The sequence below is a fragment of the Mastigoproctus giganteus genome, chromosome 14, assembly GCF_048544385.1.
Source record: "Mastigoproctus giganteus isolate SK-2022 chromosome 14, ASM4854438v1, whole genome shotgun sequence".
NCBI lineage: Eukaryota > Metazoa > Arthropoda > Arachnida > Uropygi > Thelyphonidae > Mastigoproctus > Mastigoproctus giganteus.
In genome coordinates this window covers 115,133,487-115,205,575 of record NC_143588.1, presented here as the reverse complement: position 1 = coordinate 115,205,575, position 72,089 = coordinate 115,133,487, and the positions used below count along the sequence as shown (strand labels likewise).

The 72,089-nt window shown below is 37.0% G+C and overlaps 3 protein-coding genes across 3 annotated transcripts; 1 reads left to right on the top strand and 2 right to left on the bottom strand.

Annotated features, from left to right (window-relative positions):
• Window positions 1-30,720: 30,720 nt before the first annotated feature.
• LOC150075596 (uncharacterized) lies at window positions 30,721-31,862 on the bottom strand. Its single transcript, XM_090388573.1, has one exon. The coding sequence runs from the start codon at window positions 31,860-31,862 to the stop codon at window positions 30,945-30,947; it is 918 nt and encodes a 305-aa protein (XP_090244699.1). The 3' UTR covers window positions 30,721-30,944.
• A 9,865-nt stretch (window positions 31,863-41,727) lies between these two features.
• LOC150075595 (uncharacterized) lies at window positions 41,728-42,399 on the top strand. Its single transcript, XM_090388572.1, has one exon. The coding sequence runs from the start codon at window positions 41,728-41,730 to the stop codon at window positions 42,397-42,399; it is 672 nt and encodes a 223-aa protein (XP_090244698.1).
• Window positions 42,400-47,406: 5,007 nt separating this feature from the next.
• LOC150075594 (uncharacterized) lies at window positions 47,407-66,658 on the bottom strand. The gene is made up of 2 exons (XM_090388571.1): window positions 65,754-66,658; window positions 47,407-48,295 (listed from the first exon to the last, which is right to left on the bottom strand). Exons 1-2 carry the CDS (start codon window positions 66,602-66,604, stop codon window positions 47,407-47,409), a joined length of 1,740 nt encoding a protein of 579 aa, XP_090244697.1. The 5' UTR covers window positions 66,605-66,658.
• Between the last annotated feature and the right edge of the window lie 5,431 nt (window positions 66,659-72,089).

The window sequence follows — 72,089 nt, the reverse complement described above, 5'->3', positions numbered from 1 at the left end:
GATAAGGAAGTGATTATTCTTTTTTATAAGACAATGGTCAGGCCATACCTCGAGTACTGCATACAGGTCTGGAAGCCTCATTTTAGAAAGGATGTAGAGTTGCAAATTTGTGAATTTCGCAAATAATGTTTTGCGCTGCATTGTGGGTCGCAGAAATGTTCGAAATGCATTTGTTAGATGGGATGTACACTGCTGCCACTTTATTAGGTACACCTGCCTAGTAGCGTGTTGAGCTTCCTTTAGCCTTCAAAACAGCCTGAATTCGTCTGGACATGGATTGAACAAGATGCTGAAAACGTTGTGCTGGTTGGTTGTTGGGTTTTATTGACGCATTAGCAACTAAGGCTACAATGCGTCAAAAACAGGTGATATATAAAAATTTAAATTTCACTGACCTAATTACTTAGGTCACCATGTCAAGATATAAAATTTATAAAAGATAAATCAATAAAGAAATAACAATAACATGTAAATTTTAAATACAAGTAAAAACCTTTATTGATTTTAAATAGCTAAAAACAGCAGACACATTGTCATTGTCGGATAAAATCTGACTGAGTGTATACGGCTCAGTCAGAAAACGTTGTGCAGGAATGGAGTACCATGCAGACATGAGTGTATCAGGCAGTTCCTTGAGATTCGACGGAGGTGTAGGCCTGCAGCTAACACCACTTTCCAGCTCATCCCAAAGATGTTCAATAGGATTGAGATTCGTGAACTGAGCGGGCCACTGCAGCAAAGAAAAGTAATTGTCATGTTCCTGGAACAATGCCAAAGTGATTCGGCCTTTATGCACATTATCCTGCTGGAAGTAACCATCTGACTGAGGATAAACTGTCAACATGAACGCATGCACTTGGTCAGCAACTATGATTAGGTGCGATGTGGCATTCACACGTAGGAATCTATGGGAATCAATGGACCTAACGTGTGCCAAGAAAACATACCCCACACCATAACACTGCCCCCACCACCTTGCACAGCAGTCGTCAGACATGACGGCTCCATGGATTCATGTTGTTTTTGCCAAATTCTGAGCCTTCCGTCAACATGATGCACCAGGAACTTCGACAGAATCCAATAAAAAAGACTCAACCTGATATACCTAATTACCATAAATATCTGCCCAAAGGATAAAATGCGCAATTAATGGAAATATGAGAAATCATGCAAATGGTAATCATGACAACCAAACATGCATTTATGTGTACAAACTGAAATAACAAGTTAAAACAATAGTATTATGTACTTTAAATCAAAAAAGTAAGTCCTCAAAATTTTATTGTTCCTCCTCTAGCTGCAAATACAGCCTTGCAACGATCTGGCAAGAGTTAATTAACTTCTGTATATACAGTTGCCCAATTTCGTGATATCACACCCTTATAATGCTCTCCTGCAGCTGAATCTCACTTTGTTGGCTTCTGGGCAATTTTAGACATTGTGTACTACCAATTTTCAATAGAGTTCAAAAGTGACTTAGAATTGTAGTCAAACAATATAATGCCTACAATCCTAAGTTATGACTGCAACTTAAGGGAGAAAAAGCATTTGCGTAAGTTTTAAGCCTTCCGAGATAAAAATACAAACTTGTCATTACATCTAAATAGCATAAACCTTACCAATTTTTCTGTAGAAAGATGCTAAGTCCTGTTAAAAAATGCAATTTTGGACGTGTATGTGTGGTGATCCCTAATAACAGGATTCAGGCACACACACACCTCCAAGTTAGCAGTGTAGGTTTCTGCATTCACCGTTCCAATAATAAGCGTAATTCACCCCACCCATTTGCTTGTCATGCATCCACAGACCATCTGGCAGACAGGGGAATTTTACAGTCGATGTTATACAGTCAGGAAGGTATGTTTCATCTTCTGGCATATCACTTAACATCCAAGCCATGCATATGAATTTCGATTATAGCTCGTGCACTTGTTTCAACACCAGAGGCCATGTTAACATCAGCATTGGCACATGATGCAAGAAAGCTTATAACGCATCAGCCAAAAAAAAAACTCCCTTCTCATTTCACCCATTCACTCCCTCCAAATGTCTGTCTAGTTCTACCTTGAATTTATTTCAGCTATCAACTTGTACGACAGATGGAAGTTTGTTTCAGAAAACAACCATACGCTGGCTAAAGGCAAGCTTCCGCACATTTATCCTACAACTGTCATTCCTCAATTTGAATTTATGCCCTCTCAGGTGATTATTCTGAGCAAGAGGAGGAATTGCGTCAGCATTGAGCATGCTCAAACCATTCAAGCCTTTATACACCTCACACGTGACTAGTCTCCAGACAATGTAAAACTTAAGCCTTTGTTCCATTCACTAATCTTGTTGCCCTTCTCTGTACTCGTTCCAACAGCTCTACATCCTTCTTAAAATGAGGCCTCCAGACCTGTATACAGTACTCTAGGTGTGGCCTGACCATTGCCTTATACAAAGGAATAATTACCTCCTTATCCCTGCCAGAAAAATTCCTGTATATCATTGACAAGACACCACGAGCTACACTTGCAGACCGTCTGCCTGCACAATTACCCCCCAGGTCCTTTTCACTCTCTACCACTGTCAGTGTAGTACCACACAGTTGATACGTTACTCTGGGGTTACTGCTTTCCATATGCTGTACTTTACATTTGTCGATGTTAAACTTCAGTTGCCACCTCTCAGCGCACCTGCTCAACTTTTCTGGATCCTGTTGCTGCAGCATATTGTCATTCTCCAATGCCACCCTGCTCCAATTTGTGCAGCAGTCTTCTATGTTCAACAGTATCAAGTCTTTCTAAGATCCAAATATATACTAAAATTATTCTTTGCATCCAGTTTGTTTGTGACATCATAGTATCCAACAAAATCGGTCACACAAGAGTCCCCCTTAACAAACCCATGCTGTGTCCAAGCTATAAGTGACATCTTGTCTAGATGATCCTGCAATGCTACTTTAACCAGTGCCATTAATATCCCTGGAACAGAAATTAAACTAGCAGGTCTGTAATTACTTGTCACTCATTGATCCTCCTTTGTGGATTGGTGTCACATTTGCACATCTCCTGTCCATGGGTACCTCCTCAGAGTCCAAGGAAGCTCTCATAATTATTGCTAAGGGTTTGTTTACTTCCTTTGCTGCCTTCTTTAATATAACTGGATAGATTCCATCCACCCCCAGGTGCCTTTCATGTTTATCTTCAAGAATTTCTCCTCCACTTTATTGTGTTATTAGATCATCTAGCTTACTGACAGAGTTTAATACACCTCTGGCATTCCCCTCACTGAATAATTCACATGTGAATGTAGATGCAAAATATTCATATAGTTTTTAGCTACCTGAGCAGGATCATGAACAGTTGAACCATCGATATCAAGTGGACCAATCTGATTCATCCACTTCCTTCTAGAGTTTGCATAAGTAAAGAGCTCTGCTGTTTTTCTTTGCAACCTTTGCCAAAAATTTCTCGTAATCTGTTTTTGCCTGCCTAACCTTTTCGAGTTGGTACAGACCAGCTTATATGTATCATAGGCTTCCATGTCACCTGTTAATTTATTATTATTAGCCATATGGTGCAAGGAAGCCTGAGGCATATGCTGCAGCAGCCAAAAAAATTCCCGAGGTACCCTAAGAGAGAGAGAGAGAGTCAGAAGTAGAAAGGAATCACCAAGAAAATGAAGAATGATAATATCCAGCTCAGGACCCTGGGTGTGCCAAACCCATACTCACCAGATGTGAGCCCCTGTATTCCATGCATTTTTCTTCTTCTCTGCCACCTGTCTAATTAGTTCATCTGACATCCATTTAAGCCTAAATCTCGAACAATATTTCTTAGTTGGTATGAAAAGCCTAGTAGCTTCCACGATTAATTCTTTGAATGGAAGCTACTAGGCTTTTCATACCAACTAAAAAATGTTGTTCAAGATTTAGGCATAAATGGATGTCAGATGACATAGAAGGAAGTCCAGTTTTAGATCAGGAGCACCAGGGTGGCAATTACGAAGGCATAGCCATTTCAAATATCGATCTTGGGAAGGCATAGTCACTCTCTTATGGCATGATCCAGGTCTTCTCTTCACATTACTGGTTTCATGGTATAATTTCAGCACCCGGGATACTGTTGACAGCATATTTTATCAGTGGTAGCACACGTAGAAAACCTCTCCTGGGACAAAACAACAGTTACACATTTTTTTTCTTGATGTGAACTGAACATATGGAACCATGCTTACATCCCCGCAAAACAGGATACTAATGAGTGTGTATACCCTTCTAATGCCACATTTATAGAAACAGTTGCTGCAATATCTTGCAATTACTGTCTGATGCAATAGAAGCTTTAGCTGACGTAATACCTTTGCTTTGCCAAAAACAAAATGACTGTAATCCAACAATATCTTAAACGTTTCGCTACAAATGTTACTTTTTATTAAGGCAATGCAATTTTTTGTCTGCCACTGTAGTACCCAAACACAAGATGAAAAGCATTAACAGAATAAAATGAAATAAAATAGCCAAGTACACGGCTTTGATAGCAAACCCTTGAGAAATTACACATACTAATATAACACACTGTATATCCTATCACATATAAGTAATGAATGGACAAAAAAAAAATTTACAGTAATGTAAAATGCCTGATACGATGTTCGACCACTAGTAGTGCAGGTATATACAGGGTGTTTCAATAATTTAAAGGTGAAAAGTAAATTTTTGTTATTATTATTATTATAGTCTTTGGTGGCCCCCTAGACATTTGTCCAAATATCACTGATATTTGGACAAACACAACACCACCTAATATCACTGACTTTATTATACTTAAACAATCCCGGAAAAAAAAAAAAAAAAAGTGTTGGGTTTGTGCAATGTGTAAGCGTGAGTTTATGTTATATACAGGACACCCAGCCACCAGAGAGCAGTCATCACCTAGATGCCCATCCTTATGAATGTGGAGCTGGGCCTAGGTCTACTACACTGTCTGTGCTGACTGCACAAAATTCCCGCACCTCTGGTAGAAGTGCTAGACCAGAGGGTGCCAGCAATCCCGCCCCCAAGTTTTCCAGGCCTGGGAGCCATAAATGAATCTCTCAACGAGAATGGTCTTAAGAATTATTCAGATCATTTGTGTTTTTTAAAATGTACAATGAAAAATTGATTTTCAGATTTATTTATTTTTTTAATTGAAGCCATGGCTGTTAGATCCAATTGGATGCGATGCAGGGTCTGCTAGTGAAGAGAATCAAGAATTCATTGAATTAAAATGTAAAGAAGAATGCAAATATATTAAAATTAAAAAAAGGCGGAATGGCTGAGTTGTGGGGATCAAAAACAACTAAACTTCTTTATCGAACAGTGTGGTCTGAAATGGCCAAAGTACTTCTTTGTTTTTCCAATGTCTTATATGGTTGAAAGTGGTTTTAGTTGAGTAAATAAAATATTAACAAAGGAAAGAAACAGAATTGATATATGTTCAAGAGGTGACATTAGAATTAAACTTACTAACATTATACTGAACACTGAACTTTTAGCTAAGAAGCATCAGGCTCAGGGATCCCATTGAATAAAAAGAGTAAGTATAAAGTTTTTTCTTGTTTGAAATCTCATGAGGTGGGGGGCAATTAGTAAAAAAAATTGTCTAAAAAAGCCCTTTAGGGGGCAATAATTAAAAAAAGGTTGAGAAACATTATATGTGATTGTGAGAGGCTGTGATTATGTAACTGAACCATTCTTTGTTTTTCATAAGGGTATTAGGCTCGTCAGCAACCCAGATAATCTTGTACCACACATATCTATCCATTAAATTGTGTTATGCATTCGAGTAACTACTTTATAAAACTACACATTCTTCCCATCCATGGATAAACTCTTTCAGGCCATTTGAATAGAATTCCTCGCTTTGAACAGAAAACCATGCTTACACTACATTAATTGCCTCATCAGTTAGAATTCTTCAACCACATAATGGTTTCATTTTAGGAAAGAAATCAGAAGAATAAGGTGGATTTTACAAATTTTCAAAGCCACACCTAATTGCAAAGTTCACTGCGAGAATAGTTTTCAAGCAGGAGCAGTCAGCTAGGATGCAGACACCTTCAGATAGCTTCCCAGCATCTCAACTTGAGAGCCTTTCTTAACTTTCCCATTAGGTTTCTGTGGTATTCCCTAGTGATACCTTTAGAATCCCAGAAGACTGACATGACATTGTTGGCAGACAACCCACCCTTGGCTTTTTTGGTGACTTGGTGAGTAAATATTTCCATTGTTTGCTCGTGTTTTGTTTCTGGGTTAGAGTAATGTAACCAGCATTCATTCATCAATCCATTGTCGCAATTCAGTGGAAAAAAAAAATCAACCCTCCAGCAGGCTCCAATATTTGTGCAGAACATTCTTTCCTATGGAGCATTTCAGGTGTCAACTATCTCAGAAACTATCAGGCTGCCTTAGAAATGTGGAGAAACTCATGCATTATGGCAAGATTTCCCAGTGTGGGGCATTACCCCCTGGGGCACACTTGGTTGTTTGGGAAGGGTGCATGTTGTTTTTATGAAGCAATGTTTTTAATGAAATATGAACAAACCATTTTAACAATCCATGTATGAAACATATTTTATTTCAATCTTTGAGATTAAATGTATTAATTTATACATTTAATGTATACTCGTTGCTAAAGTTTATCAAATCTGTTCGTTTGTACTTGTTCTGGAAGATGGATGCATGAATAAGAAATGTTTTTAGGGGGTGTAAGGCATAAAAGTTGGGGAACCTCTGCATTATAGTGTAAACATACCCATAGCTAACATTCACTTCATTTGTAATAAAATTTTTATTCATACATCTTCAAAGACAGCCATTCCATTTTAGCCACAATGGAAGGGTCTGTGGCTGAAATGACCTTCCTTCTCTTGGGACATCATGCACACTGCTTAGCTCAAACCCAAATTGTCTTTTCCAATTTTTCATTCTCATATGGTGGGCAATCCCCATACACAGCTTTCATCTCCTCCATAGACTTGTTTTGCTTTTTTGCCTTGCCAATAAAGAAATTTTATAAAGGATCACACTTTGACATTTTCCAGCACACCACCTCTTGCTATATTTGTGGCTGTAGTTCAATAACTGATGACACAATATCAAATCTTTAACTGAAATATTTCTAGGAGGATAAATGCTTGACTGCTCCTCATTGCGAATTGGCAAGCATCAATATGGATGCAAGAATGATAATCTCAAAAGTTTACTTTTCAAGAACTCAAAAAGTAAACAGAAAACAATTCATGAAGAATTCCATGAACTGTTTTCATCTGATTTAGATGAACAAATCCTTGGGGTTTTAAAAAGTGAGAAACTGTATATTTGTGAAAATGTGTAATAAATTGTAAAGATACTGGTAATAATTCATATCTTCTTAACCCTACATATGTGCATTTAATTAAATATTTTAGGATTTGTACTCGGCACGTCAATTTTAAAATTTTATGTGAGTTTTAAGTGCTTCAAGTCAACTTATGGTCAGAATATTTGGTAACAAAAAATTCTTTGCAAAGTTCAAATAGTGAATGCTTTACTGAAGACCCCATATAATCTTGTGATATTACTTTAGGTATCATTTTCTTTCTGAATATTCCATAGGGCAAAACGATTTAACTATGAATAAACTAATGATGGGATAAACAACTTTTTTTCACGGCTTCCTTATGTTGAAAATATCCCTCACACTGAATATCCCTTAACAATAATAATTTTCCTGATTATGTTGTATTAAATGTTTTTTCAGACTATCCAACTGTAAAAACGTCTTTTCACATATTTCACAAGAGAAAAGTTCTTCGTGACTATGAATAAACAAATGTCTTTTCAGACTCCCTGATGTTGTAAATGTCTTTGGACATAATTTACAAGAGAAGGGTTTTTCTTGACTGTGAACAAATAAATGGGTTTTTAGATGAGATGACTGTGAAAATTCTTTTCCACAGACTTCACAAGAGAAGGGTTTAATCTGAGTGTGAACTAATAAGTGTTTCTTCAGACTGCCTGATGTTGAAAATGCCTTGCTACATATTTCACAAGAGAAAGATTTTTCTGGACTGTGAACCAATAAATGTATCTTCAAGTAATCTGACCGTAAAAATGCTTTACCACATATTTCACAAGTGAAGAGTTTTTCCTGAGTGTGAATTAATAAGTGATTTTTCAGATGACCAGACTGTGAAAATGCTTTACCACATATTTCACAAGAGAAAGATTTCTCTTGGGTATGAATGAATAAATGTGTTTTTAGGACATCTGACCTTGCAAATGCTTTACCACACATTTCACAAAACAAACTTTTCTTTCGACTGTGAACTAATATGTGTCTCTTTAGATCACCAGATGATGGAAATGCCTTGCCACAGATTTCACAAGAGAAAGGTTTCTCCTGGGTGTGAACTACTAAATGCCTTTTCAGATTACCTGATTTGGAAAACGCTTTGCCACACATTTCACAAGAGAAAGGTTTCTCCTGAGTGTGGACCAATAAATGATTTTTCAGATTACTATTTTGAAAAAATGCCTTCCCGCACATATCACAAGAGAAAGGTTTTACCTGTGTATGAACTGATAAATGTGTTTTTAGTTTATCTGATGTTGAAAACTCTTTTCCACATATTTCGCAGGAGAATGCTTTTTCCTGAGTGTGAGTTAATGAATGTCTTTTGAGTTGACTTGAATATGAAAATATCTTCCCACAGGTTCCACATTCATGTTTCAGCTTTTTATGAACTTTCCTTCTTGATTTAATGGGTTTAGCCTTGGAGAATGAATTTCCATAACTCTTGGTTTCAATAATTTCTCTTTCAATAATGAAACCCTGCTTAGTTATAATTTGTGCCAATGAAGTTTCCTGTAATTTAGTTTCACGTGAGTGAAGACCTTCTTGTAAAACAACTTCACTGTTAGTTTCATTAGCAAGCATTTTTAGATGTTAATATGTGATGAATTCAGTTATTATTTCTACCAAGTATTTTTGCTTGCCAAACAGTCAGATGATTGGCTTATCTTGGTTCTGGATATTTACCCTTAATTTCCTTAAATAGAATTTGGCATCCATTGGATTAACAATTTACTCCCCTTGTTGATCCTGAAAAAAAAAAAAATAAATAATAAAATAATAATAAAATAAAAAAAAAAAAAATATATATATATATACATATATTGTTTTAGACTTAATAGCTATGTTTATCTATTTCATCGTATTATAAATGCTTTGTTATGTATGATAATACCATTTGTGCAAAAAGTGCAGCAAATACAGGGCATTATGTTTCTATATTCCTATTTCACTGAAATCCATTAGTTTTTCTGACTATGCTTCACAGACACAGGTTTTGCAAAGCAGACATTAAGAGAGAAGAATTTAGAGCAGAAATAGCTATTACCCTTAAATATCTAATAGCTCAGAGTGCTAAATATTGAATAATAATGTCAATACTTGGGTATTGACAATAATAATGTTTGTACTTGGATACTCCAAAGTTCTAACTTCCCATTAATGCTAATGATGATGATCCAGAAAACAAGGGCATCTGGGGAAATTTGAGTTAAATATCTCTGGATGTCTTTGGTTTGTTGCTTGTCTGGGGAAGGGGTTCCTTTTGCACTGACTACTTTGGTCAAACCATATCAATTTGTATACGATACTAGACTGGATGTACTGTATGTGCAATACATCCAATCACAGAAGCTGATTTACATAATGTATGGGTAGCTAAAACTAAAAATAACACAGTAGAAAAACCTTATTCCTTCTACCTGAAATTAGCTAACTGCAACCCCAATATTGTTAAGAATTCCCAAACTCCCTGACAGGTTTTAATATAGGCTTCTAAAAACAAGCTAAAGGTGGCATTCAATATATTATCATAGTGAGCCTCATGTCTAGAGATAATACATTTTAGGGTCACAAATGACTTATAGCAGTGCTTCTCAAACTATTTACGGTGAAGGACCAGTTTCTTTTATTTCTAATTCACCAGGCCCATTGTGGTCCTACTGCACATGACTTATACGCAGCTTGAGCCACATCAGACCCACCACACGAGTTGGACAATACCCAAATTGGTTTATACACTGTATAACGAGACAAGTCCACTTATCCGCTTGATGTCGCGACAATGTCAAATTGTAAAAGTTGTTTTTGTACTTATCTCAATCGTGGATTGGTAACATACAGTTCACGGACCTGCAACAATCTGTAGATGACACTTGCTTGGAAGCCCTGGTTTAGAATGCAGGCCACAAGAAATTTCCCCATTAAATTTCTATGTACACATTATGTGCAGATTATGACTCTAAAGCGTTTAGGGCATAAGCCTCAAGCTATGGGAGAGTCAAGGCTATGTATAAATATAGTGCAAGCACATCAGAAATACATAGCTATATCTGAATAAATCAGAATATTAGTAAAATGGCATCGTTTTAAGTTATATCTCATATTGTGAATACCTTCACAACGAGTTGCCATGATATTGCACTACTTCGAATAAGTAACGCTTCACCTAACATTAGCCTTCTCCTTAGGTGAAGCATTACTTATTCGAAGTAGTGCAATATCATGGCAACTCGTGAAGGTATTCACAATATGAGATATAACTTAAAACGATGCCTTTTTACTAATATTCTGATTTATTCAGATATAGCTATGTATTTCTGATGCACTTGCACTATATTTATACATAGTGCAGATTATGGTAATATTGTATAATTTTTGTGTAAGCACATTCTGAGACGGACTGCAGAAACTTGTGGATTGCACGTGTCCTACTATGCACGTTACTTTCCTCCGTGTACTCTATTAATTTATGGAAAAAGTTTATTCTTGAAGTTTCTATGTATGATTATTCACATTCCCATTATACGCTAACATTTTCCAAAATTGCAAAACAGTATTTCTTTGCAATCACATTTCACAAAGAATATGTTTGAAATTCCAAACTTGGCATTTAGGTCTTGGTTCTTTAAGCTGCTGTTAGTTACAACAGGACTGTTTCAGTCCCATGTTTTTATAGCTCTTTTACACTCTAAAACCACTAACTCAAGGGTAACTGAGTACAATTTTGGGTATTTTGTTTTATACAACAAGTTTCTCTATCAAAATTTGAGAAAATTCTTCTGAACAGGTTAAAAATGAATCTCATAAATGAAAGTATGCATACTGATTGGCTAGAATATTAATCTACCAGCAAGTTAATATTCTAGTAGGTATATCTAATGGATGACAGCTACTTGATGTGCTGTTTGTATTAAATTACAGTTACATGTTCAAATCTGCAAACTTCAAAAAATGCATAGCCCAGAAGACTTCTGTCTTTTAAATTTTGTTCATTTGGCAGGAATACTGTCTTAATTAAATTTGTGAAGAACATTATGGGGGAAATACTAGAAGAAAAATGTAATACACTTACCATGTGAAATGTTAAATGTTTATTGGTGTGAAAGGACAAACTGATACAAATATTGACGTACATGGTCCCAATAACTAAATAAACTGACTACATTTTAGATTTCTATATTTAAATCTATTTTTGCACCTGAATTTTACTTTAGGAGAAGACTATCACTTGATCATTAAACATTAACAGCTTTCCAATGATTAAGCAATAGACCTCTACTGAATCAAATACCCATGCCTGAAGACATTTCAGCATAGAAACATGAAATGTCATCATTTTGTTTAGTTACTAGAGATGTTTGGGTCAAATTGTATCAATTTTCCCTTTCATACCAATAAACCAATTAAATATTTCATATAATAAAGTGGCTTTATCAAAATTTTGTTATTTAGGAATACTGTCTATTTCATGTCTCTGAAAATTTCCACATAACTTGTGGCATACAAATGTTACTCTACTGGTATCAATGTACCACAAAAAACATCATTACACACAGGCCTCCATCGCTGACAACTAGCAGGATAAGTCTGTGTTGTTTTTGCGATATTCTGATCCTCCTGTCAGCATGAAATAGCAAGAACCAGGATTTGTCAGACCACATTAACATTTTTCAATCCTCCACTGTCCAGTACTGGTGTTCCTAAGCCGCCATAGCTTCTCTTTTATTTTTTACTGACAGGAGTGGAGTCTGGTTTGGTCACTGGCTGCAATACCCATTTGTGACAAGGTAAAACAAGTTGTACGTTCTGAATTGCTGCTTTGGTTACCATTGTATTGAGTTGTTATTAGACTTAATATAGCCTTTCTGTTAACCTGCACAAGACTAATCAGCTTCCACTGGCCTCTCGCATCAAGCCAGTGGCAACCCTACGTGTTTCTGACCACAAGATTGCCGCTGGCTGCATGTTGTTTGGTTACAATCTCATTACACTTGAGACACAGTCATATGTGAAAATCCCAGCAGAGTAACAGTTTCTAAGTGCATCTATTGCTGGCTACTATTCCCCACCAGTCACTTAAATTTTTCATCTTGCCCATTCTCAAACTGAATTGTTCATATATACATCATCCCTACTACTACTATGTCCAATACATATGAACATGTGATGATGTTACTGAAGGAGCACTCCATTTCATGAAAAGGGAAGCTGTACCTAATAAAAGGGCCACTTAATGAACAGTAGTTCAGTTTTTATGGAAAAAAAAAAATATCTATTATGTCATTTTTAACTTTTCTTTAATTTCCTAACACAAAAATGTCTATATAAAATGAACCGCACATTGACAACCTCTTACAAAAATCAAAAGCAAAACTACTCATTGCTAGCACCAGTCAGTTGTAAAACCATCTCATTTCATTCTCATATCACTGACATGAGTATGCTGACTGACAAAAGTTTGCAGATGATAAAAAGGTTAGCAGAATGGTTAATGACCATAATGAAGGTATGATGCTGCAACAAGATCTAGAAATAGGCAGATGAGCTGAGAAATAGCAATGTAAGTTTAACATTTTCAAATTCAAAGAACTGCCTATGCATAGCAGTAATCCCAGAATAATATATCAACTGTGTGGTACTACACTTAGTGTAATGGAAAATGAAAAAAACTTCAGGGTAACTGTGCAGCCAGATATGAAGTTCTCTGAGCAATGCAAAAGGGCTGCCAAGGCAGCTCACAGTATTTTGTCAATGATATACAGTAATTTTGATAGCAGGGGATTATAAGGCAAAGGTCAAGCCACATCTTGAGTACTGTATACAGGTCTGGAAGCCTCATGTTATCACGGGTGTAGAGCTGCTGGAACAGATACAAAGCCTTATTCTGCAAATTTCAGTATCTGGAGACTGCGCACTTGTGAAGTGATCTGGAAAAGGATGCAAGATAAATACGATAAACAGGAAAAGATGAAAGATCAATCAATACTGATCAAAAAAACCAGTACTGCAACTTCAGCCCATACATTCAGAAAGAGGGTTATGTGACTGCAGGGTATGCTAACACCTAGTTTATATGATACAAGGGAAAACTGCTAAATGAACACCTTTTCAAGATGAGAACATACTATTAGGCTTTTACAATTCTGCATTATTACAACTTTCAACAGAATGAGTCTTCAACATCTTTAACTTATCCTATTTAATCTAGACAAATATTGCCAGACTGGTACTTTAATCTATTACTGATAACTTCATTTTTAAAAAATTTCTTTCACTAATGCTAGTTAGGCTAAGTAACAAAGACAGCACGAAAATGTTTAATTGATTCCCTCATAACAAATAAACCATGGTTCAACATTCATCAATCACTGAAAAATGAAAAATTGCACGCCCACTTACTGGGATCCACTAAATTAGATATACAAAGCAAACTGTTTACATGTATAATAAACATGTTGAAAATAGTTTTCGTGTATGATAAAATGATATACATAAAAAAAATGCTATTAAAGTAATTATGTTATTTGTACATTTGATTTCCTTAAATGTGTAATTGTGATATTAGATATTATTATGATGGAAATGACGGGAAATCTCCACTTTGTTCTTTTAGTAATGCACCAATCTACTTTACCTTGTTCTATGCAATGCAGAAAAATATAGTCAAACCTTTATCAGTAATACATTGTTGTATTTCTGATACTGCTTTGACCAGATCAATAAATTCTGAAAAAAGTGGGCTGTCTGGTAACTATAAGTATGGCACATCATGTCCCTAATTTCCAACCTAGTCATGGTTAAAATTCAGCTGCTATTGAACTGGAATTTCAAAACATGGTTGGTAAGTATTTACACTCACAGAATAAGGTAGTTCTTTGTAGACAACTGCAAGACAGCCAAACATTGGATAGCTTCATACAGTATATATAAGTAACAAGTCTTCTCTATTAGTGAAGCGTTACTTATTCGAGGTAGTGCAATACATAGTAACTAATTGTGAAGGTAGACACAATACAAGATACAATTAAATCGATGCCTTAACACTACTTATGTAGTTTTTCAATCTGAGCTCACTGTGGTGTATTTACACCGATATTTTATAGTGTATTTTAAACTCATATATTATGTCTTGGGCATTTATATTTTATTTAACTACATATAATGCATAAAGTTATCCAAAGTTGCAAGATATGAAAACGTGCTTTCTGTTCATAATCATAGGACTTGTACCAATCCTAGGGGGGAGGGGAGGCAATGGACCTCAAACTGAAAAGGGAATCTAAACAGGACCTAAACCCAGACAAAAACTGACTACTGTTCGTTCTGTAGCACTGACACACACTTGTTGTTCCTGACCTCTGGGGCCAATCCTACATGGGATATGAAATAGCCGAGTGGTTAGAAGCAAACGTTTAGTAGCACATACAAAGTAGTAGTAGTAGAGCCATGTGATGAAAGAAAGCAAGCTTATGTAGTATCAGCGAAAAAAAAAAAAAAAAAAAAAAACAATTTCACACATCCATTCCCTCCTTGAATATAAGCTATCAACCTCCACAGCAGTTAGAAGTTTGTTCCAGCAATCAACTGCCCGCTGGCTAAAAGGAAATTTTCGCACATTATTTCTACTAACTGTCTTTCCTCAATCTGGATTTATGCCCCCTCAGGTTCGTAATCTGAGCAAAAGGAAGAATCCCATCAGAATTGAGCCTGCTCAACCCATTCAAGGCCTTATACACCTCAATCAGATCACCTCAAAGGTGCCTAGTCTCCAAACGCTGCAATTTGCTAACTGTTCTCCTGGTGGTCGTACCGGAATTTAAACACAAATTTACGTATTCTGGATCACTCTGGTACAGCCCCCTCCCCCCGTCGTTCTCCACATGATGTTTTTTGGTGATAGGTTTGCTCGCCTAAAATTCTTCCTAATGAAGCCTGACTTTCTTACAACAGGGGCTTACGAAATCCAACTTAAACCCACAAATATAGCAGTATACTTACCAGACGCATAAAAACATCTCTACTAACGTTCCCAGCCATACATAATAACGAAATTATAAACGAAACATAACAAAATAGTAAGAATGCAATGCATCCAAATAACCGCTGTAAACATAAACAACTGTAACACTCTCCTTAAAGCGCCCTCTCAGTAATCGCAATTCGGCGAATCCTGCATTTATTTATCTTAATTGACTTTCCTTTCTTAAAATTTTTTATAGCCCATAACTTAGTTTTAAACCCATAATCCCTGTAAGTTATTAGAATCCTATAACCACTATCTATGTGGTAAAACTTTCCACCAGCTAAGCGGACTGCTATGAGGTGAGTGCTGAAAATTAAGCTAAGCTATACATACGATCTAGTTATTACATTACGGCACATAAGGACTCCTTAAAAAATCAAAACTTAATTGTCTATATAACAACGGTGTAAAAACATCATAGACAACTCTTAAAGGAAAAACTACGGTGTTATTCGTACATTTCGTTTCCTTAATTGTGTAATCGTGATATTATTATAAGGCAAAATGACGGAAATGTCCATTTTGATCTTTTAGTAATGCACTGACCTACTTTATCATGTTTTGATAGTCTTCTCTCTAATTCCGTGGGCTCACATCTGGTGAGTATGGGCTTGGCAGACCCAGGGTCCTGAACTGGATGTCATCATCCTCTCTCTCTCTCTCTCTCTCTCTCTCAGGGTAACTTGAGAAATTTTTTTGCTGGTGCAGCATAAGCCTCGGGCTTCTTTGCATCATATTGTTAATAATAATAATAATAATTAGTGAAGCTATACTTATTCGAGGTGGTGCAATATAAATGGTAATTCTTTGTGAGTGATGAGCACAATATTAGATACAGTTGAAATGATGGACTAGCATTAGTAAAGGGATACGGTGCAAGAAAGCAAGCTTATGCAGCATGAGCCAAAAAAAAAAAAAAAAAAAGCAACCTCCCATTTCGCCCCTCCATTCGTTCCAAATGCCTGTCCAGCTCATCCTTAAATTTATTTAGGCTATCAATTTCCACAACAAAAGATCGAAGTCTTCCACCAATCAATAACCCGATGGCTAAAGGCAAATTTTCGCACATCTATTCTACTGCTGTCTTTCCTCAATTTGAATCTATGCCCACTCAAGTTCTTCATCTGAGCAAGAGGAAGAATCCCACGGCCTTATACACCTCAATCAGATCACCTCGCAGGTGTCTGCTTTCCAGGCGTCGAAATTGCAGAACTTAAGCCTTTCTTGGTAAGAGGACACATTTCTTGCACTCACCAATGTTGTTGACCTTCTTTGTACGCATTCTAGCAACTCTACACCCTTCTTAAAATGACGCTTCCAGACCTGTACACAGTACTCTAGGTGTGGCCTGACCATTGCCTTGTATAACAGGATAATCACCTCCCTGTCCTTGCTAGCAAAATTCCTATATATCACTGACAAGATTCCATGACCTGCCCTGGCAGCCCGTCTGCAGTGCTCAGCAATTTTCATATTTGATTGCACAATTACCCCCAGGTCTTTTTTACTTTCCACTTCCCTGAGTGTAGTGCCACACAGTTGGTACGTTTTTATTCAGTTATTGCTACCCATAAGCAGTACTTTGCATTTTTCAATGTTAAACTTCAATTGTCACTTCCACGCCCATTTGCCCAACTTAACTAGATCCAGTTGGAGTAGCATACTGTCTTTACTGTAGTTAACAATCCTGCCAACCTTTGTATGATCTGCAAACTTGGATATGAATCCTGACATACCTTCATCAATATCATTGATGAATACACAAATCAATAATGTGCCCAGCACCAAACCCTGCAGAATTCCACTAATAACATTTGCCCATGAAGAGCAGTGTCCATTTATTACCCCTCTCTGTCGTCTCCCCCTCAACCATCGCTTTATCCAATGTAGCAGCTTACCCTTAATGCCATACTTCTCCAACTTATACACCATTCTTCCATGTGCAACAGTATCAAAAGCTTTTCTGAAATCCGAGTATATGGTATCAAAATTTTTTTGACATTCAGTTCCTCTGTGACCACATCATAGTATCCAATCAAATTTGTCAGACAAGACCTCCCATTAACAAACCCATGCTGTGTCTTAACTATTACTGCAGTCTTGCCTAGATGATCTTGCAATGCTTCTTTAACCAGTGACTCCGTTTTTCTCCGAAACACAAGTTAAACTAACAGATCTATAGTCACTTGTGTCACCTTTTGAACCCCCTTTGGGAATTGGTGATGCATTTGCCATCTCCAATCCATGGGGACCTCCCCTAGGTCCATGGAAGCTCTCATAATTATGGCTAAGGGTTTGCTTACTTCGTTTGCTGCCTCCTTTAATATAGCTGGATAGATCCCGTCCACCCCACGTGCCTTCCTTATGTTTAACTTCAACAATTTCTCCTGCACTTTTCTCTCAGTTATTATAAAATCACTGAGCTCCCTGTTAGCGTTTCATAAACTTCTGGCATTCCCCTCTTTGAATAACTCCTCATGTGTGAACGTAGATGCAAATTGCTAATTCAGTTTATCAGCTACCTGAGTATGATCATCAATTGTCAACCCATCTATGTTAAGTGCTCCAATCTGATTCATCCGTTTCCTTCTAGAGTTTACATAAGTAAAGAACTCTTTGCTCTTTTTCTTTGCATTCTTTGCCAAAGATTTATCGTAATCTGCCTTCGCCTGCCTAACCTCCTTTGTGACTTGATTACATACAAGCTTATGTCTGGCATAGGCTTCTGTGTCACCTGATAATTTATATGCATCCCATACATTTGTCTTCTCTGCCACGAGCCTCATTAATTCATCTGACCTCCATTTAGGCCTGAACCTTAAAGAGTAGATGCCCTTTATACTACCACCGTAGTTTTCCTTAAGAGTTGTCTATGATGTGTTTATACCAATATTATATAGATAATTATAACTCTTAAAATATTATGCCCAGTTGCATTTAGTCTTATTTAAACATTATCTTAATAGTATAATACAAGTAAAAATTAAACACTTCAGCGTGGATGCCAGAGCCGTAACTAGTTGACACGACCGAGTTTATTGTTATTATTAGCCATATGGTGCAAGGAAGCCTGTGGTTTATGCTTCACCAGCCAAAAAAAAAAAAAAAAATTCTGAATTACCCTGTGTGTGTGAGAGAGAGAGAGAGAGAGAGAGAGAGAGAGAGAGAGAGAGAGAGAGAGAGAGAGAGAATGATGTATCCACTTCGGAACCCTGGGTTTGCCACGCCCATATTCGCCAGATATAAACATTAGCCTCTGGGGTTATTTAGTCAATTATAGGCAAGGACCGCATGCTTTTAACTGCCCCGAAAAAAGGAAAATAGATTAGAGATTACACGCAATTTACAGACACAATATATTGTCGCTTCATAGCCTTAGCTGCTTTGGCGTTTAACACTCACTCACACGTTTCTGCGCCTTTGGTTTCTCATATGCTCAGGAAAAGTTACCTTCTTTCCCCACTATAATTATGGCTGTGGTGGAGTCCCTTCTCGTGGTGAAGGGCCACCGTCACAGTGGAGGGCCCAAGGCGTCACGCCCCAATGGTTAGTTTACTATAGTTTTAAATATCGTGGAGATCGCTGGCCAATTTGCTTATGAGTTTGAAATTTGTAGTTTCAGCGCTGGCCTCTCACCAAAAACACTGAGCAAAATTCTTTTATATATTCTATGTAATGATTACGAGAAAGTTATTAAATCAACAATCCTGGACATAGTGTTAAAATCAGGCGCCACCTGTGGTTTCCCATATCTGTGCCAACAATCCTAAAGACAATTTATAACTTTACGAACCAATAGCGAAACTCTCCCTCTAGATTCACCAATTGCCCCATGCTCTTTAGCATTAGCATTAGCATTAGTAGAGGCATTTGATGCAAGAAAGCAAGCTTATGTAGCATCAGCCAAAAAAAAAAAAAAAAAGAACCACTTCCACTTCACCCCTCTGTTCGTTCAAAATACCTGTCCAGCTGAGCCTTAAACTTATTTAGGCTATCAACCTCCACGACAAGGGATGGAAGTCTGTTCCACCAACCAACCACCCGCTGGCTAAAGGCAAATTTCCGCACGTCTATCCTACATCTGTCTTTCCTCAATTTGAATTTGTGCCCTCTCTGGTGATTTTTCTGAGCTAGAGGAAGAATCCCATCAGCATTGCGCATGCTTAAACCATTCAAGGCTTTATACACCTCTATCAGATCACCACGCTGGTGCCTAGTCTCCAGACACTGTAATTTGCAAAACTTAAGCCTTTCTTCGTAAGAGCACCCCTTTGTTCCATTCACTAATCTTGTTGCCCTTCTCTATACTCGTTCCAGCAGCTCTACATCCTTCTTGAAATGAGGCCTCCAGACCTGTATACAGTACTCTAGGTGTGGCCTGACCATCGCCTTATACAATGGAATAATCACCTCCTTATCCCTGCTGGAAAAATTCCTGTATATCATTGACAATACTCAATGAGCTACTCTTGCAGCCCGTCTGCACTGCTCAGAGAACATCATATCTGCCTGCACAACCACCCCCAAGTCCCTTTCATTCTCTACCACTGTCAGTGTTGTACCACAGATTTGATACGTTGCTCTGGGGTTGCTGTTTCCCATGTGTAGTACTTTACATTTGTCAATGTTAAACTTCATTTGCCACCTCTCAGCCCATCTGCTCAACCTTTCCAGATCCTGTTGCAGCAGCATAGTGTCAGTAGTGTCCTTGACAACCCTGCCAACCTTTGTATCGTCTGCAAACTTGGACATTAAGCCCGATATACCATCATCAATATCATTTATAAATACAGAAAACAATAATGGACCCAACACTGAGCCCTGAGGGACTCCACTAATAACATCAGTCCACGATGAGCAGTGTCCATTGATTACCACTCTCTGTCTTCTCCCCCTCAACCACCCCTTTATCCAATTTGCCTCCAATGTCACACTGCTCCAATTTGTGTAGCAGTCATCCATGTGCAACAGTATCAAAAGCCTTTCTAAGATCCAAGTATATAATATCAAAGTTATTCCCTGCATCCAGTTCTTTTGTGACTGCATCATAGTATCCAATCAAGTTGGTCAGGCAAGACTTCCCCTTAACAAAACCATGCTGTGTCTGAGCTATAACTGGTCTTGTCTAAATGATCCTGCAGTGCTTCTTTAACCAGTGCCTCCATTAATTTTCCTGGAACAGAAGTTAAGCTCACAGGTCTATAATTACTTGTGTCAGCCTTTGATCCTCCTTTGTGAATTGGGGTCACATTTGCACATTTCCAGTCTATGGGTACCTCTCCTGAGTCCAAGGAAGCTCTCATAATTATGGCTAAGGGTTTGCTTACTTCCTTTGCTGCCTCCTTTAATATAACTGGATAGATCCCATCCACCCCGGGTGCCTTTCTTGTGTTTATCTTCAACAGTTTCTCCTCCACTTTACTCCCAATTATTTCAAGATTCTGTAGCTTACTGCTAGAGTTGAATACACCTCTGGCATTCCCCTCGCTGAATACCTCCTCATGTGTGAATGTCGATGCAAAATATTCATTTAGTTTGTTAGCTACCTGAGCAGGATCATCAACACTTGACCCATCAATATCAAGTGGACCAATCTGATTCATCCCCTTCCTTCTAGAGTTTACATAAGTAAAGAACTCTTTGCTGTTTTTCTTTGCATCCCTTGCCAAGGATTTCTCGTAATCTGCCTTCGCCTGCCTAACCTCCTTTGTAACTTGGTTGCATATCAACCTGTATCTATCATAGGCTTCTGTGTCATGTGTTAATTTGTAAGTATCCCATGCATTTTTCTTCTCTGCCATATGCCTCATTAGTTCATCTGACATCCATTTTGGCCTAAACCTTGAACAATATTTCTTAGTTGGTATGTAAAGCCTAGTAGCTTCCAAGATAAGTTCTTTGAATGCTTCCCATTTTGAATTTGCTGTTGGTAACGTCATCAGTTGGTCCCACTGTATAGAATTTAAATACTGTCTCAGTCCATCGTAGTCGCCTTTACGGAAGCAATAACCCTTCCCTTTACCCCTAATGGTAGTTACCTCTTTCAGTAAATCCCACTTCAACACACTGTGATCACTACCACCTAGTGGTTCATTTATCTGCAGATTCTTAATGCATGAAGAATCACTGCTGATAATCAAATCAAGAGTATTACTCCCTCTAGTTGCCTCCCGAACATGCTGATGTAGAAAACAATCATCCAATAAATCCACAAAAGCCCTGCTAGTGTGTGAGTAACCAGTCCCCAAAATCCAGTCAATATCTGGGAAATTAAAATCTCCCATTATAAGACACTTTGATTTACTGGCCCACTCTATTTCCCTGTACAGTTCCTTATTATACTCATCAGAGTCATTAGGCCTATAGCACACTCCTACTCTCAATTTTGATCTCCCAATGTTTATGTCACACCAAACTGACTCCACACTGCACTGTCCAGCGATGTCGACTGGCTTCACTTCCTTGGTTTTTATGTGTTTCTTAACTAATAGCATAACACCTCCCCCCTTCCTATCCTGTCTATCCTTTCTGTAGACGTTGTACTCCTCAAATTGCAGTTCCGCATCCCTTATATCTGTGTGACACCACGTCTCTGATATCCAAACAATATCTGCCTTCGATGTTTTGAGCAATACCTCAAATTCATCAACATCCAAGAATCATGACGCGAGAAATTTTTACACGCATTTTTCGTCGTTTCAGCCGATGGTTTCATGGTTCTTATACAGGAAATTGGAGCTTTTCGTCCAGAAAACAAGAAATGAATCAGAGAATACACGCAGTTTCCAATACTGTCACTTCATAGGATTGGTTGCTTTGGCGCTTAACACACACACACTTCCTCGCGCGGCGGAGGACTTGCCAGTATGTTACATTGATCACTCTTTCTAACCGGGTCTGGTATTCTTTGTTAAGTCTCGAAAGTTCGGGAAACACCTCCACTTTACCACCTGCAATACAATATCGAGGTGTGTAGCTCGGAACGAACCTCATGTGTACCTTTCTTATCTGCGTTTTTCTATACGGTATTGGATGCACATGACCGTTCTTTCATTCAAAATGTAGTATGTACTCTATATTTACAGTACCGCAGAATTCACTGATGTAGATTTGCTCAGGAAAATACAAAGTTGTTCCTTTGATAACAAAGATTTCGCCCACATTGCAAACTTGCTTTGTCACTTCAGGTAACAAGAATTACAAAATATTTTTAAAAAATTGAACACGAGGTTTTAATATTAAGTAACGATTACTTTTCGTAAAGTAAATGTTAAGCAAAATATGGATATTAGTTACAATACACTGATGTGCTTTAGGAATAACATGCGTTACTCGATGACACCAGATCATTGAATTGACTACCTACCTAATACTGTTTGCACGGATAACAGTCACCGTTCGTCAAAGTATTGATTCTACTATGAGTCTGAAACGCCCGTAGGGATCTGCAGCCATGCTGCTTGCAAGGCTATTCACAGTATCGTAATAAATGTTGTTTGCGTATCCATACGACTCACTTCCTGTCCCAAAACATCCAACAGGTGTTCGAACCCAGGGGCTCACATCTGGTGAGTTTGGGCTTGGCACACCCAGGATTCTGAGCTGGATATTATCATTCTTCTCTTTCTTGGTGATTCCCTTCTACTTCTGACTCCCTCTCTCTCACAGGGTAATTCAGAAACTTTTTTTTTTTTTCGGCTGGTGCAACATAATCCTCACACTTCCTTGCACCATACAGCTAATAAAAATTGGACCATTAAAATGGGAGATATTTTCACTGTATTCCTCGAACTACTTGTGCCTAGTGCTGGCCCAATGGCAGTGCGCATTATCGACTTGAAAGATTCAGTTTCTGTCCGGAAAAAAGTGCAACATGGCATGGTGCACATGGTTTCGTAAGAGATACCGGTATGTAACTTTATGAATGGACAAAAACACTGCATCACCTTAAAAAAAGTAACATTTGTAGTGAAAAGTATAAGATATTTTTTGATTGCAGTAATTTTGTTTGCCTAAAAGCAAAGGTATTGCGTCAGATAACGCTTCTATTGCATCAGCCGTTTCTACAAATACGGCGTTAGAAGGGTATACACGCTTATTACTATCCTGTTTTGCGAAGGTGTAAGCATGATTCCATATGTTCAGTTGACAAGAAAAAAAAGTGTAGCTGTTGCTCTCTCCCAGGAAAAGCTTCCTATGCGTGCTATCGCTGATAAAACAGATTGTCACCAGTCAATAGTATCGCGGGTGCTGAAATTAAAGTGTGAAACCGATGATGTGAAGAGAAGACCTGAATCACGCCGTAAGAGAGTGACTACGCCTTACCAAAATCGATATTTGAAACGGCTATGCCTTCGTAATCGTCATGCTAGTGCCCCTTTCTAAAACCGGACTTTGAGATGGCCTCTGGTATTGAAACAAGTGCGCGAACTATCCAAAGATGGCTTTCGGAATGTGGTCTGCTTGCCTATCGGCCCAAGAAGAAGCCTTTGTTGACCCAACAAATGAGGAAGAAGTGATTTGCTCTGGCTAAAATGCATGTTTCATGAACATAAGAGCAATGGGACACCGTCAGTGGTGGATCCAGAAAAAAAAATCATGGTGGGGGGAACCATTTTGTGCAATAGAATGGCAATCACATTAGGATCATGCCAACTGTAGTCAGTTGGCATGATAGCTAAAAATAGCTATCATGCTGTGGCCCAGCTAAAAATAGTTGAGCCACAATGCAAAAATAGATAAATCCTATGTTAACAATGAAAAAAAAAAAAAACTTTTTTTGTAGCTAAAGGGAATTTAATACTGTTGTATATTTTCCGAAAGACAACAGGGGGGCACGTTCCACTGTGCTCCTACCTTGAATCCGCTACATGACAGTGTCCCACCGTCATCTTTTCTGATGAACTGAAATTCAACCTGCATGGCTCGGATGGGAAGCGATATGTCAGGAGACGAAAATCGAAAGCATACCATCCTGACTGCATAACACCGACTGTAAAGTTCCCCACCCGCCGGTCAGATGGCCTGGGGATGCATAACAAGCAAAGGGGCGGAGCGAATTAAGTTCATTAACGGAACAGTGAATGCAGAAACTTGCACTGCTATCTTGGAGGAGAGTCTGAAACCCGTTATTAGGGATCACCACACATCCAAAAAACTGCATATTTCAACAGGACTCAGCACCCTGCCACACAGCAAAATTGGTAAGTTTTATGCTATTTAGATTTAATGATGAGTTTCTCTTCTGGTCTCACAAGGTTTAAAACTTACTTATACCAATGTTTTCCCTTGTTTTTCTCCCTTAAGGCGCAGTCATACCTCAGAAATGTTGGACATTAGTGTTGTACTAGCCCGGCAACAGTTCACATTTGAACCCTATTGAAAATTGCTAGTTCTAGTACATAATGTCATCTAAAATTGCTCTGAAGAAGCCAAGTAAGATTCAGCTGCAGGAGAGCACTGTAAGGGTATGGTACCCCAAAATTGGGCAACTGTATACCCAGAAGTTCATTAACTCTATGCCAGATTGTCGCAAGGCTGTAATTGCAGCCTAAGAGGCAACAAAATATTGAGGACTTATTTTGCTGATTTACAATACATAATACTATTATGTTAACTTGTCATTTCAGTTTCTACACGTAAATGCAATAAAATGTATGTTTGGTTGTCATGATTGCCATTTGCATGATTTCTCATATTTTCATTAATTACGCATTTTACCCTTTGGGAAGATGTTTATGGCAATTAGGTATATCAGGTGGAGTCTTTTTTATTGGATTTCATTGACAGAGGTATACACTGTGCTGCCACTTTATTAGGTACACCTGTGTGCACACAAATGGTTTGTCCCACAACGTTGCGAGTCACATGAACACAGTTGTGGTTATAAATGCAGCAGAACAACCTTTCTAGTATCAGATAAGCCTAGAAACCGTAGCAAGAATTGTAGTGATCTAACGGTCTTCTAACGTGGCATGGCAGTAGGTGTAAGACGTGTTGGACAAAGCATCTCTGAAAGGGCAGTTCTCCTGAACTTTTCATGTACCACAGTTTCAAGGGTGTATCGAGAATGGTGCAACGAACAGAAAACGTCTTCTCAACGGCACTCCTTTGGAGGAAAATCGCTTGTTGATGAGAGAGGTCAGAAGAGGATGGCTAGAATTGTACAAGCAAACGGACGGGCTACAATGTTGCACATCACTTCAGAATACAACCTTCGTGCACAGTACAAAATGTTGCAACGGACAACTAGTCGCACTTTGTCGCGAAGGGACTACAATAGCCGACAGCCACATCGTGTACCTTTGTTATCAATGAAGAACAAGAGAGCACGCCTTCTGTGGGCACAGCATCACTAGAACTGGACCATCGAGAATTAGAAAACAGTTGCTTGGTCTGACGAGTTGAAGTTCCTGGTGCATCATGTTGATGGAAGGCTCAGAATTTGGCGAACACAACATGAATCCATGGAACTGCCATGTCTGACGACTACTGTGCAAGGTGGTGGGGACAATGTTATGATGTGGGGAATGTTTTCTTGGCACATGTTAGGTCCATTGATACCCATTGATTCATTTGTGAATGCCACATCGTACCTAAACATCATTGCTGACCAAGTGCATCCGTTCATGTTGACAGTTTATCCTCAGATGGTTACTTCCAGCAGGTAATGCGCCGGTGCACAAAGGAGTGGTTCCAGGAACATGAAAATTAAATTTTTCTGTGCTGCAGTAGTCCACTTACTCCGAGGATCTCATTCCTATTGAACATCTTTGGGATAAGCAGGAAAGGGCTGTTCGCTGCAGGCCTACACCTCCATCAAATCTCAAAGAACTGCGCGACACACACTTATGTCTGCATGGTACCTCATTCCTGCATGTTTTCAGCATCTTGATCAATCCATGCCTAGATGAATTCAGGCCGTTTTGAAGGTTCAACACACTACTAGGTAGGTTTACCTAATAAAGTGGCAGCAGTGTACATCCCATCTAATAAATGCATTTCGAACATTTCTGCAACCCACGATGCAGCGCAAAACATTATTTGCAAAACTCACAAGTGATGCAGTTTTTTTGTCCACCACTGTATGTAAGGGCAAGTTACTGCTATGGATAAAGGGATGGTTGAGTGGAAGAGAAGAGTGGTTACCAATGGACACTGCTCTTCTTGGACTAATGTTATTAGTGAAGTCCACCAGGGTTATGTTCTTTTTGTGTCTGTAAGTTGCGTGTGTTCTCTTGTCGATTTGCGTTTTGTTGGACGAAAAAATCCTGTTTCTGGGGTAAAAAACCTAGCTATCTATGTGTTGTTGTTTTCTATATTTATTACTGATTTGAGGCTGAATTTCTAAGTTTGCAGACAGTACAAATATTGGGAAAGTGGTTAATATCAGTAATCAAGGTATGCTACCGCAACAAGATCTATAAAAATAAGCCAGAACGGCTGAGAAATGGCAATTGAAGTCTAAAGCCCTACCAACACAGAGGCAAAAAGTGTCAACATTTATGTTGACCTATGTCATATGAAGCTTCCATTAACATGATACTTGTAGCAACAAGAGGAAATGTTGCATCTACAGAGCAGAAACATTTTTCTGGCACAAGGTGTCTAGTAACTAGTTGCTCCATAGTTCTTAAAACTAGTGTCTACAACGAAGATTTGTGGATCTGCTAGTTAGTTGACATTTGGACAGTGCATTTAGTAGTCTGTGCGGTAGCAGTGGTATCGTCACCATTCCCCCTGCACCAGATTGAAAAGGCCCGGGTTCGAATCCCATCAATGACGCGAGGAACTTTAACGGTCGTTTTCATTCCGTGACAGTTAATTGGTCTCTGCATAGTTGGCAAGGTTTTCCTCCCAGAAACTGAGGATTTTTCATCCAGCAAAACAGGCAAATCGACAAGAGAACACACGCAATTTACAGACAAAAACACAAATGGGTATATGCAAGACATTACGGGTGGCCCTAATATAATAGTTTGAATGCATTTAGTGATCATGTGGTGCAAAGAAATAATAATAGCTTCTTCGACCTTTGTTGTTATTAGCGAAGGCAACGAAATAAGATACAGAATTGTTGGGTATGACCCTCCTTAAATAAAGGATCCATCAAGGTGGGAAGCAGCACCGGACCGATCTGAAACTTTACGATCGATTAACAGTTGGTGGCCACATGAAAAACTTCCTCTGAATGTCAAGATTATTGAGAGAAATGTAGTAACATAAAAATAACTTTAATCGCTTATCAAGCGCTCTGTATAAATCATAAAAATATTGCTTGGCCTCAAAATACACTGGGCACCCTGGGTCACCAGGAAAGGCTTGTCCTGCAAACTGCAGCACCTGAACACTTGACACCTGCAAGGTGATCTAAGTGTAAGTGTGGTGTTTAAGCCTTTAAATGGATTAAGCTCACTGCTGATGGAGTCATTCTCCTTGCTCACATTGCAAGTGTGCTTGTTGGATGGTTTTACAACACAAAGCATCAACCTAGATTTCTTAATGTAACTCATGATTGGGGGAGACAAATTCAGAGGAAGGATGGTTGCAAGGTAGAAGTGCAGAAATTTGTCTTCAGCCTCTGAGTGGTTGTTAGAACAAACTCCCATGTGGTACTGTAGAGATGGGTAGTTTGAATAAATTCTACACAAACTCTTAGAAGTATGAACAAGTGACATGGGAGGTGTTGCGATTTTTTTCTGGTTGATGCTGTATAAGCTTACTTTCTTGCATCATTTGCCACTGCTAAAATTTGGATTTCTCAGACCACATGGCTTTCCAATCCACCAGTCCAATTTGCATGCCCTTTAGTTCATATTCACTATCTTTTTTTATGTACAGATGTTTAACACTGGTCATTTTCGGGCCCCTAATCCAGATATCCATGTTATACATTTCTCAGTGTTCTTTCAGACATTGGCTGATGAGGTTCTTGGTTAAACTGTTTTCAGTAGTTCTTGTCTTGTCTGAAATAAGTTGTGTTTACTTCACATAATAATCATCTCCAATCATGATCAAACAGCAGACTTTCTACCACAATTCTGCAGCTGATTTCTGGTTGATTTTAACTTACACAATTCGTTAAAAACTTTTATTACTGTTCTTTCTGAAACACCAGAAAATTTAGTCACTTCTTTGACCAAATGTCTTTCAGATCTCAAATACTATCACACCTTTTTTTCCACTAACGAATTTTCTGCACCCCCCCCATCTTTCTTGGTGGAACCTCTGCTTCTTCAGTCATGTATTGACTGTAAACAGAGAAAATGGATTAACACTTGTACTTTAATTTGTACTGGAATCAAACAAGCATAGAAGATACAGCGATCGCTTTTGTAGTTCCTTATTAAGTGACTTTCTTTATATCATAATTCCCACTTAAGTAGTGACAAGTAGGTTCTCTTTAACAAGGTAAAAATACCAGGTTGTCATCATCAAATATAATCAGGCAATGACGATATGTGATGATTTATACTTTGTATAAACCACTCCTTTACCATGTGAATAAGTTATTTTAAGTGCTTAATACCTAATTACATGGGTGCCTCCGTAGCCAGGTGGGAAGGAGCAGCAGTGCGTAGCACACGCTTCTTGATTAGACCGGGGTTTGAGCCCGTCACCACCAAATACGGAGGATGCGGAAAGGTCATTCAGGGAATGACCACCGCATATCCCGGAGCAATATGACCTTAGTTGCTAATGCTCCTAAAAAAAAAAACCAACTCCTGATAGCTATTACATTACTGACATATCAACCACAAAACTTCAGTTTGGAAAGCTGTTTCTCTAGGACTGTTTTCTAGATTTATCATGTTTCTTTGAGTGGCAGAGAAATGGCATTTTTCATGCTAAGGCTTGAAACTTTGGAATAGAATAATCCACTAAAGAAGTAAGTTTCCCCAACTGATGGGATCCAACATTTGTTGCAAGTAGGTTTGGTACATCCAAGGTAAATGTGGCTGTAGGCAGGCCTCTGTTTCTCTAAGAGATGGTGGAAACATGGAATGAAACGTTATAAGATACCACAATGTCATTATAATCAATTTGGATGTTATTTATTCTGGAAACAAGGTCTTGACAGTTTTTTTTAAGGTGAGCAGATTTTGAGCAACTATTTTTGGAAAGATTTGCTAGCCATTTTTTAGGCGCACTATAGCCAATGTAGCTTATCTGCCATTAAACACCCATAACACACACACACTAGTCATTTTTTTTTTTTTTTTTTTTTTTTTTTAGGGTGATAGGTGATACCAGAGGCGGACTGGCCATAAGACATTGGGGAACCCCTGTGGGCCGGAGGCCAGTGTGATTTTAACCATAAACAGTATGAGGCCACTACAAAGCCTCATTTTTGACCCAGTCTACCTCTGGGTGATACCTTGTACTAGTGATAAGTCCAGTTGGATAACCAGATTTATCCTGCTTCTCCTCTTGCTTTCTTTTCCTCTGCTTATTCAATGAAGCCAAGAAAGAAAATATCCACCGAACATATTTTTTGACTCTTTAATAATAGGGTCTAAACTTTAGTTGTAGTTTTTTCAGTTCAAATATTTTGAGGTTAGGATTGCCTCCCCATCATATAAAGATACATGCAGACGTGACATTCCATATTCATGAATGTTGCTACCAGCATGGTGAAACTTTAGTTGAAATTCAAAACGATGCCAAAATATCATATTAAGTATACACTATGGTTTCAATAAAATTATACCTCACTTGGAGAGAAAAAAAAAAAGGGGGGGGGTATTTTTCAATTAACAAAAATTTTAACTACACACAAATACTGAAAAATGGACCTGTGAATTGAATTTCAGAATGAATTCTGAATAAAGTGGGAAAGAAATTGAAAGATATATATTTCTAATTATATTACTGTATAATTAATATACAATATAAAATATCTTGTAAAATTTTCATTATTTGATGATTTGATTTGTTTATCTATATTGGGAACATTTTATTTTTTTGTGAATAAAACTACAGGTAACATCTTAGGAAATCATAGATATAAAATGAGGAAGTGTAGACTTTTGATGGCAAGATCTTAAAAAAATCAAAAATAGCAATTTTTGATTTTCTAAGAGCTCTTTGTTTTATTATCCTAAGCATTAACATTTTCTTTGGCAAACATTACACACAGTAAATGTTTGAATAAACATACTGAAAGAATCAATGACAGAAGAAAATATCTTCTTGTAAAGCTGCATGATGCTGAAAATACTACTATACATGCTTATCAAGCAAAGGATTTTTCTTTTTAGTATGATGAATAAATGTTTTTTCAGAATACCTGACTGGAAAAATGCTTTGATGCACACTTCATAAGAGAAGTTTTTCACACATATGAATGAACAAATTCAGACTACACAATGTTGTAAATACCTTGAGACATGTTTTATAAGAGATGTGTTTCTCTTGACTGTGAACGTGTAAATGGGATTTTAGATGAGATGACTAAAAATTTCTTGCCACATACTTCACAAGATAAACGTCACTCCTGGGAGTGAACTAACAAATACATTCTGAGAACACCTAATGCTGAAAATGCCTTGCCACAAATTTCACATGAATTTCCCTGGATTATGAACTGTTACATGTTTCTTCAATTGACCTGATCGTGAAAATTCCTTGCCACATATTTTGCAAGTAAAGAGTTTTTCGTGAATGTGGACTAATGAATGACTTTTCAAATGACCTGATCGTGAAAATTCCTTGCCACATATTTTGCAAGTGAAGAGTTTTTCGTGAATGTGGACTAATGAATGACTTTTCAAATGACCTGATCGTGAAAATTCCTTGCCACATATTTTGCAAGTGAAGAGTTTCTCCTGAGTGTGAATTAATATGTGGGTTTTTAGATGACCTTGTTGTGAAAACACCTTGCCACATATTTCACAAGTGAAAGGTTTTGCCTGAGTGTGGACTAATGAATGAGTTTTCAAATGACTTGATCGTGAAAATTTCTTGCCACACATTTCACAAGTGAAGAATTTCTCCTGAGTGTGAACTAATACATGAGTTTTTAGATGACCTGATTGTAAAAATGCCTTGTCACATATTTTACAAGTGAAAAGTTTCTCCTGAATGTGGACTAATGAATGAGTTTTCAGATGACCTGATTGCGAAAAGACTTTTCCACATATTTCACAAGTGAAAATTTTCTCCTGATTATGGACTAATAAGTGTTTTTTCAGATAACTTGATTGTGAAAATGTCTTGCTACATATTTCACAAGAGAATGTTTTCTCTTGAGTATGAATTAATAAATGTCTTTTTAGGACATCTTGCCTAGCAAATGCTTTTCCACATATTTCACAAAACAATGTTTTCTCCTGGGTGTGAACTAAAAGATGTCTCTTTAGATCACTTGATTTTGAAAATGCCTTGCAACAAGTTTCACAGGAAAAAGGTTTCTCCCGGGTGTGAAATGCTAAATGGGTTTTTAGACTTTGTGAGCTTGACAATGCCTTACCGAGCATTTCATAACAGAAGGGTCTCTCCTTAGTGTGAATAATAAATGACTTTTGAGATTAATAGATTGCAATGCCTTACCACATATTTCACAGGAGAAAAGTTTCCATTGAGTATGAATTGTAAACAAGTTTTTAGTTCATCTGATCTCGAAAATGACTTCTGCCATATTTCTCAAGAGGTTTTCTCCTGAATGTGAACCAATAAGTGTCCTTTGAGTATGCAAATATTTTCCTACAGGTTCTACATATATAATTGTGTTTTGTCTACTTTTCTTTCTGTTTTGATGGATTAATCCTTTGAGAATACATTTCTGTAATTCTTGCTTTTAATAACTCCATTCTGGCTAATGAAACCTTGTTTACCTTGCTTAGTTATGTGTTTTAATGCATTTTTCTGTGATTTTTCTTGAGTGCATGAAGAGTTCCTTCTTACATAACAACACATTGTTAGTTTCAACAGCAAATATTTTCAGTCTGAAAATAATTTTTCCATTAATACTTTTACTTGCCAAGAGTAAGATCACTGTCTTATTCTGTACATCTACTCTTATTTTGTTTAACTTCCTGCTGCCATTTTACTTCATTGGATCAACAATTTATTCTATCTTCTTGAATCTGAAAAAAAAAAAACAGAAAAAATAAATTTAAAATTATTTAAATTAAAATAAACTATAATTATAAAATAATTAAAAATAAAATATAACATATATATATATATACTTCTGCCTAGAAGTTTGGAATTACAACATATGACAACAGTTGATTATTATTTTTTTTTGAAATTAGCTATGATAATGTAAGGTTTAATAAAATAAAAAACCACTACAAAAATATTGAAATTATCAATATTAATATACTGATTATTCATCAAAATAACTTCCATGAGATTTTATCACTGCCTTAAACAAACATGTCATTCGTCATTAATTTTATAAGTTTCTTAACTAACATTATTCCAAGCAATCTCCAAGGTTCCAGAAATTTTGTGAAGATGGCCAGACTTCATGGACTTGACAGTCTAGATCAGAGGTTCCCAAACTTCTCGGTTCACGGCACCTTTAGTGTCCCAGTAATTTTTTCACGGCACCCCTAGGCCAAAAGAAACACCTAACACAGTGGTTTTCGACCTTTTAATATATATCTATATAAAAATTTTATTCTTTATATAGAGGTACTAAATAAAGATCAATTATAGATCACCACAAAATTAAAAAGATACGGTACAATGGATATCGTACACCTTTTTATAATGAAATAAATGTATAAATTTCAAAAAAAAAATAAATAAATAATAATAATAACTTTAAGTAACTTAAACCGAAATTACACGGCACCTCAAGAATGTTGTTGTAGCACCCTAGTGTGCCGCTTGCACCCCAGTTGAAAACCACTGGTCTAGATGATCACATAAAAGATCTATTGAGTTTATGTAAGGTAATTGCGGTGACCATACCATAATTTGTAATATCCCTTCCAGTTGTTTAGCTGCTAGAAAGTTCTTGCGCAGCACAGAGCTGTGCTTCGGGTCATTGCCTTGTTCTAATATAAAATTTCTTCTGCAAAGTCGAAGTCCAGAGAATATTGCATCATGTTCAAGAATATTTTTATAACTTTATTTTTTATAAAATTCCTTCAATTCTGATATCACCCATTCCGGAAAAACAGAAGCAAATCCCAGATCATGATGGAACCACCACAGTGCTTGGCTGTAGGTGCTAAACAATGTAGCACCAATTTTTCTTCAGTTGATTGTCTCACATAAACTCTATGATTGGATCCAAAAATTTAAAATTTGGATTCACCCATCCGCAGTACATTTTTCCACTCTTCAATTATCCAATGTCAAGGCCAACATGTTCTTTCAATTTTCCCGGTTTAGTAAGGATTTTCGGACAACTACATGATCATGAAGCCCTGCTTGTTAATAGGATATATACATACACAGGACTTTCTCTGTTCCGACTGAACTCAGCTTGGATTTCGGGTGCAGTAAGTCATCGACTGCACTTAGAAATCCATGTTATGGTCTTATCTTGTATTTCCATTTTTATATGCAGTTGTCCTGATCATCGTTTGTCCTTTAAGCTGCCAGTGTCCTTGAATTGTTGAATGCTAATCTGTACTCCTTTAAATGAAGAAACACCTAGTTTTTTGCCAATACTTTCTTTATACAGAATTATAATTGTACTTCTTTTTTCAACACGCAGTTCCTTATTTCTTCCCATGTTTATCACAAAACACTCTTTCTGAATGATGGGTGTTTGAATTTATAAATTACAGCTCTTACTCCTCAATTAATATCATTGCAAAACACTCTAAAATCATCTACAATGTACTACTGCATAGGAATTTTCTGGATGCTCTACCACATTCAGGAATCGCCTACACTTTTCTGGAACATTTTCAATATTCTAGAAATTTCTTAAATATTATTTAAGTTTTTTAATTTTTATACATAATAGAAAATATTTTAATAAAAGTTGGTAAATAAGTTGGTTCTATTTTAATAAAAACTTTGAAAATTAAGAAAAATGAAACGTGATTCCAAACTTCTAGGTGGAAATGTATTGAAGCCCCTGCCATTCAGTTTAGATGTACAAAATTTAAGATGGAAAAGTTAACAAAATTAAAATAACATAATTTAGTATAATTTTGAAGAACTTACACTAAATTATCTGGTTAATTGAAATATTTTGTGCTTCTAGAAACCATGGTCATGTTGTGGCTTCTTGATAAATATGTACCTTGGTTTATGATTATTTTTTATTGATTTATATATTTTTTCCATCTTATCTATGCTATTAGTCATAATTTATTTCACTACAGATTATTACATTAATTTTTACTTAACTCGCTGTGCATTAAAAATGCCTTTATTTGTAAATTATAAAAAAATTGTTTACTTAACCTAATTATGTTTCAAAGTGCATTTCCTAAAAGTGTCTTTTATTTTATTATATATACAGAACTTATATTTTCAACAGTATGGAAATACAGGGGTTTCAAATTTCATGCACCCCAATCAATAATTAACAGTTAGAGGAGTTCACAAGATAGACAGAATACAAGAAACAGCACCGTATTCAGCAGTCACGGGCTTGAACCCCAGTCACTCAAGGCACATATACTTATGCACCCGTGCGCCTGACCACTAGGCTACGGCGGCCTTCAATTATGTCTGCAGTGAGCTGCCGCTGTTCCACACTAGTTTCACTTCAATTGTGTCACTGGTCCAAATTGTTCTGTTTGATTAGAGTGGTTTTTAGGGATTACTTTCAAAATACAATTAGATTGGTGGAATTGTGGTGAGGTTTGGATTTATAAATTTAGGGCAACCCATAGGGTGGAATAATGGGTTCAATATAGTGGCCAAACTGCAGGTTTTCCTTAAACCAACCTATAGCATTTTGCCCTACTTTAAAGCTGATAGTGGCAGAAGTCCCTTTATTTGAAAATTCTTAATATTTGATGAATCCTTACTGATAATCAGATTGAGAATATTTCTTTCCCTTGTGGCATCTCCAATATAATGATACAGAAAACAGACATCCAGTGAATGCCCAACACACAGATTCCAGACAATCTCAGACAAATTAAAGTCTCCCATAATAAGACATCTGATTTGCTCACCCACTAGTATATTAATTATATTCAACGAAGCCACCTGGTCTACAGTAACACACTTTGGCAATGAGAAGGTTGGAAAGACATGCTGGTAAACAGCATTACATTCTCCATGCAACTACCAGATACAAACATGGCAAAAATAATGGAGAACTGCATACCGGTATTCATCATTCATAACATAGCTTTCCAAGGTTTATGGGACCAATTATAATGGGCTGTGCACCAGGCAGGTTAACACTGTCTCTTTCAGCCTATGATGTTTGGTTTGTGTGCTACAGCCCTTCCATAAAATCTGACGATATGCAGCACCCTGTGAATTGTCCTTGTAGTAATATTAATTCCCTTGGCTTCCCTAAACTCCTGGTAGATGGTATTCAATGAGAATTGATGGGAGCTACACATCAATCTTCTCAGAACCATCTAGTCTCTTTCCATTCCATAAATTTCTGCAGTTTACCTAAATGTTTCCTGGTCGTAATAGCACTACAACATTTTCATTTTGTGATTACGTCAGCCACCACTGACCTTGGGTACTGCAGAGTTGTTGCAATGTCACAAATATATTGATTACTAGTGTGATATCCTATGATGAGTCCACACTGAAATTTAAGCCCAATGCTTCAGCATTTCAGTGATCTGCTTGCTTCTGGCGAATGCAGTTGCTTTTATACCACTTCCCAACACAAGGATGGTGGGTATCATTGATTTTTCCCAAATCCCAGGAGCATCCTGATGCTCTTGGCAATTATGGAATTTATCATATTCAAATTCTGCATCCTCTTATTCATAATGTCTGCATTCGTTGATTTGCCAGAACTTGAAATCATAAAATTAATTAAATACACTCCTGGCATGTAAACACATGAGAATATGTCTCTTTGTTCTAAATGGCTATTAGATGCACAGGAAACTGCTCACCTTGCTAGCCATTTCATCAACACAAAAATGCATCAGTACAAAATCCTGAAGTAAATTTCTGACAATTCATACATGGTAAGAGGTATACAAAACAAATCCTAGCAAGGACATCCATTGCATTTAATAAATGCGACACGAACAATTATATATTTTTTTGCTTCTTTCATTAGCAGGGCTGTCTTAAAACATGTAACAAGTCAAGATGCTGCAAAAACGATATTATTATTATTATTACAGGAACTTCCCAGCTTACACAAATTCGACTTTACGTAAGTTTTTGCCAGCTGGTGCAAAATGAAAAAAATATGAAACGTATTTTGCATCCCATAAGAATAAATGGAGGTATCGTGAAAATATCGTAATGTGAACCCATTGTTTTTTTTTTTTTTTTTTTTGTAATTCATTCCAAGTCCTTGGAAGTTGAAAATTTCGCTATATGACTAAGCTATTTATCTCTCTAAAAGGTCATATTTATAATGGAAATTTCACTACACTTTCGTCGTTATCATATGTTCCTTTATAAGAATCAATTTTGTGATATTTTCTAAAACATGTTTCTAGATGTCACAACCAAAAACAACAAAAACAATTTGCACTTTCCAGTTTATTGGGCTTTTCTGTTAGCACAATCTATTATAAACTGGTAGTAAACTCGATCTTATTGCATTTGCAATAGTTGCGATAATAACTGGAATTGTGTGGGTTTTTACGTTACGGTATTATGGTGAAATATGTTCCCCTTCACTGAAATCTCTAATCATATAAAAAACAAAGTTTCGGAAACTTCTCTTCATTCCTATTTACATATTACAATGATGAAGGGAGAGGGACCAAGGGAAAGTGCAAGTGATAGCAGTGCCAGGAAACAAAACAAAATTTATTTAGAAATGAAGATGAAAATGATTAAGAAGAAAGAAGCAGGACAAAGTTTGTCATCTATTGCAAGGGAATTAGGTCCCGCTGCTTCAACAGCAAATACTATTATAAAGGACACTGCACGTATAAAAGAACATGTCAAAGGATCAATGCACTTAAGATTAACAGTGATCACAAAACGGTGTTCAGGTGCTACATCGAAGATGGAACAGCTATTAATAATATGGATGGAAAATCAGATTCAGAAGCAAGTGCCCTTGAGTCCAATGGCCATTCAAGCAAAAGAAAAAAGTATTTATGAAGATATTAAGGATAAGTACGGCTAACCCCAAGCCAAGTTCGGGAAAGCAATGGGTGGTCTAATAGGTTCAAGCATCATGCTGGTTTCCAAAACATTAAAGTATGTGGTGAAGTCGCCAGTGCCGATTCTGCAGCTGCAGAAAAATTTTGTGCTGAGTTGGAAAAAATTATTGATGAAAGCAGCTATTCAATGCAGCAAACTTTTAACGTCGACGAGACTGCTCTGTATTGGAAAAAAATGCTGGATCGAACATACATTGCCAAAGGGGAACAGACAATGCCAGGTTTCAAGGCTTCAAAAGATAGGGCCATGCTCTTGGAATGGGGTTATGCAGTGGGAGATTACAGATTAATACCACTACTTGTGTACCATTCTGGAAATCCTTGTGCATTTAAGGGCATCAATAAAGCCACCTTACCCATGCATTTCCAATCGAACCAGGGAGCATGGATAACAATATCTCTCTTTGAGGATTGGTTTAAGTGCTCCTTCATTCCCGAGGTTGAAAAATATTGTAAAGACAACGACGTTCCTTTCAATATTTTGCTTCTATTAGATAATGCTCCTGGACATGATATATATCTACATGATTCAAATGTGAGAGTCATATTTCTACCACCAAACATGAATTCACTCATTGAACCTAAAGATAAGGGTGTTATTTTGAATCTAAAAGCATACTATTTATAACCAACATTTGCTCGGCATTGCCTGCAGTAGACTGTGAGAAAAATTTTACGTTAAGAGACTTTTGGAAATCTTACAATATTTACCACGCCATCATAAGGCCTGGGTGCAAATTACTAAAAGTTGTTTAAATGGCATATGGAAGAAAATATATGCCCACGGCACGTAAACGGCTTCAAAGGGTTTGAAAAAGGCAAATCATATGAAGATAAGATTGTAAATGTTGCAGAGCTACTTAAGTTGGAGGCTGCTGCCAAAGATGTGGAGTTAATAGAGGAAGAAAAGAAATTATCTAACAAAGAACTTAGTGACTTGCAGGCAGCAAAAGTGAAAGAAGAAAATGCTGATGAAACTCAAGATGAACTAATGGAGCCAAGATGCCAAGGAGCCAAGATGCTTCATCACCAGAGAGAGATGGCAATGGCATCTCATGAAATTGCATCAGCAATGGTGAGGTTTGAGAAGACGGATCCTGACAGTGAACGAGTCTTAAAAGTTAACAGAAGGGTGAATGATGATATGCTTACTTGCTACAAAGAAATCTACGATGAAAAGAAAGAAGCCACCATCTTTTTTTGTAGTTTAATAATTTTTAAAATTTCGTGCTTTTGTAATTTTTCCGCGCATGAGATACATTTCTTGGCTAAGATTTAGTATCTGGTGCACCCTCTCTACACGGCAGTGATTGACGGGTGCTGACTCTGCCCAGTGTCACGTGATCTCCTGTACATATAGAAACATCTAGCATGCGTGCCACGCCGTGCATGTCAGTGTTTCCGCATGTTCAGGTTATGAACTTCGCTGTTAGAAATGTCACTTGAGCCGACTGTTTTATTTTATGTTTTGTAAAAGGCTGAATAATAAGTATATAAGTGTATATACTATGGTTTCTTGTGTGGTCAGGGAAATGGTTTCTTGTATAGCCTACACAAGAAACCATTTCCATTCGATTGCATTCATTTAATGATTCTTTGATTCAATCAATTCGGTGAGCGCAGTTGCGAGTGCTGCACAAGCATGGGGGAAATTCTGTCTTACCTAAAATTCGACTTAAGTGGAGTTCCACGGAACGCAACCCTTACGTTAATCGGGGAGTGGCTGTATTATTATTAGCCAAATGGTGCAAGGAAGCCTGAGGCTTATGCTGCACCAGCCAAAAAAAAAATTCCCGAGTTACCTTGAGTATATCTAAAGTATACAGATATTTTTGTTTGGTCGCCTTATCAATTGCATTTAATGAATATGGGCTTGGCACACCCAGAGTCCTGACCTGGATATCATTCTTCTCTTTCTTTGTGATTTCTCTCTCTCTCAGGGTAACTCGTAAATATTTTTTTGCCAGTGCAGCATAAGCCTCAGTCTTCCTTGCACTATATGGCTAATAATAATAATATTTACAATCTGTAAGTCATACAACTAAGCGAAAAATGAAACACATTGACCTGTACACCGTGCTTATGGCGGTTGGTTACAGTCCATCACCAGAGTACTCTGTGATAGCATTTTACTTCTGTGTGAGTCCATCTGTTCAAACACAGCATTCACGGAGAGGAAAATTGCGTCATCACGCCCCACAGCGGTCTCTTTATGTTTTTCACCAGTAAATAATTACAAACTTTGGGTTAACGTTATTGTTTATTCAAATACTAATTACGTACTGATATTGATATTTATTAATAATCAATAATAATCATTGTTCATTCAAGATAAAATAGTTGGTATATGACATCATGATACGAATTTTACAAAAAAAAAAAAAAAAATAGCAGCGAGACCACGGGTTTTGTTTTGGTTTTTATAGCACATGAGCGACTAATGAAATGATGATGTGCCCAGACCATGGGTTGTTGTTATTGTTATAAGTGGTTTATTAGGAGCATCGGCAACTAAGGCCATAGTCTGTAAATTGCGTGTGTTCTGTGGTCGATTTTGTTTTTCCTAGAAAAGAAACCCGAGTTTCCGGGAGAAAACACTTTGCTACCCTCACCTGAGACCGACTAACTCAGCCACGTTGTGAAAAAAGGCCCATAAAAATTCCTGCCGTCATCGACGGACTCGAACTCAGGTCTTTGCCACCCGGTGTAGGGACCGGTGTAACTGTACTACCACGAGGGCAAGACCATGGGTGCCAGCAGTAAGGGGTAAAGGGACACACTTTTCCCCGAATTTTTCAATTAATATAATTCGCGTGATTTTTTTCTCACAAGAGGACTAGCAAATAGAGAAGGGCAACAAGATTGGTGAGAGGAACAAAGGGTTGCTCTTACCAATAGAGGCTTAAATTCTGCAAGTTGCAGCATCTGGAGACTAGGCACCTGCAAGGATCTGATTGAGGTGTATAAGGTTTATGCCTCTCACCTGAGGGGGCATAAATTCAAATTGAGGAAAGACAGCTTTAGAATAGATGTGCAGAAGTTTGCCTTTAGCCAGCAGATAGTTGATTGCTGGAACAGACTGCCATCTGTTGTTGTGTAAGTTGACAGTTTAAATAAATTCAAGCCAGAACTAGACAAACATTTGGACTGACCAGATGGGTAAAATGGGAAGGTTTTTTTTTTTTTTTTTGCTGATGCTATATAAGCTTGCTTTTTTGCACAATTAATGCTAATGCTAAATAAAAACCATGACCTGGATTTGGCTGGTTCCTAATTCCTAAATAATTTATTTTTTCTTATTTTGCATTATGATTCTAGTTGCTCCTCTTGCTTGATAAGCCTTATCATTCGACAGGAAGCTGATATATAAACAACATTCTAAAAATCGTAAGGAATACCAAATGTTGTCGGGATTAGGAGCATCAGCGACTGTGGCTGATGGCCATAGTATGTCTGCAAATTGCATCTGTTCCGAGGTCAGTTTTCTTTTTGCTGGGCAAAAAACCCGAGTTTCTGAGAGAAAAAAACCGATTTACCCTACGCTCGCTTAAACCGACCAACCCAGCCACGTTATGGAAAAGGCCCATAAAAATTCTTCCCGTCATCGACGGGACTCAAACTCAGGTCTTTTATACTAGTAGGGCAGAATAGTGATCCTACCGACTGTGCTACCCACGAGGACACTGGCAGATGTAACTTCAAACTCAGAAAAAGCTGTTTTCGCGCTCAGGTTCAGGATGGACTGAAGCGAAAAAAAGGTGCATACTAAACATTACGGATTCCGATTTTCGCTAGAATCCGTCTCGAATTTGGTGTATAAGCTAACCTGACCTTTTTTTTTACTAGTGCATATGAAAGTCTATAAAGAAAACCCTTACTACAAATGAAGGTTAAGTTTTGCAGCTTATTTATCATGTTCCTGTCGGCTCTATTCGTGTTCAATACACTGTTAACACAAAATCGTGATCAGCAAACAATCAGCGCGAAAGAAATGTGCGGAGCTAGAGTAAGTAATTAATATAATCCTTATATTAATTACTTGGAGAAGATAAAGGACGTACTTCAAGGTTGCCATATAGTTTTTGGAATGGACTCTAATTCTAAATCTGTACTATGGGGTAGTGCGGAGTCTGATGATAGAGGTGAGATCCTTGAGGACTTCCTATCTACCTCTGGTATGGTGGTTGTCAATATTCCTCGCCATATACCAACATATAGCTCTGTACATGGGCAATCCTATATAGATGTTACAGTATGTACTGTGTCAATTCTCGAGAAGATATATGACTGGAAAGTAGTTGATTACTTAACTACAAGTGATCATAATGGTATTTTGTTTAAACTGAGTCAGATAGAGAAAATACGGCAAATAAAGGAAGCAGAAAGGTTTTCTATCAAAACAGTTAATTGGGAAGGTTTTGATCTGGCCTTCAATGACAAAGTAAATGAAATAAATTGGGATTTACTAAGTCCTGAAGAATATGTATGTAAATTTCAGGACATAGTTTATGGAGCTTCAAACTTTTCAATGAAAAAGAAAAAGCTTGTATCCAGACCTGTAATATGGTGGAATAGAAATTTACAACACATGAAGAAAGAATTGAGAAAAGCCAGGAAAAGATTTCAAAGGTATAGAAGATTGGGGGACATTCAAATGACGGAATTGTATAAGAATACGTATAGGAATCTGTGCTACAATGCTCTTTTAATAATGAGAAACATTTTTCGATTGACTGTAAAGCTATCTATAATGATGTAAGAAGTTTATTTTTGGATCCTGTAGTGGTTCATCATCACGCTCATAAGAAAATTGTTTCATTTTACCTCTAGCTCTTAAACTATGAACTGCAGGAAATCCTGGATGAACTTCAATTTCATACGCTAACTCCTTTGATATTTCTAAATATTTATTATAACCTTCATTTCTTTTTCCATTAAAATAGGTTATCAATTGATTTAACATAACCCTAGAGGTTCACATCTGGCGAGTATGGGCTTGACAAACCCAGGGTCCTGAGCTGGATATCATCATTCTTCTCTTTCTTGGCGATTCCTTTCTACTTTTGACACACACTCTCTCTTTCTCTCTCAGGGTAACTCGGGTTTTTTTTTTTTTTTTTAGCTGGTGAAGCATAAGCCTAAGGCTTCCTTGCACCTTATGGCTAATAATAATAATATCTACACATTTTAGAGGTCTTGTATAAGTTTACTTACGAAATAAATTTTGAATAAAACATCATGCCAATTAAGAAACAAGCAAATTTAAAAGTTTAACGTCTGATCCTAAAGACTGTGCTACGTATTTTTGTATTCACATCTCTTATTTGAAAACTTACCAAATTGTTGTAAACTACCCCTAGATGGAAATGCAAATGCTTTTAATTCTACTTTCCCAATGTATCACTTCTGGGTTTTAATGTTAAAATTTTCAGTTTTCTCTATATATTCCATCTGTATATAGAACATGGATGAAATTCATAAATTTCCTGAATGATATTAAATAAATCAACTGTATTGAGTAATGTTAGCAAAATCAGTTATCACTAAATTTAAAATGTGGGCCAAGCCACCACCATAAAGTTTTTGAGAGTGGCAGTGTCCAAGTACAGTACGAACATGGCATGGGGATTTATATTTAAAATTCTTATCTGTAGACCTATGTTTCCCTTTGCATTGAGCAGTAGTAGTAATAGGATTTTAGGGGCATCGGTAAGGCCATATTGCTCCGTTTATGTTGTCAGTGAATTGCATGTGTTCTGATGTTGATTTTCTGTTTTCTGGAGAGAAAAAAAAAACTCTAGTTTCCAGGAGAAAGACCATCCTATCCTTGCCTGAGACTAACTCAGCCAAGTTGTGAAGGTCTATAAAAAAATTCCTCACATCATCAACGGGATTGAAACTCAGGTCTTTTCACCAGTGTGGGGAGGACAGTGATCTAACCATGCAACCCACAAGGGTGTTTGCTCCATAACCTTGCCCCTTATATCATGAATATCTAAAGTAAGTGTTTCTAATTCTTTTAATAAAAATGACCGTCTACCATTGAATCTATAATTTGTAAAACCCCCAAAAATTTTCTTGTATTTTGACACCAGTATTACTAAACGACAACGCTAATAACCATGGTTAATTGTTCGAGGCCAGCATCTGGTGTGCAACCTAAAATAATGATTTTGCTTCTTTTTTCTATCTCTTCCCTTTTATTAGCGAGTAAAAATTATTTCATTTTGGAATTTGTTACCTAAATAATGAAGTATGCAACAATTACTGGTCTTTGATTTATGAATATTTTTAATATGATTTTCAATAATGCTATCAAATTTGGAAAGCATTTAAAACTACCATTGCTTTTTTCAAATAATGTATATGAGGTACCTTAAAATGCTAAGCACTTGGGTAGCTATAAACTGAATACATATGACTGAAGTTTACTTATGCATAGGTTAATGCACATACACAATTTATACTATCAGGGTAGTTTTAATTATATATCATATTGTGAATACCTTCACCCATGGAGAAGACTATTGTTACATATTCTCGACAGATACCACCACAGATGGCACTGTTTCAAGGCATTTTGGCCTCTCTTCTGTAGATGAGTAGGTACCCTGGTGTTGCAATCGAAGAGAGGCCAAAAAGCCTTGAAACGATGCCATCTTGGTGGTGGTGTCCACCGAGAATAAGTAACAATAATCTTCTCCATAGGTGAGGCGTTACTTATTTGAGGTAGTGCAATACCACAGCAAATCGTTGTGAAGGTATTCACAATGATATAATTAAAATGATGCATTAACCCATGCATAAGTAAACTTCATACACTCAGGCTTTAGCCAAGAAATGCCTTTTAGACTAAACCATTGCACACAATCAGGCATATTGTGGAGTTATACAGTACTTCATAATTCGGTTGTCACTATTACATCAGGGTATCTACCCACCCATCAAAGAGAGGCCAAAAAGCCTTGAAATGGTGTCATCTGGGTGGCAGTAACCGCCGAGAATAAGTAACAATAATCTTCTCTGGGTCTGGCCCAAAATCCCGACAGCATCTACTATAGTGTAAAAATATACGAATATAATTCTATATATTTCTTAGTTTTTAGTAAGTAAAAATTTACCTTATTAGACAAATTTGGTAGAAAGATTATAAATAAAAAATAAAAATTTTAACGACAAATGCAATTTGACGACCTGTAAAACTGCTATTTCAAGTGAAATTTTGGTATTTGTATAGGGTGTTTGAGCAATAATTATAGGTATGCTGTATAATTTAACGTTATAAATTAGCCATCTGCGAATAACTTCCTGCAATCATCAATTTGCATTTATAATAACAGAAAAACATTTCCTGTATGATCTCTTGGAAAATCATAATTTTCAATTTGTACTGGATCCTTTTCAATAATTATTTCAATTGTTCTACTTGAAAGAACCTGTGACCGAATACTTGGTTCACTGGTATCAAATGAAGTAGGTCTGAATAGAACTTTGTTGTCTTAGTTTTCATTTTCACTTTCCATGTCAACTGATTTTTTGAATTGTATTTTCATTATTGCCCTTTACATCTGAGAGCTCATTATCACAGCACACTTCAAAAAGCAAAAATACATTAATATTCATATAAAGATTACAAAGCACTAGAATTATACACAAAAAAACAAATTAAATATAAAGTTGGAGATAAAGAAAAACTGAATCAATCAGAAGGAAGTCGAAGGGCAGCATGCATGGAATTTGTTGTTCTCACTATTCATTCCGAGCAACAGTGCTGATAATGTACCAGTTCCCATTAACACACTACTTTTTGGAGTCACCATATTCAGGCACTTCTCCTGTATTGAGTACTGTCCTACCCATTTTTATATGCAAATGTCATGAAAATTACGAGGAGGGGTTGTATTGAATTGACTACATCAAAAGCTGCCATTTTGGTTTAGTAACCAAAGTTGTGGCATTTCACTATTGCATTAAGCATAGTTTCTCCTAAAATACATGTTCATACTTTTCAAGAATCCCTTACGTACTATAGTTTGATGATATACCACTCTGTTCTAATTCAATTTAAAAAGTATTTAATGGGACATATACTCCCTATTTGTTTGGTTTAATGTTTGAAATTGAAATAATGGGGATACTTTCTAACTTTAAGAGAACTGCCAATGAACTAAAAGAATTTTCACACGTTTCCCTTTCTCTCCAAAAAATATTTTGCTTATGTTATACAGTTAGGCCTTGTCTAGCACAACCAATACAAATGCATTGCAACTTAGTTTATTCAAAATATTTTTTAAAAAAATTATGCAAACTCATCCTGGAGGAGGGAGGCCAAGCCTTAGACAAGTAGTACTAGGTGGGGGTAATCCCATCAGGTTAGATGTACTGTATACTACTTATTTACTGCACACCACATGCCGGCTTTGCACTTAAATTATTATAAATAACATCATCATGTACAAAGCATGTGGAACTGGTGGAAAAATTTTCACCTAATGGTGGCAATCTTCAACAGTAATAAGGCATGAAAGATCTCTCTGTATTGTATAAAGAATATCGTACAGAAACTATACCCAGAAGTCACACAGAAATCTGGTTTTGAAAGTGAGCTACCCAATGCGACTGAAGGCATTAGATGCATGGCAAGGATTGATGGAGTCAATAAAGCTGAGAAAGAGGAGTTGTAGACCTTCCCAGTGAATCCCCAGCAGTGACGAACTGCAGGAGTCAGAACTGTGTGTTGCTTGAGAAAACTAGTCTTGAGCTACTGCCAGAAAGGTTTTGACTATCATAGAAGCCCTTTGCACCACAATCAGAGCATGAATTATTTTGGAACAGCATGACCTTTTCACAAGCTAATTCTGTGAAGGAAGGTTGCAACCACTTATTTGGTTGCTACAAATAGGTTCTGCATAAGAGGTAAAAAATAAAAAATGCAAGCAAATCCAAACCTGGATTCACTTAACACAGGGGCCCAATGAGTCCAATAAGTGTTGTATTTATATATTTCTAAGGTGCATACATACATACTTTAATAAAATGTATATATGTTGTATAAAACTTTTTATCATTTTATTGTTTCCTTAAATAGTATATAAATATAAAATAGTGATTTTTTACTTTAAATTTTGCCCAAAAAGATTTTCTTCAAAAAAATACTACTCCCTCCAAAAATACATTTAGGTGGGTACAAATTCGTTTTTATAATGCACTATTGACAGAAATGTATATTTCTGCATTAAGCAGGGGTTGCCTATACTTCCCACACTACATAATTAACAACTTTAAGCTTCTTTCACTGCAGATGAAAGGAAACAATCGTTACATAAATAAATTTTTCAGACAAGCATTTCATCCATATTTACAATTTGTTTTAAAATGTGATTCTGGAGAAAGTCAGAACATGTCTCAGAATGTTTTCTAATGTGTCAACACATTGGTAAATCTTGCTGTTGCTTTGGCATCTGGGATTCTTAACATTTTTGATTCATAATTTGTTTCTTGTTGTTTCTTGTGAATATAAACCAATAAAATGCTTATTAAACTGTCTAAAATAACTTGCCGCTCTAAATCATGATTGCACATTTTTCATAACTCTAAGTATTCTTCTAGACTATCTTTTGCTGATAAGGCTGTCTGTTACTGATCTTAAGAAATTGTTAAGAAATGTTAAGATCTTAAGAAATGTTCTGAGATGACTTGAACGTGAAAATAACAGGTTTCCCTAAGATTCAATTAAAACTCTTCTATCATTTTAATGATTCTTCTATCAGTGAATTGAGAGATGTCTTTTGAGATCTCCTGATCTTGAAAATTTCTTTCCACATCTTTCACAAGTGAAGCGTTTCTCACTAGTATGAACCAATAAATGTTTTTTCAAATTGCTTGTGTTTGAAAATGCCTTGCCACATATCTCACAATACAAGGATTTCTCCTGAGTATGAACTGGTAAATGTACTTTCAGATGACCCGATGTAGAAAATGCTCTGCCACAGATTTCACAAATGAAGCTCTTCTTCTGAGTGTGAACAAGTAAATGATTTTTTAGATTACCTAATCTTGAAAATAAATTCCCACATATTTCACAATGGAAAGGTTTCTCATCAGTGTGAACTAGCAAATGTTTTTTTAGGTTACATGATTCAGAAAAAGCCTTGCCACATACCTCACAAGTGAAGGGTTTTACCCGAGTGTGAACCAGGAAATGTTTTGTCATATTACTTTTTTGCGAAAATGCCTTTCCACATATTTCACAAATAAAGGGTTTTTCCTGAGTATGAATTACCTGGTGTGCTTTTAAACTAGTTGTGTGTGAAAATGATTTGCCACATATTTCACAAGAGATGTGTTTCTCTTGGGTATGAACTACAAAGTGTGCTTTGAGATGACTAAAATAAACAAATCTCTTACCACAGGTACCACATTTCACATTTTTCTGCTTTTCATGAACTTTCTTTCCTGTTTCGATACAATTATCACTTGAGAATTGCATTCTGTGATTCTGTTTCTCAAAAGTTCCTTTCTGAATCATCAAATTCTGCTTAATTGTAACTTTTGACAAGGTGTTTTCCTGTGGTTCTGTTCCTTTCTGGAGAATTTTTTCTTGAAAATCATCTACCATATAATTTTCATTAATAGACATTTCTAAATGATGCATACTGCAATTATGAATGATTGTTTTTAGGTGTGTCTCTACTTTCCTTCACTGGATGAACATATTTTTTTTCTCTCAATGCTGGATCTAGAAATAAAAAATAAAAAAAAATAAGAAAAGAAATTTTAGTGTAAAATAACTAGTACATACTTGTATTAGTATCAAAATGGGAAAAAAAATAATGAAAATAAACTATGGTTACAAAACATCAGCCTTAAAAATATTATTATTAATCCCGGGGGCTCACATCTGGTGCGTATGGGCTTGGCACACCCAGGATCCTGAGCTGGATATCATCGTTCTTCTCTTTCTTGGTGATTCCTTTCTGCTTTTGACTCTCTCTCTCTCTCTCTCTCTCTCTCTCTCAGGGTTACTCGGGAACTTTTTTTTTTCCTGGTGCAGCATAAGCCTCAGGCTTCCTTGCATCATATGAATATTAATAATAATAATAATATATATAATAAAAAACATTACTGCATTCCATACAACACCTTTCAATTATTCTCACCTATAACTGTCCACTCCATAAACTCTCCAGGGCCTGCATTACGTTGGAGTAATATAAGCAACTGCTACCACGTAATGAATGCAAATAGAGATTACCAAAACCACAAATGAATGTTATTCAAACAGTTGAGAAGTAACATGTATAACCAAAAATCACCTTAGCAAAATAGTAAAGTGTGCAGGGTTATATTTTGAAGCAGGCAGTGGAATAATTTGACAAAATCAGAGGTCATTCAGATATAATAGCATTCTGAAAGACACACACATTATTTTATTTTATTAAGGGAAAATCTTGCTTAACTAACCTGGTAAACTATTTTGACACAATTACTCATGAGCAAGATATAAGGAACAATTTTGACAACATAGTTTATTTGGATTTTATCAAGACATTTTACTCAGTTCCTCATGAAACATAACTGTATAAACTGGAACTTGCTGGGATTACTGGAAAAATTCTAAGATGAATTACAGGATGGCTGCAGAGGGGAAGCAGAAAGCAGAAGGCTGTGATTAATGGATATTTTTCAGACTAGAGTAACATCAGAAGTGGGGTTCCCCCAAGGATCTGTTCTTGGACTACTGTTTCTGATTTTCATAAATGATACTGATGAAAAAACATACTGATGAGGGTATGATGTTAAAAATTTGCAGACAACAAAGTTTGGGAGAGTTGTTAATGATCAGTGCCAAGCAGAACTCCTCCAGGATGATTTGAGAAAGCTTCAAGAATGGTTATAAAAGTGGCAGCTATTAGCATTAGCAGAGGCATATGATGCAAGAAAGCAAGCTTATTCAGCATCAGCCAAAAAAAAAAAAAAAAAAAAACCACCACTACTCCCATTTCACCCCTCCGTTCGTTCGAAATACCTGTCCAGCTGAGCCTTAAATTTATTTAGGCTATCAACTTCAACAACAAGCGATGGGAGTCTATTCCACAAACCAACTGCCCGCTGGCTAAAGGCAAATTTCCGCACATCTATCCGACATCCATCCTTCCTCAATTTGAATTTATGCCCTCTCAGGTGATTATTCTGAGCAAGAGGAAGAATCCCATCGGCATTGAGCATGCTCAAGCCATTCAAAGCCTTATACACCTCTATCAGATCACCTCGCCGATGCCTAGTCTCCAGGCTCTGTAATTTGCAAAACTTAAGCCTTTCTTCGTAAGAGCAACCCTTTGTTCCATTCACTAATCTTGTTGCCCTTCTCTGTACTCGTTCGAGCAGCTCTACATCCTTCTTGAAATGAGGCCTCCAGACCTGTATACAGTACTCAAGGTGTGGCCTGACCAACGCCTTATACAAGGGAATAATCACATCCTTATCCCTGCTAGAAAAATTCCTGTATATCATTGACAAGACACCATGAGCTACTCTTGCAGCTCGTCTGCACTGCTCAGAGAACTTCATATCTGCCTGCTCAATTACCCCCAGGTCCTTTTCATTCTCTACCACTGTCAGTGTAGTACCACAGAGTTGATACGTTGATCTGGGGTTACTGTTTCCCATATGTAGTACTTTACATTTGTCAATGTTAAACTTCATTTTCCACCTCTCAGCCCATCTGCTCAACCTTTCCAGATCCTGTTGCAGCAGCACAGTATCAGTAGTGTCCTTAACAACCCTGCCAACCTTGGTATCGTCTGCAAACGTGGACATTAAGCCTGATACACCATCATCAGTATCATTTATAAATACAGAAAACAACAATGGACCCAACACTGAACCCTGAGGAACTCCACTAATAACATTAGTCCACGTTGAGCAGTGTCCATTGATTACCACTCTCTGTCTTCTGCCACTCAACCATCCCTTTATCCATAGCAGCAATTTGCCTCCAATGCCACACTTCTCCAATTTGTGCAGCAGTCTTCCATGCGCAATAGTATCAAAAGCCTTTCTAAGATCCAAATATATAATATCAAAGTTATTCCCTGCATCCAGTTCTTTTGTGACTACATCATAGTATCCAATCATATTGGTCAGACAAGACCTGCCCTTAACAAAACCATGCTGTGTCTGAGCTATAACTGAATTCTTGTCCAGATGATCCTGCAGTGCTTCTTTAACCAGTGCCTCCATTAATTTTCCTGGAACCGAAGTTAAACTAACAGGTCTGTAATTACTTGTGTCAGCCTTTGATCCTCCTTTGTGAATTGGGGTTACATTTGCACATCTCCAGTCCATGGGTACCTCCCCTGAGGCCAAAGAAGCTCTCATAATTATGGCTAGGGGTTTGCTTACTTCCTTTGCTGCCTCCTTTAATATAACTGGATAGATCCCATCCACCCCTGGTGCCTTTTTTATGTTTATCCTCAGCAATTTCTCCTCCACTTTCCTCTCAGTTATTAGAAAATAATCTAGCTCACTGCCAATGTTTACTTCACCTACGACATTCCCCTTCCTGAATAACTCCTCATGTGTGAATGTAGATGCAAAATACTCGTTTAGATTGTTAGCCACCTAAGCAGGATCCTCAACTGTTGAACCATCAACATCCAGTGGACCAATCTGATTCATCCCTTTCCTTCTTGAGTTTAAATAGGTAAAGAACTCTTTTCTGTTTTTCTTTGCGTCCTTTGCCAAGGATTTCTCATAATCTGCCCTTGCCTGCCTAATCTCCTTTGTCACTTGGTTACAGACCAACTTATATCTATCATAGGCTTCCATGTCACCCATTAATTTGTATGTATCCCATGCATTTTTCTTCTCTGCCATATGTCTCATTAGTTCATCTGACAACCATTTAGGCCTGAACCTTGAACAATATTTCTTGGTTGGTATGTAAAGCCTGGTAGCTTCCAAGATTAGTTCCTTGAATGCTTCCCACTTTGAATTTGCTGTTGGTAACATCATCAGTTGGTCCCACTGTATAGAATTTAAATACTGTCTCAGACCATCATAGTCGCCTTTACGAAAGCAAAAACCCTTCCCTTTGCCTCTGATGGTAGTTACCTCCTTCAGTAAATCCCACTTCAGCACACTGTGATCACTGCCACCCAGTGGTTCCTTTATCTGCAGATTCCTAATGCATGAAGAATCACTACTGATAATCAGATCAAGAGTATTACTCCCTCTAGTTGCCTCCCGAACATGCTGGTGTAGAAAACAATCATCCAATAAATCCACAAAACCCTGCTAGTGTGTGAGTGACCAACCCACAAATTCCAGTCAATATCTGGGAAATTAAAATCCCCCATTATTAGACTCTCTGATTTACTGGCCCATTCTATTTCCCTGTACAGTATCTTATTATACTCATCAGAGTCATTAGGCCTATAGCACACTCCTACTCTCAATTTCGCTATATTTTAATGCAGCAAAATGCAAGGTCTTACACTTGGGGAATAGCAACTACAAAATAACATATACAGTTCGTGGGGTTGTATTAAAAACCACAGAGGAAGGAAGGGATCTGGGAGTTACAATATGGACAGATATGAAGTTCTCTGAGCAGCATAAACAGGCAGCAAAGAAGCCCATGCTGTCCTGTCGGTGATTTATAACCTAATATTCTGTACAGATAGGGTGATTATAATCCTACTCTATAAGACAAATTGTAAGACCACATTTGGAATACTGTGTCAAAGTATGGGGACCTCTCCTAAAAAAGATATTGAGCTTTTTTGACAAAGAGTCCAAAGCAAAAGGAGAACTGTAAAAGGAAAGAAAGATTATGTGGAATAGAGAGCTTGGCAACAAGGAACATTAGAGGGGACCTGATTAAGGTTTATCAAGCTCTGAAAGGGGTTAGTAAAATGAAGGCAAAATTTTCTCTGTTATAAAAAATTCAAGAACTAGGGGCCATAAATTCAAATTACAGGAGGAAAAGGTTTAGACTAGATTGCAGAAAATAAGGTGCCTCTGTAGGTAGTTGTGGCCAACAATTTTAGGAAATTCAAAAGTCTACTCATTAGTTACTTATGTGGGGAGGAAAGTGCATTATTTGTCTATTGCCTTATATACTTTTACATGCACCTCCGTAGCCGAGTGGTCAGGAGCGGGAGTGCAGTAGCACACGCTCTTTGAGTAGACCGGGGTTCAAACCTCTGACTGCTGAATACAGTCGATCTGCCAACCAGCATGGCAGATTATGGTCCATTTCCCTCAGTATGAATTGTTAAGGAGGCTTCCATCCTGCAATGGGTTGATAATGGCTGCACTTTACCTTTTTTTACTTTTACATAGATAACACATAAACAGAAATAAAATGAATTATATAAAATGGGCATGACACTTTGTGATGCTGCTTGTATAGCACACAATCAATGCAGTTGGAGGAATTTGTTGGTGGCCACAACAGCCACTCGGGGAGCTATGTGACTGGAGGAAGAAGAATAAAATAAACATGCATTTTTCAGCCAATACTGCAAAATATAGTTTTGAAACAGGAAATAATTTTTTTGCCATTGTGTGTATGTGAAAGATACATTTGGTAAGAGTCTATACAGCCAAAGGAAAAATCTTTTGACTTTTGGAAGCAGTCAATGACCAAAGTATTATCCTTTTGGAGTGCACAGATGCTGAATTTATTTTTATTTTGATTATTAATGTTACTTGGTATTCAGGTAGCAGAAATGCACTTTTACAAGTATTGCCATAATTGTAGCACTAATTTTCTGCATTAGTTTTGTTGTCATTGTTCATTTTTCTACAATAGTCTCTGTTTGTGGTAAAATTAACACATACACTTCTTTTAGTGAATATGTTTACAATATAAAATTTAATAAACTCTCTGTATTTATACATTTCCCAGCTGAATAAAACATTTTGATTTCATGAAATTCAAACTAGATTCCTGGTGTAAAGAGAGATAGATTTCAAAAAACGTTTATTGGGCACCATGCTGCTATATAAAATGCATGTAATTATCTGGACAATCATTCCAGTATGTGTCAGCATCAATAATGGATAACAAGACAGCCAATTAAAGATCTAAAAACCCAGTGATTAAGTTCAGTCAAACTTGGTTATAACGAGCACAGAAATAATGAGATCACAGCTGTAATGAGCAAAAAGCCATAATGATTTTAATTTATGCGTATTACCATACAATCACTCACTGTTATAACGAGCGTACTACATGGATATACCAAACAAATTTTGGTAACTATGAAAACATTCTTAATTTCTTGGGTAGCCGAAAAAACCCAATGGACACTGCTCATCGTGGACTAGTGTTATTAGTGGAGTCCCTCAGGGCTCAGTGTTGGGTCCATTATTGTTTTCTGTATTTATAAATGATATGGATTATGGTACATCAAGCTTAATGTCCAAGTTTGCAGACGATTCAAAGGTTGGCAGGGTTGTCAAGGACACTACTTACACTATGCTGCTGCTTGTTTGTTATTTGGTTTTCAGAAGCATTAGCAACTAAGGCCATATTGCTCCGGGATATGCGGTGGTCATTCCCTGACCTTTCCGCATCCTCCGTATTTGGTGGTGACGGGCTCGAACCCCGGTCTAATCAAGAAGCGTGTGCTACGCACTGCTGCTCCTTCCCACCTGGCTACGGAGGTGCCCACTATGCTGCTGCAACAGGATCTGGAAAGGTTGAGCAGATGGGCTGAGAGGTGGCAAATGAAGTTTAACATTGACAAATGTAAAGTACTACACATGGGAAACAGCAACCCCAGAGCAACGTATCAACTCTGTGGTACTACACTGACAGTGGTAGAGAATGAAAGGGACTTGGGGGTGATTGTGCAGACAGATATGAAGTTCTCTGAGCAGTGCAGACGGGCTGCAAGAGTAGCTCATGGAGTATTGTCAATGATATACAGGAATTTTTCCAGCAGGGATAAGGTGATTATTCCCTTGTATAAGGCAATGGTCAGGCCACACCTAGAGTACTGTATACAGGTCTGGAGGCCTCATTTCAAGAAGGATGTAGAGCTGCTGGAATGAGTACAGAGAAGGGCAACAAGATTAGTGAATGGAACAAAGGGGTGCTCTTACGAAGAAAGGCTTAAGTTTTGCAAATTACAGTGTCTGGAGACTAGGCACCAGCGAGGTGATCTGATAGAGGTGTATAAAGCCTTGAATGGTTTGAGCATGCTCAATGCTGATGGGATTCTTCCTCTAGCTCAGAATAATCACCTGAGGGGGCATAAATTCAAATTGAGGAAAGACAGTTGTAGGACAGACGTGCGGAAATTTGCCTTTAGCCAGCGGGTGGTTGGTTGGTGGAACAGACTTCCATCCCTTGTAGTGGAGGTTGATAGCCTAAATAAGTTTAAGACTCAGCTGGACAGGTATTTTGAACGAACAGAGGGGTGAAGTGGAAGTGGGTTTTTTTTTTTTTTTTGGTTGATGCTGCATAAGCTTGCTTTCTTGCATCAAATGCCTCTACTAATGCTAATGCTAACCCAATTCTTGGAATAGACAAAAATGAAACGGGCAACTTAGCTTTATGATCACCTGCATTGGATTAGTGGCCGGTTTATGACCTTGTCCTTCCAGGGATGGGGCTATACAATAGTGCATTGGCGTTCCGCTTGTCGCATTACCCTATTTACAAATTGTCTTGTATTCACTGAAACATAAATTTATTTCGGGACTTCTAAGATCTTTGTATGCAGATCACCTTTTCATTTTAAAGTAAAATCAGTTAGAAATGAACAATTCCTTTGGAAACATGTCTACTAATAAAAGAAAATGTCTCTCAATATATGAAAAAGTCGAAATTTTTTGTGAGTTAGAATGTGGTGCAAAAAATGTTAAGCGCGTAAAATGTTTTCTTTGTCCACTTCAAGTGCATCAACTCATTGTGGAAGAATTAAGATATTTACATATCGACACTGGAAAAGAACATAGCTGGAAAAAAAAAAAAAAATTAGGAAGTGCAAGGTTAAATGTTGATGATCCAATAGTTTGCCATACAAAGAAGTGCTGGATTTTCAATAGATGGTTCGATCTTGGAGGCTCAAGTGGAAAAATTTGCTAAACAATTTGGATGTGATGATTTTGTGTGTAACAAAGGTTGGCTGGATCGATTTAAAAAGCAACATAACATTGTTTATGCAAATATTAGTCGAGAATTTTGATCTGCAGATCCAATAATGGATTGACTGTGTTTGCACAGAAATCAGGAAAGATTTCAATGACGAAGACATCTACAACAGTTGTACTACTGCAACAGGATCTAGAAAATTTAGGCAGATGGGCTGAGAAGTGGCAACTGAAGTTTAACATTGATAAATGCAAAGTACTGCATATGGGTAGAAGTAACCCCAGAGGAACGTACCAACTGTGTGGTACTACACTTAGGGTGGTAGAAAATGAAAAAGACCTGAGAGTGATTGTACAGTCAGATATGAAATTTTCTGAGCAATGCAGACAGGCTGCTAGAGCAAGTCATGGAGTTTTGTCAATGATATACAGTAATTTTGCTAGTAGGGAAAAGGTGATTATCCCTTTGTATAAGGCAACGGTCAGGCCATGCCTTGAGTACTGTGTACAGGTCTGGAGGCTTCATTTTAGGAAGGATATAGGGTTGCTCGAGCATGTACAGGGAAGGGCAACAAGATTGGTGAGGGGAACGAAGGGGTCCTCTTACCAAGAAAGGCTTAAGTTTGGCAAATTGCAGCAGCTGAAGACTAGGCACCTGCGAGGGATCTGATTGAGGTGTACTTGAATGGGTGCAGCACGCTGAATTCTGATGGGATTCTTACGCTTGCTCAGATTACCAACCTGAGGGGACATATTCAAATTGAGGATAGACAGTTGTAGAATAGATGTGCAGAAACTTGCTTTTAGTCAGAGGGTAGCTAATTGCTGGAACAAACTTCCGTCTGTCGTTGTAGAAGTGGATATTATAAATAAATTCAAGGAGGAACTGGAGAAACTTTTAGAGGGAATGGTTGTGTGAAACTGGTTTTTTTTTTTTTTTTTGGCTGATGCTACATAAGCTCATACACTTGCTATCATGCATCACATGCCTCTATTACTACTATGCCAATGAAACAGGACTTTTTTATAATTTGACACCTTACATTTAAATTCAAAAGGGAAAAATGTGTTGGTGGAAAAAAATCAAAGGCACGTTTGACAGTGCTCGTATGCGCAAATATAACAGGAACTGATAAAAAAAAAACTTTGTTATTGGAAAATCATTAAAATGTTTAAAAAAAAAAACTCTGCAAACAAGAAAAACAAAAAAAAAAAACACTGAAAACAAGAAAGCTTGGATGACTTTGGATATTTTTCAGGAATACATAAATGATTGGAATAAGGAGCTATTCAAAAAGAAGAAAAATATTTCATTGTTAGTTGATAACTGTCCTGCACATCTCCAGATTCAAAATTTGTCCAACATTAAGCTAGTGTTTCCGCCTCCCAAAATGACTTCAATTTTACAACCAATGGACATGTAATAAAGAGTTTGAAAGGATTTCATAAAAGATTTCTAGTTCTACATCTGATCAGTCAAAGAGAACAGAAAATGACCAAGTCTATATCAATATTGGATGCTATAAATTTATTGAACGATGCGTGGAACAATATTACTTCGAAAACCATATTGAATTGCTTCAAGAAATCAAAATTAAATTCAAATGAAATTTAAATTGTAGATGAAGAAGATGGAAACGAAGAAACAACTTACCATTATCTAAATGGTTGCTACGTAACAATTTTGTAGGTTTTAATACAGATAACATCGATGAATTGTACGAGCTGATGAAAACTTATTAACTAGTGGTCTTCCTACAGAGGGTGACATTGTAGATGCTGTGCTCAACAAAAACTATAACAGCGATGATTATGATGATGACAACTGAAAGTGAATTCAGTGCCGACAATCTCACAAGCTCAAGGTGCGATGGACAAATTAATCAATTTTTTAAAGGAACTGAGGCAAGTAATGAGACTTTTAACACATTGAGTGTTTTAAGGGGAAACTTAATAAATATCAAATTGAAATCAGTAAAACAAACATCAATTTTAAGATCATAAATAAAGACTAATTGAAATCGTGTTTATTATTAAAGAATTTTTTTTTTTAAATTGTGTTTGATTAATTACAGAGAAATAAATTGTGTTTAACATTAAGTGTATTGTACTTTATACAAGCATATTATGTAGGTATATACTTATATTTTTTTCTCTCTAATATTTATTTTTTTTGAATCTTATCTTCTTAACAAGTTACTGAGAATTTAAAAAAAAAATAGGAGGTAGATTTAACTCATCACTGATGTAGTGTTCATTGTTTAACGGCCTCAGGAGTTTCCCCATCTCCGTTATCACCAAGTAACGGTTATAAATGTTGTCGGTCTAGTAGTGTTTTATAGCTCTCGTATGCTTATACCTTTTGCTCTAAATTGACCACTTTGAAAATTCTCATTTAAGCAATACATAACAATAAGTTTTAGATTAGATTCATTATACCAATAACTAAAACAAGTTTTACTGTTTGCAATTTTCTTTTTCTTTTTTTTTTTTTTTTTTGTACAATTAACTAACTCTGAGATGGCAACCAATCCAATTCACTTGTTTTCTAACATTAGACTAATTCAAGAAATAAACTTACACAAAAAAACTACAGAATTAAAGTAACTACGAGCTCTCACATCTTCCATGAAATGTAAAAAAAAAAAATGCCTAACAGAAAACCAAATTGCAATACAACAAAATCACTGAAATCTGACCAAATTCCATTTAATTTAAGTTAAGCAGCGCCCCCTCACAACTTGCGTGAATATTGCAATAAGAGTCTGTGAATTTTCTATTTTTATTCATAGGAAACGAAACAAATGGAACTTTCAGCCACAATAATACATACGTATAGCCTTTAACGAAAAAAAATATATGTATTGGAGACGTGCGATATACTCCTAGGGCGATGCGTATTTCGCTATGATGGATATGGTCAAGCCAGCGAAGAACTCTAGATCTTTTGAGCTGTACACTGGTGCTCCGCAGTCAAGCTTCGATCATATTAATGCTCTATAAAATCGTAACAAGGTAAGGCAATCAGCTCCCCACATAGTTGCTGAAAGAACCGGGATAATATTTTGTTTTACTGACAGGATGTTCTTAGTTTTTTTTAATATGCTCTAAAAAAGGTAAGTTTATGACCGTATCTGATTCCTAAGAACCGTATGCTGGGGTGAACTCGGAGGCGAACTGGGTCAAAAATTCTTACCGGGGAAAACTTGTAGCAGCCTCACACTAGTGTTTAAGACCAAAACCACACCGACCTCCCGGCCCACCGGGGTTTCCCTCGTAAGGTCTTATACCAAGTCCACCTCTGGGTGAACTGCCATTGATTGGCCATTCAGTTGTAGTTCCGGATTTGGGAGAAGTTTATGTTGGCAGAAAAAAATGGATGCACAACGTATTTTGGGGAAAAAATTGGAAACCATTGGTTTGTGTCGATGAACTGGCTCTCAACACTATTAATGCTTTTCGCATGACGTGATGTGCGAAGGGCATCTACAAATAGTGCTGTATCAATAACGTTTGGAAGTTGTTCAGCAACGGTATTTAGAGCAATTTAAAAAAAAAAGTATAGCACTGAGTAAAGAGCCCTGGAGGATTCCATCTTCATGTAAGAATACTTGGGATAACGAAGTTTTTAATCGAACCTGAAATGTGTCTTTGTGCAAGAAATTCTGTATGAAAATGGGGAGATGGGCCCGAAGTCCATGGTGATATAATTCGTGGAGCATTTTATACTTCTACATGGAACTGTAAGCCTTACTGATATCAAAGCATACCATTACATGATGTTCCGATTTAAGGAATGCAATCCGGATGGCGTTCTTGTCTTACTAATATATCTGTTGTTGATCTGTTTTGTCGAATACCAAATTGTACAGAATGTAGGAGATTAAAATTTTCTAGGTACCATATCAGTCGACAGTTTACCATCTTTTCAACAATTTTGCAGAGGCAACTGATCAAGGCAATTGATCTATAACAATAGAGTTTGTTGGGTTTCTGCCCGGTTTAAGGAAGGCAAGAACTGTAGCATGATGCCATTGTTTAAGGAATGTATCTTCTAGGTAAAGTCTATTGAACAGATCAAGGAGTGACTGCAATGATTCAGCACTCAGTTCCTGTATCATCGAACAGTGAATATTATCTGGTCTTACAGTACTGCATCTAGATATTGGCAGAGCTCTGTGCAGTTCGTGGACAGTAAATACTATGTTGTATTGTTCATTCCCTTTAGACGAAAATTTTAATTTCTGTTTTTCTGTATTTGTTTTAAATCTTCTGAAGTTGGTGTGTAACTTTCTGTTGCTGATGCTTTCACAAACGTTTCTCCTAGGATATTGGAAATTTTAACAGTGTCAGAAACATTCTGTCACCTCCATTTCATGATAGGCACTGGAGTCGTTTGATGTTTATCACTCATTTTTCTATTGTTTTCCGAATTTTATGTCTAGGGGTTTCTTGATTGATGCTTGAAGTAAAGTGAACCCAAGCCGGCTTTTCATTACAGTGTCTAACATACCTTACTCTTGCTCTGGCGCGTTTATACTGGTTAAGATTAGTTGCAGTTGGACTGCAGCTAAAGTTATTTCAAGCTTTGTTATATTAGCATTTTTGTTATATTCGCTGTTATTAGCATTAGCAGAGGCATTTGATGCAAGAAAGTAAGCTTATGCAGCATCAGCCAAAAAAAAAAAAAAAACCACTTCCACTTCACCCCTCTGTTCGTTCAAAATACCTGTCCAGCTGAGCCTTAAACTTATTTAGGCTATCAACCTCCACTACAAGGGATGGAAGTCTGTTCCACCAACCAACCACCCGCTGGCTAAAGGCAAATTTCCGCACGTCTATCCTACATCTGTCTTTCCTCAATTTGAATTTATGCCCTCTCAGGTGATTTTTCTGAGCTAGAGGAAGAATCCCATCAGCATTGAGCATGCTCAAACCATTCAAGGCTTTATCCACCTCTATCAGATCACCTCGCTGGAGCCTAATCTCCAGACACTGTAATTTGCAAAACTTACGCCTTTCTTCGTAAGAGCACCCCTTTGTTCCATTCACTAATCTTGTTGCCCTTCTCTGTACTCGTTCCAGCAGCTCTGCATCCTTCTTGAAATGAGGCCTCCAGACCTGTATACAGTACTCTAGGTGTGGCCTGACCATTGCCTTATACAAGGGAATAATCACCTCCTTATCCCTGCTGGAAAAATTCCTGTATATCATTGACAATACTCCATGAGCTACTCTTGCAGCCCGTCTGCACTGCTCAGAGAACTTCATATCTGCCTGCACAACCACCCCCAAGTCCCTTTCATTCTCTACCACTGTCAGTGTAGTACCACAGAGTTGATACGTTGCTCTGGGTTGCTGTTTCCCATGTGTAGTACTTTACATTTGTCAATATTAAACTTCATTTGCCACCTCTCAGCCCATCTGCTCAACCTTTCCAGATCCTGTTGCAGCAGCATAGTGTCAGTAGTGTCCTTGACAACCCTGCCAACCTTTGTATCGTCTGCAAACTTGGACATTAAGCTTGATATACCATCATCAATATCATTTATAAATACAGAAAACAATAATGGACCCAACACTGAGCCCTGAAGGACTCCACTAATAACATTAGTCCACGATGAGCAGTGTCCATTGATTACCACTCTCTGTCTTCTCTGTCCATTGATTACCACTCTCTGTCTTCTTTGCTTTTTTACCTGCGTGGCATTCGTCACTCCACCAGATTTTTGGGTGTATCGGCAATTTTGAGGGTGATTTTGGTATGGTTTTTCTGTTGCATGTAAGTTTCGTATGTACTCAACCTCTTCATCAGTTGGGATTCTTAGCTTTCTGGGTCAAATTGAGCTTGATTTTTATAGGTCTGCTTATCTGCTTTTTCAGTGAGCCAGTGAAGAATTTTAGTAGGATAATAAGAGGGCTTGTTTAGTAAATCAATTAGTATGGGAAAATTATCACTATGCAGTGGATCATTGTTTATGTGCACTTTAGAGTAAGATACAAGGCTGCTAAACAGATGGACAAGTCTATTGCAGTGCTAGTTCAGGAAGGAAGGTGAACATATGTAGGTGATTTAGAAGAAGGTTGTTATCATTTAAAAATTGTTCAGTTTGTTTACCCCTTTGATCAATATGGTTGTTACCCCATAGTGTGACGAGCATTTAAATTTCCCAGAATGAGGAATGGTGTGGAAAGTTAGTCTATGAGAGTATTCAGATCGTTTTATTGGATGGTATAACTTGGTGGAATGTATAAGGAGCAGATTTTAATATGGATGACAGCAGCTACGCAGACGGTTACTACAAGTGGAGAATTCAGTACGACATGCTTGGTAGGAACACGGAGCTTTATTAAACTAGTTACACCACCACGTGCAATAGTTTGATCGGTTCTGGCCCTTTTATAAAGATATTGTACTGAGACAGTTTTGGTGTATCTTAGGTTTTGAATACGTCTCTTGAAGGTACAGACATATTGATGTTCACTGGTGTTCAAAGAAAGTGCATCACCTAAGAATTTCACATTTCTAACCCTTTTTCACGATGGTATGTTACATTGATGACTAGCATCACAGAGAAATATAAACAAAACATTTATTAATAGTTAAGGCAAAGCTAAGTAATATTTGAGAGGTGCTCTCAAAATATTCCAAAATGAGCATTTGCAACCTTTATACAACAGTTTTGGTAAACACGAAAATTATGGCTGAAATGTTATCAGTAGGCCCTCAATTTTCTTCAGTTTGTCATTTTAAAAGGAAAACAAAATGAAAAGTTCCCCAGGTGTAAACTAATATTTAGTTGAACTACCTCTGGCCCTGATGACAGCAGCACACTGTCGATCCATTGACAAGGATCAATTTCTGAAGATAATCAACTAATAGGTCGTGGTTCCAAACACGAATTGTGGCTTCCTGAAGTTCAAGAAGGGTCTTTGGTTTCTTTCTGGCAACTGCAGATTCCACATGATGCCAACAGTTCTCTATAGCATTTAGGTCCAGATTGTTTCCTGGCCAGCTACCAGTTGTAATGGACCATCCGTTCTTCCATTTTTTCACCTATAACAAATGTAAACACATTACTGTTGAACCTCTAATGCAGAAATGAAGCTAAAGTAACTACAGAAGTGCCTACTTACACTTTTCACCCGATGACAAGGAGCAGAGTCGTCCTGAAAGATGCAGTTTCTTGGGAGGTTGAAATTATCTGTAATGGTTGGCAGCAATTTGCCTTCCAATATAGCCAGGTATCCACAGGCAGCCAGATGGAACCTTTTATAAACTGCAGGTGACCTACTCTGTGATACGAAATGAATCCCCATATCATTTGGCTGGTAGGGAATTTCACTGTAGACACCATACAGTCTGGATGGTATTCTTCACATCTATGGTGAATCGTTTGTCTCTCACCAGATCCATGCAGGTTGAATTTTTCATGATAAAATAACTGACTTCCACTGTTCGGGGGTCCATTTGACATGCTCCTTACACAAAATTAATCGGTTTTCATATTCGATTTACTAAATAGTTTGCAACAAAAACAAAATATGCTGTTTAACATAATAAAATAGCCACCTGAGAATAACTGTTTCTCCATTTGTCAATTTATGTTTATACAAAGAAAAATATTTTCCTGTATGATCTCTTGAAAAATTAAAATTTTCCATTTCTACTGGACCCTTTTTAATAACCATTTTGGTACACTTGAAAGAACCTTTGTCCAAGTACCTGGTTCACTGTATCAAACAAAGTAGATTCAAATAGAAATTTGTCGTCTTGGTTTTCATTTTCGTTTTCCATGTGACTATTTTTTAACTGTATTTTCGATATTGCCCTTTACATCTGAGAGCTCATTGTCATTGCATACTTCAAAAATCAAAAATATATTAATATTCATATAAATATTACAAAACGCTAGAATTATACAGAAAAAAAAAAGTAAAATATAAAGATGGAGTTAAAGAAAAACTGAATCAATCAGAAGCAGGTTGAAGGGCAGCATACACCCACTATGCATGCTGACCAAGGGCTGATAATGCACCAGTGCCCATTAGCACACTACTTTTTGACAGTTGCGATATTCAGGCACTTGACCTAAATTGAATGCTACCTTACACATTTTTATATGCAATGTCATGAAAATGACTAAGGGTGATGTGATGTATTGAACTGCCTGCATTAAAAGCAGCCTTGGTTTAGTAACCAAGGATGTAAAAGCATCTAACAAATGTTACATATAAGTGTAGAGCTTTATTTGTGTGGAATTTCACTATTGCATTAAGCAGTTTCTTCCAAAAAGCAGTTACCATACTTTTCAAGAATACTTTGCCTACTGTAGTTTGATGATACACTATTTTGTTCTAATTCAATTTAAATAGTATTTAATGGGACAACAGGTTCCCTATTTGTTTGGACTTAAGTTTTAAATTGAAATACTGAGGAGGTGGAGATTGTTTTGACCATCAATGAACTAAACTAATTTTCACATAAAGTGCTTTCTTACCCTCCAAAAAAACTTTTTGTTTATGTTGTACAGTTAACTTTTAACTTCTACACCCCAACCAATACAAACAATGCAAATTCATTGTAACTTGGTTTATTCAAAATAATTTAAAAAAAAAACAAAAAATTTATGCAAAATCATCTCAGCGGAGGGGCCAAGCAAGTAGTAGCAGGTGGGGGTAATCCCACCAAGTTTGGACTTAAGTTTTAAGCTACATGTATACTATTATTTACTGCTCACCACAAGCTGATTTTGCATTGAAATCATCATACATAACATCATTATGTACAAAACATGTGGAACTGGTGGAAAATTTCCACATAATGGTGGCAATCTGCAATAGGGATAAGGCATGGAATGAAGTCTCTCTGCACTGTATAAAGCATATCTTACAGACCACACACAACTTGTTTTGAAAGTGAGCTACCTTTGCAACTGAAGACATTAGATGCATGGCAAGGGTTGCAAGGGTTGAGGGAGTCAGTAAGGATGACAGAGGAGTTGCAGAACTTCCAACAGTGAATTCCCCCAAGGAATGATGCACAGCAGGTGCTAGATCCATGCATTGCTTGGGAATATTAGTCTGAGCCATTCCAAGGAAGGTTTTGAATATTAAAGAGGCACCTTCACTCCACAATCATTGAATGAAATTTTTTGGAACGACCTTTTCACAAGCTAATACTGTGAACGTAGTGACCACAAAGATAGCAAAAGAAAAAAAACAAGCAATCAAATCCTGGATTCATTTTTTAACATAGCAACCCACTGAGTCCAACAAGTGTTATATTTATATATTTCTTAGGTGTACATATGTACATACTTTAAAAAAAATGTATATATGTTGAATAAGAGCTTTTTATTATTTGTGTTTCCTTAAATAGTATAAAAACTATAGTGATAGATTTACTTTAAATTTTTCCCAAAAGGTTGGTTTCGTTTTCAAAAAAATCAACCCCCCACAACAGACAAACACATATTTAGTTGGATACTATTTTTTTTATAATGCAGAGTTGGCAGAAATGCATATTCTGCATTAAGCAGGTTGCCTATACTTCCCCATTACATAATTTGCAACTTTACAAGCTTCTCTGCTACAATCACTACATAAATTAATTTTTCAGACAAGCATTTCATCCATATTTACAATTTGTTATAAAATATTTGATTCTGCAGAAATGAGAAAACATGTTTCCCAATGTTGGGACACCAGCTGTTGCCATGGCATCTGGGATCCTCAACATTTTGTTTCTTGTGCAAATAATCCAATAAGGTGCTTTTTTAAACAGTCTAAAATGACTTAACACTAAATGCTGATTGCATATTTTTTGTAACTGTAAGCATTCTTCTAGGCTGTCTATTGCTGATGTATCTTAAGAAATTTCACAAGAGAAAGGTTCCTCAAAAGGGCAAACCCAAAATACATGCTCTGAGATGATTTGAACATAAAAATGACTTACCACAAATGACAGATTTCCCTGCGATTCAATTAAAATTCTTCTATCAGTGAATTAAGAGATGTCTTTTGAGATCCCCCGATCTTGAAAATTTCTTTCCACATCTTTCACAAGTGAAGCGTTTCTCACTAGTGTGAACCAATAAATGTTTTTTCACATTGCTTGCATGTGAAAATGCCTTGCCACATATCCCACAAGACAAGGGTTTCTCCCGAGTATGAACTGATAAATGTGCTTTCAGATGACCTGACTGTGAAAATGCTCTGCCACAGATTTCACAAATGAAGCTCTTCTCCTGAGTATGAACAAGTAAATGATTTCTTAGACTACCTAATCTTGAAAATGAATTTCCACATATTTCACAATTGAAAGGTTTCTCATGAGTGTGAACTAGTAAATGCTTTTTCAGATTACCCGATTCAGAAAAAGCACTGCCACATACTTCACAAGTGAAGGGTTTCTCCCGAGTGTGAACCAGGAAATGTTTTGTCATATTACTTTTTTGTGAAAATGCCTTTCCACATAATTCACAAATAAAGGGTTTTTCCTGAGTATGAATTACCTGGTGTGCTTTTAGACTAGTTGTGTGTGAAAATGATTTGCCACATATTTCACAAGAGATGTGTTTCTCCTGAGTATGAATTACAAAGTGTGCTTTGAGATGACTAAAATAACCAAATCTCTTATCACAGGTACCACATTTCACATTTTTCTGCTTTTCATGAACTTTCTTTCCTGTTTTAATACAATTGTCATTTGAGAATGGCATTCTATGATTTTGTTTAATCGTAAATTTGGAAAAGGTGTTTTCCTGTGGTTCTGTTCCTTTCTGGAGAATTTTTTCTTGAAAACCATCTTCCTTGGAATTTTCATTAACAGACTTTTCTGAATGATGCATACTGCAATTATCAATGATTGTCTTCAGGTGTGTCTCTACTTTTTCCTTCACTAGATTAACTTTTTTTTCTCAATGTTGGATCTAGAAATAAAAAATAAACAGTTAAGAAATTTTACTGTAAAATAACTAATACTCGTACTAGCATCAGAATAGAAAACAATAATGAAAATAAGCTATGGTTACAAAACATCAACTTTAAAAATATATAAAATAAAAAACAATAAAAACATTACTGCATTCCACTGATCCCTTTTCAACTATTCTCATCTGTAACTGTCCACTCCATAAACACTCCAGGCCAGAATTAAGTTGAGCAATGTAAGCAACTGCCACCATAATAATGAATGCAAATAGGTATTACCAAAACCTCAAATGAATGTGATTTCAAAGAGCTGATAAGTGAAAATATGGTCATAACACGTATAAACTAAAAATTACCTCAGCAAAATAGTAAAGAGTGCTATGTTATATATGTCGAAGTCAGCAGCAGAGTAATTTGATAAATATGCATATCTGTCTTCTTTTTCCATCTTGGTAATATTTTGGTCACTTAACCAAAACAAACTAAATTTCACTGTCTGGGCATGTGCTAACACATTAAGGCAGTCCTAATGAAGTTGGCAAGTACAGACCGGTTAGTCTGACTTCAGTGGTAGGGAAAATCTTGGAGAGGCAATGGTTAAAAGCACAAAATTCATGGACATTCAGATGGAAACTGCATTCTGAAGGATGCACATAGTTTTGTTAAGGGAAAATTCTGTTTAACTAACCCGGTAAACTATTTTGACATAGTTTATTTGGATTTTCGCAAGGCAATTTACTCAGTTCCTCATGAACGGCTAATGTATAAACTGGAACATGCTGGGATCACTGGAAAAATTCTAAGGTAGATTGCAGGATGGCTGCAGCACAGAAATGACATTCAAAATTTGCAGACAACAAATTTTGGGATAGTTTTTAATGATCAGTGTCAAGCAGCACTCCTTCAAAATTATTTGAACAAACTTCAAGAATGGTCAGAAAAGTGGCAGCTATGTTTTAATACAGCAAAATGAAAGGTGTTACACTTGGGGAATAGCAACCACAAAATAACTTAAACACTTGGTGGGGGTTGAATTCAAAATAATAGAGGAAGAAAAGGAACTGGGAGTTTCAATATAGACAAATATGAAGTTCTCCGAGAAGCGTAAACAGGCAGCTAGGAAGCCCATACTGTCCTGTCAATGATTTATAAAACAATATCCTATAGCGATAGGGAGATTATAATCCTACTCTATAAGACAAATTGTAAGAACCCATTTGGAATACCTGTGTCCAAGCAATGGACACAGTATTCCAAATGGGGAGACCTCATCTAAAAAAAAAGATATTGAAATCCTTGACAAATGATCCAAAGATGGGCAATTGAAACAGTGAGATCAGCAAAAGGATAAAAGTACAAGGAAAGGCTGATTATGTAGGTTAGAGAGCTTTGCAACCAGGCACCTTAGAGGAGTCCTGATTAAGGTTTATAAATTTCTGACAGGAATTAGTAAAATGAAGGCAAAATTTTCAGTTACAAAAATTCCAGAACTAGGGGCCATAAATTCAAATTACAGGGAAAGTAGTTCAGAAAATTTTCTTAGTTTTGGCTGAAAACTTGAGGAAACTGAAAAGTCTACTGGTTAGTTACCTATGTGGGATGGGAAGTGCTTAATTTGTCTATTGCTTTATATACTTTTACATAGATAACAGATAAACAGAAATAAAAAAAATAAACAAGCAAATCAGATGGGAAGGTTTACTTTTACATTTTGCAGCCAAAACTGCAAAAAATAGGTTTGAAACAGGCAAGCTGATAATAAATATTTTGCCATTGTTTTTGTATAAATACAAGTTTGGTAAGAGTCTATACAGCCAAAGATCAAAATCTGTTGATGTTTGGCAGCAGTCAATAACCAAAATATTATCCTTTTGGAGTTCACAAATGCTGAATTTTTATATTTTTATAATTTATATTTTTATTTCGATTGTTAGTGGGTCTTGGTATTCAGGTAGCAGAAATGCACCTCGACAAGTATCACCATAATTGCATCATTAATTTTCTGCATTAAGTTTTGTTTTGTCCTTTTCTACAATAGTCTCTGTTTGTCATTACAGTAAAATTAACACCTACACATCTTTATCGGAATATGTTTTACCCCCAGGGACTCCCATCTGGTGAGTATAGGCTTGGCACATCCAGGGTCCAGAGCCGGATATCATCATCCTTCTCTTTCTTGGTGATTCCCTTCTACTTCTGACTCTTGTTTTCTCTCTCTCAAGTTAATTCAGAATTTTTTTTTTTTTTTTTTTGGCTGGTGCAGCATAAGCTGCAGGCTTCCTTGCACCATATGCTAATAATAATAACATAAAATTTAATACACTCTGTATTTATACATTTACAACTGAAATAAAATATTTTAATTTCATGAAATTTCCGGTTGAGTTATGTTGGATGTCAAAAATAGTTAATTGGGCGCCATGCTATTTAAAATGCATGTAATTATCCAAACCATCGTTCCAATGTGTGTGTCAGCATCTCACTAATGGATAACCAGACAGTTAATGAAAGATCTAAAAATCCAGTGAAGAAGTATATTCACATGAGCGGTAGTGTTTTAAAGCTCTGTTATGCTTGAGCTTTGCTCTAAATTGACTAGTTTGAAAATTCTCTATCACCAATACGTGACAATAAAAATTTGATTAGTTATTCATTATATACCAATAACTAAAACAAGTTTCACTGTTCACAATTTTCTTTTTAGTACAATTTTTCTGCTAGCAATCAACTCATTCAGTTCAGTTTTCTAACATCAGATTAATTCAAGAAATAACCTTACTAACAAAAAAACTACAGAATTAAAGAAGATACGAGCTCTCACATATTCGATGAATTAAAAAAAAAAAAAAAATTCCAATGCGACAAAAAACGTTGATTAAAAAAACAAATTAGAGTCCACACCATAATAGACAAAAATCCCGAAATCTAAGTACTTTGACAATATTAGATTTGTTTTTTAGTGAAGCAGCGCCCCCTCACAACTTGGGGTGAATATTGTAATAAGAGTCTGTGAATTTTGTATATTATTTCGATCCCACACTATCATAAGTTTAGAGGGGGGATCATACCATGTTTCAGATTGGAATTTGCTGAGAAATACAGATTATTTATTTATCGATTCCACGCAGTAAATGGGACGAAAGAAGAAACACCGACCTAATTTGTTATTGTTGATGCAAGAGGTTTTGGGAAGAAGAGCTATGAAATGTGGGTGTAACTAATTTCCTCTTCAACAGAAAAGACCTGAGTTCGAAACCCCTCAAGGACGCGAAGAATTTTTATGGGGCCTTTATTCACAACGTGGCAAAATTAGTCGGTCCCAGAGAAGGTAGCATGTGAATTGTATATTATATTAGGCCACCCGAATGATTAGCATTAGCAAGGGCACATGATGCAAGAAAGCAAGCTTATATAGCATCAGCCAAAAAAAACAAAAAAAAAAACCCTTATTTCACCCATCCCCTCGCTCCAAATGTTTGTCAAGTTCTGCCTTAATCTATTTAAGCTATCAACTTCTACAACGACAGATGGAAGTTTGTTCCAGCAATCAACCACCCTAATTAATTCATCTACCATGCTGTGTGTCTTATGTCTGTTAATTTAGCACTTATGTCTGTTAAACACACCAGGGGTCTGAGCTGGATATCATCATTCTTCTCTTTCTTGGTGATTCCTTTCTACTTCACCTCTCTCTCTCTCTCTCTCTCTCTCTCTCTCTCTCTCTCTCTCAGGGTAACTCGGAAAATTTTATTTTGTGGCTGGTGCAGCATAAGCCTCAGGCTTCCTTGCACCATATGGCTAATAATAAATGCGTGTGTTCTATGGTCGATTTGTCTGTTTTTTCTGGACGAAAACCCCTAGTTTCTGGGGGAAAACCTTGATATCTACGCCTGAGACCGACTAACTCAGCCACGGAGTGAAAAAAGCCCATTAAAGTTCTTGGCGTCATCGACGAGATTCGAACCCGGGCCCTTTCCACCCGATGTGGGGAGCACGGTGACAATACCACTGTGCTACTCGCGCAGACAAAAGGGTAGCATGGTTTCCATCTAGTAAATAGCAAATTGACTAGAAAACAGAGGAAATTTACGGAAATAACACACTTAGCGGATTATGATCTAAGTCGCTGATGCTGTTAAAATCCTACAACATCCAAACTACAAGAGCTATATTCCTGCTAAACTATAATACGTATTTATGCAAAACTACCCGGTGTGCAGAGTGTTGATGTATTAGACGCGAAAGCAAATTATTTCGACAGATGAAACTCAAGTAAAACCTCATACTACGAATTGCACAACTAGGACAAAGCCTCAATGGATATACAGAAAGGAGCAAAATGTATCTCATATTGAAAAGGCACTTTGCCAAGGGTATCATAATTGGTACAATCAATGTCCTTCGCACACAACATGGAAAAGACCTCAGTTCGAATCCCATCAAAGGCGTGAGGAATTTTAATGAAGCTTTTTCACAACGTGGCTGAATAAGAAAAACCATACTATCCTCGCCTGACAGAGTAATGCATGGATAGCATGGTTTTTCTCCTGAAAACTCGGGTTTTTCGTCCAAAAAAAAGCAAACCGACCACAGAACTTAAGCTATTTACAGACATACTATATATACGGTGCAATATGGTATAAGTCGCCGATGCGCCTAAACCCTATAACAACCAACCAACTTCGCCACGAGTTGCCTTGATATTGGACCACTGTAAATAACGACTCTGATGCGTAGATAACAAGGTTTTTCCCCCAGAAACGGGGGTGTTTCGTCCAGCAAAACAGACAACCGACCAAAGAACACACGAATTAACAGACATTAGACACAAAGCACAGCAGATTAGCATTAGCATTAGCATTAGTAGAGGCATATGATGCAAGAAAGCAAGGCGCATTATGGCCAAAGTAGCTTATGCGCCATCAAACCTCCATATCGACAACAACAGCAAGAAAGCAAGCTTATTCAGCATCAGCCAAAAAAAAAAAAAAACACACACACCACTCCCATTTCACCCATCCGTTCGTTCGAAATACCTGTCCAGTTGAGCCTTAAATTTGTTTAGGCAATCAACTTCAACAACAAGTGACGGAAGTCGGTTCCACCAACCAACTACCCGCTGGCCAAAGGCCAATTTCCTCACATCTATCCGACATCCGTCCTTCCTCAATTTGAATTTATGCCCTCTGAGATGATTATTTTGAGCAAGATGAAGAATCCCATTGGCATTGAGCATGCTCAAACCATTCAAAGCCTTATACACCTCTATCAGATCACCTCGCCGGTGCCTAGTCTCCAGACTCTGTAATTTGCAAAACTTAAGCCTTTCTTCGTAAGAGAAACCCTTGGTTCCATTCACTAATCTTGTTGCCCTTCTCTGTACCCATTCCGGCAGCTCTACAT

What these genes read in the sequence shown, in the direction of transcription:
- LOC150075596 (XM_090388573.1), bottom strand. Translation starts at nt 31,862, where the DNA reads ATGCTCGGTAAGGCATTGTCAAGCTCACAAAGTCTAAAAACCCATTTA.
- LOC150075595 (XM_090388572.1), top strand. Translation starts at nt 41,728, where the DNA reads ATGGACTCTAATTCTAAATCTGTACTATGGGGTAGTGCGGAGTCTGAT.
- LOC150075594 (XM_090388571.1), bottom strand. Translation starts at nt 66,604, where the DNA reads ATGCATCATTCAGAAAAGTCTGTTAATGAAAATTCCAAGGAAGATGGT. An exon ending in AGACATCTCTTAATTCACTG is followed by an intron (nt 48,296 to 65,753) that starts ATAGAAGAATTT and finishes TCATAATTGCAG; the next exon opens with TATGCATCATTTAGAAATGT.